The 72,089-nt window shown below is 39.3% G+C and overlaps 1 non-coding gene and 1 pseudogene across 1 annotated transcript; both read left to right on the top strand.

Annotated features, from left to right (window-relative positions):
• The first annotated feature begins 20,630 nt into the window (after window positions 1-20,630).
• Window positions 20,631-20,737, top strand: LOC131747449 (U6 spliceosomal RNA). The gene has a single exon (XR_009332909.1). It is a non-coding gene; the product is annotated as a U6 spliceosomal RNA (small nuclear RNA).
• An 8,984-nt stretch (window positions 20,738-29,721) lies between these two features.
• LOC131761623 (SWI/SNF-related matrix-associated actin-dependent regulator of chromatin subfamily D member 2 pseudogene) lies at window positions 29,722-32,050 on the top strand (annotated as a pseudogene).
• The last annotated feature ends 40,039 nt before the right edge of the window (window positions 32,051-72,089 follow it).

The raw sequence follows: 72,089 nt of genomic DNA, 5'->3' as shown, positions 1-72,089 counted from the left end.
CACTAAGTCTAGTCCACATTCAAGCAGTAGGAAATTAGGCTTTTCTTCTTTAAGTGAAGAGTACCAAAAAATTTGTAAATATACCTTTAAAATGAGCACAAATATTATTGTTGCCTTGAGATTTTTTGGTGTTTGTTTGTAATTTTCTCGGCCATGGATGAACCAAATTTGGCACCCAAAATTGAGTCATTTCCTGGGAAATATGCAAAGGAAAGATTAGCTGAGACCACTAAATATTTTAGCTTTTGGCATCTTCTCCAGTTCCTACAACTCAAGCATATATATATATATATATATATATATATTTCTGATAAGGAATTGGCTCACATGATTATAAAGCCTGAGAAGTCCAGACCCAGAAGAGCCAGGTTTTTTTCTATTGAGGCCTTCAATAGATTGGATGAGGCCCACACATATGGGGGAGAGCAATCTGATTTACTCAGCATACAGATTCAACTATTACTTTCATTTAGAGAAACCCACATAGACAAACGCAGAAATAATGTTTAACCAAATATCTGGGCACCCCGTGGCCCAGTCAAGTAGTGACTTGCTCCTAACCAAATGAATACTGCAAAGGTGATGGGATGTATGTGATTGCATTATATCAGATTATAAAATTCCTCTTTCTAGATTTTCTTCGACGAAGGCAGCCATGTTGAGAAGGCCCACTGGGCAATGATCTGAGAGTGGCCTCCAGATGAAGAAAGTAAGGAACTGAGGTCTTCATTCCAACTACCTACAAGGAACTGAATGCTGCCAATAATCATGTGCACTTAGAATCAGATCCTACAACAGTGGCGCCTCAGATGAGATGGCAGTACCAGGTGAAACTTTGACTACAGTGTTGTAAGACCCTAAAGCAGAGGACTCAACTCTGCCATTCCTAGATTCCTTACCCCAAAACACTGTGAGATAATAAATATGTGTTGTTTTAAACCTCTAAGTTTGTGAAAATATAGTTACACAGCAATAGAGAACTAATATAGGCCCCTTTTAGGCCATTCTTCCTCCTAAAATGAAAGGTAGAACGTTATCATCTGGACATACGATTAATCCAGTTCTGCACTGCTGTATGATGTGTTCTGGTTGTGTGTAGAGCTTCTGATGGTAGTCATTCCAACACTAAAAAGTATCAGATTTTCTTATTTTTTGTGGAAAATTCATTAATTGCTTCATTTCACAGAACAGTGACCTCTCCACAGAATTCAAGACCCTGAAAACCATACAACTGAGCACTGAAAAACATATACTAACTGAAGAATAGTAATCATAATTTGTAGTCCATGCATAATACAGGAACCAAGAGAAAACATCCCATCCCAAACCAAAGAGCCTGTAAAACCAGATATGGGAATATAAGCCAAATTACCTAATTTCATCATGTCTTTGTTCCCTGGGTATTTTTAGTAATATAAAAGGTCCTGGAGAGGTCTACAGGGATGTAAGTACAATATTCTTCTCCTAAGACGGTATACATTCTACCTCCAGATGCCAATATCCTAAAATTTATTACTATCACCTAATTTCAGAAACCTCTCCTGTAAGTTCCACAACCTCAATGGCATTGTCTAGCTCTCATGCCATACATTGAACCACTCACTGCATGTAGGATTATCTACATTTGTGTGCGCTTTTGTAAAGTATAAACTGAAGAAGTTTGGGGGCAGAGGAAAGATGTCCAAAATTCTCTTTCAATGTTTGAATGCAAACTGGGACCCAATTTTTCTAATTTTTGAGTTTAATTATCTAAATAACCCTTTTTTCTCTGAGAAGAGAAACTGATGGGCTAAAATGGACCTTGGGTAATATCTGAAGGCAGTCATCAGACTACCAAGGTAAGACATCTCTACAAAATTTGTGGGGATAGTCAATAATCTTTTGTGACACAAATCCAATCCCAGTTATTAAGAAACAACCACTGATCTGTGTTTGGCCACAATGCCTCATGTGGTTGTCATATCATATGGCAATGTTTTAGTACCACTCATCAAGAATGGCCCTGTGCCAGGTGATAAAATTTGTCATACAGAGACCATCAAGTAAATCTAAAGCAAAAAATGCTTAGGGCTGTCCTAACTGGCATACCTTTCTTATAAGGTCTGAAAAGGTGAGACAGCCTCTGAATACTTACCATCTGACCTCCAGCTCTTTTCCAAGCTCTAATTCTATGAAAGTTCTATAGCAAAGTCTAGCTCCTATGTAAGGTCCCCAGGTGTAATTTCTTTGGGGAGAGAAACCTACCGTTTTAGGTATGATGGAATTTAGGGTTTTCGATTTCTGGCTGTTTGGTCTGTTGTGATTTTTTGCCATATGAATAGTTGCTTAGTGGGTTGAATTTTCTTACTCAAGAAACTAGCTGAAACTGGTACCATGCATGCAAAGGAAAGTGGATACAAACAAAGCTTCTAGGGATTATGCACTCTGAGCATCAAACAGTTCCTCAGACTAAAGTAAAATCTTGTAGTTTTAATGGTTATTTTTACCATCACATGCTTTCTGTAGGCCAAGTTCATAGTTTCTTAAGTTATACAATTCTCCAAAAATCTTAATAGGCTTCTGATCTATTTGTTTCCAATCAATTCCTAGTCATGAATCCAAGCCTTCCATAACTTGTTGCTTCTCAAGACTATTCCTCTTTCTCTTCCAACTTAATGGAATTTGCGTTGAGGTTTTCTGCAACAATAGCTTGAAAGGGAGGTAATATCCTTAATGTGGTATCTGCTGCCCAGATGAGTCATTTGTTTAACTGTAAACTCAATGGGTTTTTGCCATTCAAAGGTTTTTTTTACTTTATTTCCTAAAGTTTGGTGTCTAGAAGTAGTTGGCTCTTCCATCTCTGTAAGGTGACAAATTTCTGAACTTTCTCTACTCTCTTTAAGTCTACTTGCATGGAACTCATTTATTTCTTTTAAAACACCTTGCTAAGTGCATCAGTAAGCAATCAATGCATACTAATACTCTTGCTCTTCCCAGACATTTTCACTAAAGTTATGGGGATTCAGTAAGAACTTGGTCTGTCTGCCTTCCATGTTACCACAAACAAGAGTTTTATAAAACCTTATTCCCATTTTTTTTAAATTGATACAGCCACTGTGGAGAACAGTATGGAGATTCCTTAAAAAACTACAAATAGAACTACCATATGACCCAGCAATCCCACTACTGGGCATATACCCTGAGAAAACCATAGTTCAAAAAGAGTCATGTACCACAATGTTCATTGCAGCTCTATTTACAATAGCCAGGACAAGGAAGCAACCTAAGTGTCCATCAACAGATGAATGGATAAAGAAGATGTGGCACATATATACAATGGAATATTACTTAGCCATAAAAAGAAATGAAATTGAGTTATTTGTAGTGAGGTGGATAGACCTGGAGTCTGTCATACAGAGTGAAGTAAGTCAGAAGGAGAAAAACAAATACCATATGCTAACACATATAAATGGAATCTAAGAAGAAAAAAAAAAAGTCATGAAGAGCCTAGGGGTAGGATGGGAATAAAACACAGACCTAAAAAATAAATAAATAAATAAATAAAATAAAATAAATAAAACCTTATTCCTATTTTTAACAGCCTCTCATGTATGTTTTCTCACCACTCACTATTTAACCTCTAACTCAGTGTCACTATTTTAAGTTTTTGTTATGGCATAACTCCATTTCAATTCTGTATTAGTTAACATAATACTAAAAGCTATAGCAAATTTCATTGCTTTTACATGATAGATGTTTGGGGGTTTTCTTGCTCATATAACAGCAGTTAGTGTTGCTGGTGAACTTAAGGTTCTTTCTTTGTCGGAAAAGAATTCGGAGACAAAGTGACAGGTAAGAATCAGATTTATTTAGAGAGAAACACACTCCACAGACAGAGTGCAGGCCATCTGGGAAAGCAAGAGGCAAGAGGCCTTGAAATATGGTGTGGTTAATTTTTATAGGCTGGGTAATTTCATAGGCTAATGAGTGGGAGGATTATTCCAATACTTTTGGGCAAGGGGTGGGGATTTGCAGGAATTGGGCCACCACCCACTTTTTGACCTTTTATGGTTGGCCTCAGAACTGTCATGGCAGTGGTGGGTGTGTCATTTAGCATGCTAATGTATTACAATGAGCATATGACGCACAAGGTCCACTGGAAGTTGAATCTTCCACCATCTTGGACCTGCTTGGTTCTAACCAGTCTTTGTCATGTACTATGGCTATAACATTCTTTTAAAGGTTGTGTCCTGCCCCCTTCCCTCCTGTTTCATTAGTACATAAACAGGTGGAGGGGACAGTCTTGTTCTGTGGTAGGCTTTCCAAACATGTCCACATGCTGATCCCCAAAACCTATAAATATGTTACCTTACATGGTAAAAGGGACTTTGCAGATGATATTAATTTAAGGATCTTGAAATGGAGATTATCATGAATATCCAGGTGGGCCCAATGTAATCACAAGGGTCTTTATAAGAGGGAGGCAGGAGGGTCAGAGTGAGAGAAGGAGATGTGACCATAGAAACAAAGGTCAGAATGATGAGAGCAAGGAGCTATGAGCCAAGGAATTCAAGTCACCTCTGGAAGCTGGAAAAGGCGAGGAATAGATTCTTCCCTAGAGCCTCCAAAAGGAGCACAGCCCTGTTGACCCATTTTAGATTTCTGACCTTCAGAACAGTAAGATAATAAATCTGTGTTGTCTTAAGCCACTAAATTTGTCGTAATATGTTTTAGCAGCAATAGGAAACTAATAAACACACCTACAGAGTCAGCTAGGCATCCAAACTGAAAATACACTGTCTTTAAAATGTAAACTCAAAGTTTTGCCTGAAGTTTATCTCTATCACAACCAGCTGAAAAAAGAAAGGGTATAAAGCATTTCCCAAGAAAAGATGTATGGACTAGGCACCTAGAGACACCTAGATATATTAGGGGATGGACTATATAGGCTCTGGCTGGGAAGTTGCTTCCAATAACTCCATATGTAATGGATGTGAAAGCATGAATGCTGGTGGCAAGCTAGCCATCGTGCCACAACCCCAGACTGAGAACAGGGCAGCTAGGTGAATCTGTATGTACTAGGTGGTAAGCTCCCACACTCCCTTCCCTCAATTGATTATCAGAACCTGGAAGCAGGCTTAATCACCCCCAAATACTCAGAGATTAAAGGAGTCTCTTCTGGAAGAACTGAGCAGCCCAAGCTAAAAAACACACAAATATGGATATTTAATATTCAGGGATTCCCACACACATACCACATCTGACCACTCGGCACATCATTTGACAAGTCTCTCCCCCACCCCTCCCACCCAGCTGCACAAAAAGATTTCAATCTTTTTAGTGTCATAAATACAAAAAAAGAGTCAAGGATCACCAGACACTTTAGAAAAGCATCCAATAGGAAAGACAAAGACCAAGAAAAACAAACAGAAAGGGGAAATTTGAAGAAACAATGGCAATGCATTGGTTGGTGACCAAAAGAAAACTTAAAATTTAAATTAATATCTTCTGAGAAATAAGAATATATATTGAATTCATGAAACAAGAAGGAAAAATACATTTTAAAAAATGAAAGAAAAGAACTCTTAGAAACTAAAAATGTGACAGCAAAATTTAATTTTAGACTGAAAGATTAAGTTATGACTATATTAAAATACACAAAACAAAATATCAGAATTAAAAAACTGGAGAGAAAAAATGAGAACCCTATAGGTTTGTGGTAAAAGTAGCTACATTCATCAAATATTCCACTATATTTCCCAGCACACTTGGGACTAGGCAGGGTCATGTGACTAGTCATGTCCAATGAAGTGTGAGCAGAAGACATGTGTTACCTCCAGGCTGAAACAGAGAAAATTCTCCACTCTCTTATCTGTTTGATAAAAAGCTTTGCAGCAAATGGTAGTGCCTCCATCAGCTGGGTACCTGTGTGACCATGTGGAGTAGAAGGAATCTCACCCAATTCACTTTGAACATGAGTATGAGACAAACAGTTGTTGGGTTAAGCACTAAAACTTCACAATAGAAATTTATAACTGTAAAACCTGGCCCATACAAGAATCAATCCAGGAGGTTCAACATGTGACTAACAGGAATTTCAGAACAAGAACACTAAAAAAACTGCTGTTTTTTAAATATAAACTCATGCTTCTATTTCTACTTTATAAACAATATACAATCATTAATTTGATAAAAATTGGAAGATATTTAATAAGATAATTTTAGTACTTAGATTAGAAAAAAGTTAAATATTGACACTAGCAATATTTGCAAGATAATAGGAAAATGGGCAGGCTCATGCATTACTGATGGGCTCAAAAACCAGTAGGACTTTTTAGGAAAGTAATACGGTACTGTCAATTAAACTTTAAATTTACACACCAGTTATTCCAATTCTAAGTGTCTTCAGAAATACACTAGTATATCTACCAGAGTATTCTTAGAATAATACCAGGGACTTCCATGGTGGTGCAGTAGTTAGGAATCTGCCTGCCAATGCAGGGGACATGGGTTCGAGCCCTGGTCCGGGAAGATCCCACATGCCGCGGAGCAACTAAGCCCGTGTGCCACAACTACTGAGCCTGCACTCTAGAGCCCGTGAGCCACAACTACTGAAGCCCGCGTGCCACAACTAGTGAAGCCCATGCACCTAGAGCCCGTGCTCCGCAACAAGAGAAATCACCACAATGAAAGCCTGCGTACCACAATGAGGAGTAGCCCCTCTCACCACAACTAGAGAAAGCCCATGCACAGCAACAAAGACCCAACGCAGCCAAAAATAAATAAATAAATAAATTTTAAAAGAAAAAATGTCCATGATAATTGTTGAGCAGATAGAACAAGACACAGAACAATATATATAGTATGATTTTCCATTTATGTAACTAAAAAAGGGAAAGAGAATCTGCATATGTGAGTGTGTGTGTGTGTGTGTGTGTGCGTGCGCGTGTGCGTGCGCACGCTGAGAGGGATAAAAAGATGCTATAATGTTCACCATCTTCTTCCCTCTCCATCACCATCACAAAGAAGAGAGATGAAGCTGACTTACTTGCTCAGTCAGCTTCAAGACCCTACTTTGTTTTGCAGAATCTAGGTATTGAAGGAAGAGAAAAACTGATTGAGTAATAGAAAACTACACCAGAGAGAGGGTTGCTCTGGGCTGAATTGGGTGGAGAATTTAGAAAGCTTGGAGTGAGAAAGGAGTGAATTTCTAAAGCATCGCTATGGGTGTGAACAATATTGACAATAAGAACTTGGGGAAAGAAGTTTTTGAAAGAAATTCTGTGATGCATGGGAATGTTCTCCTCTTTGGATATTTTTATGCAAGACTGGAATATGATTCACATTATTTTGAATTATTTTCTTGGACTCCAGATTGTTTTTTTTTTCATGTAATCAGATCTTTGGGTATACAAGGATTACAATTGTATTATAGACAGATCAGAAGATAACATATAAAGATACACGGAGATAATCTACAAAGATGAAAACATATTTATGTTTCATGTTTAGGAAAATTTATTGAGGAATAGATATCAAACTGCTAACAGCAGAAATCTCTACAATGTCAAACTAGGTGAGGAAAGGCAGAACATACGGTCAGGAGGACTTTTTTTATACATGCATATATGCATTGTTTGTAATATGATTTTTAACTGAAACAAATGAAGAAAATAACAAATGCAAGCTATTACTTCTTAGAAAATGTGATTTTCTTATTTATGACTGTTAATTAAAAACTATACCTTATAGGTAATTTTTTTTTCTTCATTTCAAATACCTCTCCTAGTCAACAGACTATGTTTATGTGCATATACAGTTCACAGAGGTCCTTCAACTAAAACATTAAAATAATTGAGGCAAAGATGTTTTCAAAGCTTAAAATAAGCATGTAATTATTCAATTCGCCTACTCAATTTTCAAGTATACACACATAGCGAAAGCTCAGTTTTCACTAAGAATTTTCTTTCTGGAAAAGCTCTTTCTGGACGTGTTTAGTCTTCTACTCTCTAAACATGAATATTCAAAGAAAACATTTTTATATTGTGTTAGATCTTTCCATGTATGGGCTAGAGGAAAATGACATCTTAAACGATGTTAGACAAAGTAGCACTCCGTACATACTTAATAAGTAACATTTGTAAGGTAATACGATTTTAAATCCGACAATAATGACTCTAAAAATAAGGGACTGCTCTCCAAATACAGTTAGACAGAGGAAGGTGTGTGAAGTCTAGATATGAGATATGAACTCTAGCGCCATCTAGCAAACATGATGGGTAACGTCACTAACACTAACAGATCTAACAAAGCAAGGTTGTGTTCTTGAGTTCTATGCTGTCAACCTTGGAAATCCCACTTAAGCATTCTGTAGTCTTTCTAGAGTTCTGAACGTGGTTTATAGCCCTTTAAAAGGCAAGGGGGAAAAGAAAAAGGCAAGGGGAAAAGACACTTTTCAATTCCATCGGGCCTAGTACAGAAAGGTGTCTTAGAAAAGAATAAATACCACTTAACTATAAATTTGATACTATATGTTTTCACCCTCAGAAGAACATTGATATCATTTTATTTCTTAGTAAAAGCATAATGTTGCTAAATTTACTAATTTGTAATCTGGGCTATTTTCAGACATTAAAGTAAACAAGAAAAAAAAACATTCTCAGACTCCCACCCAACACACACATACACTTACTTTAATTTACTGATATTTTACTACATACTCATATGTAATACTTGTCAATCTATCCAAACTTCAGCTACGCAATGATTTTCAAGCAAAAGTATATATTTAAGCTCTCATTTGTGAACAAAATGAGTTAAACACAAAAGCCTCTTTCTTGGCCTTCCAAGACCTTGAGGTCTAAATAATATGAAAACATATTACCTGATACTTCGCTGCTAAAATTCCTCAAGTAAGAGGCTTTAAACATATGTTTTAATGATGAAAACCCAAATGTCATAATGCCAGATGGATTTCAGCAATACCGTAAAAAGTGCCATTTTATAACAGAGAAGACATGAATGAATGACTAGAAGAATTAATAAATAAAACTTCTATTATCACCATGTTATCAACCACAGAAAACATTTCAAAAACAATATTAATTTATTACTTTCTACTTATGAAGAACTTCTTCAAGAAACTCATTATGTTTGCAGCCTTCAGAATGCTTATATGATGTTGCTTTTACTGCTCCCTAGCAGCAAGAAAAATATGGGTAATAATATGACTCTATTTGGCTAAAACATGTAGCCTTTTATATATTCAGATAAAGAGAAATGCAGAAGATATTGCTTAATTATGAATGTCCAGCAAAATTAGATACTATTTATATCAGTCAGGGTCCTATCAGGACCTATATCGCAAAGATTATACAGGAGTTTCTGGGGCATGTTTAATATAAATGTTTATTAAATTCAACAAGGGATTGGCTAGTGAAAAGCGAAGAAAACACCAAGGAATACAGGAATTACAGATAAAGGAGCAGCCACTACCCTTAGGGCTGAGCTATTGCCCCACATAAGAGTCTCCCCCAACAAGGGCTAATCCACTCCCTCACTGGAGAGGGAGCAGCTGTGGCTCATTGGTTGGTAGAGAAGTTGCTGAGGTCTTGTGCCAGCCAGCAGAGCTTGCCAGAAAGTTGCCCTCTGGTGTCCTGGAGGAAAGCCATCCACAAGGTTGTCCTTCGGTAGTGGCTCTGCTGCAAAGCCACCTGAAGGGGTGCCAGGAGAAGCTGCACTGATGCTACAGGAATATGATGTTAGAGAACTTGCACAGGCGGCCAAAGCCAGACCTTGGAGAAGCCATGTGTGCTACAGGAGTCCGGAGAGAGGTGCACACTGGGCCCAATATAAGGAAGTCCATCCTCCAGTGTCCCTGCAGCGCCCTCCACTGGCAAATCGTAACACCTTGTCAGCTGGCAAACAGAGCCCAGCTCCACTCTCACAGAACAGGCATCGCAGTGTGAATTTGGAGCTGAGAGGCAATACATTCATACCTGGTGCACAATTCTTTAATTGTACCCATTGTCACACATCACATCACGCTTTAGGAATGGCTTATTCTCAGCTCACTGGTTTTCTCAAGCTTAATTTCCACAAGAGGCTTCTTATTGGTTTAGCTGCCTTTAATCTCCACTTTTAAATCTATAGAGCACTACCAGATTGATCTCCCTAAACCATCATTTCACTTTGTCTTTATGCTGCTCAAAAGCCTTCAAAGGACTCATTGCCTAGAGCAGTGGTCCTAAACTTCTTAAACATGAAAACCCCTTTACAATATCAACAATTTTGTACAGGTCACTGCATGATAGTAGTCTTACTATTAGACCACTTTAATTAAAAAAACAGATGATACATGCTGCAATAAATTTAGACATATACAATTAATTTGTATTTTGCTAAGTCACATCACCTACAATCAAGTTCAAACCATAGCTCATATCATGGGACAGACATATCTGTTCTGTGTCCAGGCTATGCATGGATACATATGCATGGATCAGAGAGCCCCTGACAATAATAACTCCAGGGTCCCAGAGGCCTCAGGCCCACAAGCTGGGATGCACTAACCTAAAATCAATTCCCATCCCTTCAACCCACCATTGAGCTGTCCATAATCGGACCCAACCATCTTTATAACTTTATCTGTCACTGACTTTCCACATGACTTCAGTCAATTTGCTATAATCCCTGCACCCTGAACACATTTTGGTATATCCTAAGCCCTGGTTCCACCTGGAATACACACCTTCCTTCTTCCTTCTTATCCAAATCTCACTTCTCTTCAAGACCCACATTATATCCCTCTTTCAGTTGCTTTTCTTGGCCACTGCAGATGTGTCTATTGATTCTCAGAAACATCACTGCCCTCTAAGCCCTCTCCTGCAGCCCTCTAAGCCCTCTCCTGCACGGAAGGGGATAAATTCAGGAAATTACACTTCCAGGCTCTTTTCAGCAGAGCTCACTGGATTCTACCAGTAAGGGGCTGACCCAGAAGGCAGGATGAACAGGTCATTACTCCCCTAGATCATCTGCAGGTAGGTGAGATGGCACTCCCAAATGGCAAATGTGAGGTTTGGCCAGGGACACTCCCTTCTCTATGACCTTTTTGCGCTCTGTACCTGACTCTACCACATCACTTATCACACTGTATTTTGATTATGATTTTATCTGATTATTTCCCCCAGCAGAACAAGCGCTCCACAAGGATAAACGTGATCTCCTGAGGATCAGCCACGCCAATGTTGCAGACACCTGAGCTCATCAGTGGCAGCTTCCCTGTGATCCCTGCACTTCCAGGTCTCCTAAAAGCCAGCACTCCCAGCCCTTTCAACACTTGTGTAAGTCTCTCAGGCCCTGCATTTAACCCCTTTCTATTCAAAATACCTATAGCAGCTTTCACTCCTCTAAATTGCTGTAAGGCCTTAACATAGTCATTTTACTGCTTATACAGTTAGTTATCTTTTCATATGTATTCAGATTGTCTTCACAACTAAGCTACTGAAAGAAAGGGCTGAGTTTTATATTTCTTTATGTACAATGTAACACCTTCCCTTGAAAGCAGTTTTTCAATAAATAATTACTGATTTGACTCATTTAATTAAATATAGGGATAAATAAGACTGAGCTGATAGACTATCAGACTTACATCTTAGAAAAAATGGACAGACTTTCAAACTACCAAGTCAATACTTAGTTTCAGTGGTTTAGGACTTTTCAATGGTTCTTACTTTTCTACCATTCAGTAAACTAATTTACCTATTTTGAATTAAGTTTCTGACTTCCAATCTAAATATCTGTAACCATTTTTGGATGAACAACTTTGGAGAAGTTAGGCTACCACAGCACTTCCTGCATTACATTTTGGTCCTAAGCGTTTCATATTTCTCTACATGTTAAATCTCCTTACCTCTATCAGATCTTACCTAACTACCCTTAAAGTCTACCTTTTCCCCACTTCCTTTTCTTTCTACCCCAGGTATAAAAATAATATAAAGAAATATCTTTCTTCAAATGTGAAGTATAAAGCTTTTATCCTTGATCTGCAAATATATCTTTTGCTGTTTCTGTAAATCTAACTGTAATAAGTTGAATAGTGTTCCTCAAAATTCATGTCCACCCAGAATCTAAAATGTGAACTTATCTTGAAATAAGGTCTTTGCAGATATAAAACTAGTTAATGACCTTAAGATAAAATCATGCTGGGTTTTAGAGTGAGACCTACATCCAATGACTAGTGTCTTTATAACAAGAGGAGAGAATCAGAGAGACACAGGGGAAAAGGCCATGAAAAGACCAAGGCAGAGATTAGAGTGATGCTACTACAAACCAAGAAACATCCAGGGCCACCAGAAACTTGAAGAGGCAAGGAAAGATTCTCCCCTAGAATCTTCCGAGCATGCCTCAGAAGCATGGCTCTGCTGATACCTTGTTTTAAGCCACACAGTTTGTGGTACTTTGTATGGCAGCCCTAGAAAACTAATACACTAGTATTGCTGGTATTTTTCATTAAAGTCAAAACAACTTTATAGGCATAAATGAATGTATTAAATTGTAAGTTGACATCACTGTACATGCTACTAAGCACAAAGCATTCCTAATACATACACTCTACTCTTTTAGGACCACCTCCAGAGATGTAAACAAAGCATTTCCTGGTGAAAGGACTTCCTGGCTAAATAGTTTATTAGGAGAATCAATTTGACATTTGACATTTAGAAGTTGGTTTCAAAGATAATTACATTGGTAAAATTAAACTATTTTCTACTTTCTAAAGATAATACTTTAGTAATTATTAAAAAAACTTTAAAATTCAGTGAAGACATAATGTTCTTTTCCCTCTGGGGATAGAGCAGCTGAAAAAACATTGCACAGCCTACAAGCATACATGCTTCTCCTCCTGAACACATCAAGACCTTCTGAGGTTTGTATTCTAAGGGATGCTGTAGAATACAAATTCCCAGGCAGAGTTAGACACCCGCTTCTCAGGGCCCTCTCTGCACTCCGTAGGCAGCTCTACTGTATCACATTCTTTTGTTATTATTGGTTTACCTGATTGTTCCTCCCAACAGACTGAGAACTCTGCAAGGGCAGGAATGTGTATAACTCATCCTCATATTCCCGGGCCCTGGCACCATGTCTGGCAGTACTTGGTGCTTGATAAATACTGAACTAATTAAACTGTTGACCTTACTCTGTTCATAAGGGAGTAGACAAATTTAAAACACACTGCCAAACTGCAGTCCTGAAATTGAGCATTTATTCTTAAATCAGATGCAGCAGACATATTTTTATTTACAAAATATATTTTATATACTGCCCCTTTCTCAAAAGAAAGCAGCAAGACTCATCAATTAATTATCCAAACCTAATGAGGGAAATGTTCACAAGTGACTGCAGCCTGATATTTATCAAGAAGATATAACAGCCTGGGTGGTGGCAAGGTCAAGACATTTTCCCTCTTCAGGCACCATCCTCCCATACAGCAGATTTTAAGAACAATGGGAATGTGTAGCTGAAGGACAATGAGTTTTGCCTAGAAGTCAAACAAAGCCAGAGGTTCGATCTTCCAAATTCTTTGGCCTGGGGTTTTAACAAGATTGCACACCTCCTACATTTAAAATTGATAATCAATGTGTAAATATTCTAAGGTGGGTCTAAAGTTTTTTTAATCCTCAAAATTGCTAGGTCAAGAGAACACACGCTATAGCTAGTATACCCGTCTCTGAGATCACACCAGCAGTCTAATTTTACGCCACTGCTAATGGCTTTACAGAGCAACCTCAAAAACTGTTCCAGGAAAAAAATTCATGAAAAGTGAAGAAACTGGGAGATTTGGGACAGGGATCCCAAAGAAGAAAGAATATTAAGAATCTTGGTTGCAGGAAGTTGACTAAGAGGGGTCTTAAAGAAGAACGACTCTTGCCAGGTTTTCCCAGTTTGCAGTCGGCAGCCTCTGAGATGGCCCCAGTGATCCCTGCCTCCTAGTATTCATGCCCTGTGAAGTCCCCTCCCCCTGTGTGGGATGGACCTAGTGACTGGTTTCTAACAAGTAGGCTACAGCACAAGCAATGGGATGTCAATTCTGGGATGAGGTTACAAAGAGATTGTGCCTTCCATCTTGGGCTGCCCTCCCTCCCTCCCAATCCTGCACATTCACTCTGAAGAAAGCCAGTGGCCATGGTGTGAGCTGTCCTATGGAGAGTCTCCTTTGGCAAGGAACTCAGGCCTTCCATCCAACACCCAACTAGGAATCGAGTTGAGCCAACAACCACTTGAGTGAGGTTGGGAGATCCATGCCTGATTGATCCTTGAGACAACTGCCACTGCCACGCTGGCCACCTTGATTTCAGCCTTGTGAGAGACCTGGAACCAGAGGCATTCAGCTAAGCCACACCAGATTCCTAACCCACAGAAAACATGTGATAATAAATGCTTGTTTTGGTAAGCCATTAAGTTTTGGAGTAACTTGTTACATGGCAATATATAACTAATATATAGCAACTCCTATTTGTAATACTAAGTTCTTCCTTACTTTTCAAAACACATATCCTGATTTTTGTTTGTGTGAGGTCATCTGACCCCTTGGATGGAAGTAGAGACCACTCTCTTAGGAGCTAAGTACTTTTTTGGATATGTAAATTCAGGGAGCAAATCATTATAATCAAGGATTGGCCTATAGCCCTTCCAAAAAGGCCAATCAAGCAGAATGTGGTGAAACTGACTGTAGGGTAGTCTTCCTAACGCCAGAAACCATAGCAGCTGAAGTATCAACTCGTTCACTCATCATCTCATGAACGGTAGTGGAAACAAAATCATTTTATTCTTTAAACATACAACTGTATGTTCATTAGTCTTTTCAATGCAGTGTTTTTAAAGGGAACTGGAAAGCTCCAAGAACTGCTTCTCTCTTCTGAATCACTAGAGATGCCTTCTACATGCACAAAATTGATACTAAGCACTTATTCTGTGAGGGAACATAATTGCTTGGCTGCTATGAGACATTTCTTTTCAGATTCTATTCATTGTTTACTCGTTTCCCCAAACAATTTCCCTTTTACTCAAACTTTTCTAAACAATAGAGTATTTTATTAGATAATGTTTACTAACAAACTGAAGGCATGGGTAACTATTAAAAAAGATAATGTATTCCATTAGAACAGCTTAATTATAATGTGACTTTTCATAGAATTCTAGCTTGTAATTTTATCTGATAGCAATGTCAAGTGTTTGTTCAAAGTAAGAATTTCACATTTAATTCTTTCCAGATTTAGCCAGATGAGCTGGACAACACAGGGCTTGGACATGGATTTGTGGTCTCTAGGCTTTCACAAATAATGCTGGTATGTTTTATGATGGGAAAATATCATATTAGAACACCCATTTAGGGGCTTCCCTGGTGGTAAGAATCCATCTGCCAATGCAGGGGACACAGGTTCGAGCCCTGGTCTGGGAAGATCCCACATGCCATGGAGCAACTAAGCCCATGTGCCACAACTACTGAGCCCACATGCCACAACTACTGAAGCCGTGCACCTAGAGCCCGTGCTCTGCAACAAGAGAAGCCACCACAATGAGAAGACCGTGCACCACAACAAAGAGTAGCACCCACTTGCTGCAACTAGAGAAAGCCTGCACGCAGCAATGAAGACCCAGCGCAGCCAAAAATAAAATAAATTTATAAAAAATTAAAAAAGGAACATCCATTTAGAACATGCATGTGTTTAGGTCTCTCAACCTAAGCTACCACCATGAAATTTTGTGTTAATGGTTCTCAAGTAGGGGAAAGAGCAGAATTTGTCATTGGAAGTCTGTTCCACATTCTCTTTTCTACTTTTTCAATATACCAATATATCTAAAGCTGAAGATACACATGAATTCTTCTCCTTGAATCTTTTTTTGAAGTCCCCTTTTTTAATGGATAGAGTGTTTTGAAGACTCATTTAACGTCTCACTCTCCCTATATCAATCCTAACTGAACCAGTGACATGATTAAATGATGGTTTTGTCCTGCTGGAAGACAGATTAGGATGCCTGCCACCATTTACAAAATTGCCATTAACCTATCTCTTGGACAAATATAAACAAATCACTAGCTTCAAATATTGGCGGCTGTTTAAACAATGTTAAGGCTGTCATTAGTCCTCACCTTGGCTTATTGATAGTAATTTAAGTCAGGCCTTCTTGACATTGTATTTTTCTTATTATATCTCACATCATTGATAAAGCATTATAGATTCTTTTCCTTGAAATCTTGTTCCCTATTCAAAAAAGGAATAGATGTTGCTTCATTCACATAAACTCTGCTTAATTATGTACTACCTTTATATAGATATGTAACAACTCAGGTAAAGTGAGCTGGCAATAATCTGGAAATTTGTCAGAGAAAAATCTGAATTACATAGGTGTTTGGAACCAAACTGACTCTTCAGTTCTAAGTTATTTGTTTGCTTCAATTTAGTGCTTTACCTTTGCCTCTGGTCAGATGGCCTCATCCCCAAACACCAGGCTTTCACCTTACTATCTGTTCTCCAAACTACCACTAGAGAGATCAGTCTAAAATACAAATATTTTCTCACTCCTCTACTTAAAATTGTTCAGTGCATCCCATTACCTTCAGGGTAAGGTTGATACCCCTTAGAATGACATATAAGGTCTTTAATTACCTGCATCTCAACCTCTGCATCTCACTCTCTGTCCACTTACTTCACAACCTACTTTTCAGCCACAGGAAACCACTTGCAGTTCTAACTTTACCACATTCTCTCACACCCTGTGTCTTACGCCTTTTGTCCCTTCTGCCTAGGTCACTATCCATCTTAACATCTTTACCTTAATCACCCAGCACTATACCTTCTTCAGATCTCAGCTCAGGTCACTTTCACCTAGAAACGCCTTCATTTTTGCTTCCGACATCAACTAAATATCTTTCCTATTTTCTTACTTAGCATTCTATTCTAACCTTGATTATCACATTTATCACACTGTTTCTTTGTTGACAATTTATGTCTCTCAATCCTCAACTAATTGTGAAGTCCTGTGGACAGGTGTTGCATCCTACTTGTTTTGTCTTAACTGAAAAACTAGCATTGTGTCTGGAATGTAGCAGGCACTCAGTAAATGTTTGTTGAATTAGCTAGTATGTTTATAATGTCTCAGAAGTAGTTTTGGGAAAATATCTTTTTTTTTTTAAAGAATGATAAGAGAAAAGAGTTATAGCAGGCCAAATTACTTAGAAATTACCATTTTTTTGATCTTATTAAATAAAAGCATTTGTAAACTTTGGGAAACATATATCTCATGAGCCTCTGAAGGAATCAGTTGTCAATCAAATGCTGGAAAGGTCAGCATGATAACAAGTCTTTTGATCAGATAAAAGCCAAAGTTACCCAAACTAAAAACAAAAAATTAATGCATATCATTGAAATATGAAATAAACATCAAGCATTTTATATATATACATTGTAAACTAAATGTGAAAAAATAATTTTTCTTCAAGAATTCCATCTTAGGATCTTCTTCAGGCCTATTCAGTGAAATTCACCATACAATAAATTTTATATTATTAGAGGGTAAAATTTCCTGAGAAACAAACAATTCAAACACTTTTCAACTTCTGGAATAAAAAGTAACCCCAAGCCTACATTTTGAAACAGTAGTTATTTCAGAGATCTTCTTAGGATTAGTTTCATTTTGCCTTTCACTATTTTTTAAAATTGTCCCATATAAAGAAAACCATTACAAACACTTTTTTCCCTCTCCTGTGGGCTCAATGAGTTCTGCTGAAGGTAAAGTTAAAATCTGAAGGAATCAAAAATGGTGGAGACACCTAAGTACTTACACAGATAAATACTGTCTTATTTCTCTAAACTAAAAGAATTGGCCAAGTCTCCAAATTGTAACCCACTGAGCTCTGTGGGTGCAAATCTGGGACAAGGTAAAGACCCGGATGGCATGGGTGAGGCTGAGGAAAACCCACATAATCTCATGGACCTTACATCAAGGATCACATTTGATTTGGGCTATTTTGGAGGAGATCCAGAAGCAAACATCTATTCTGCAGTGACTGTAGGATCACAAATCACTCAACCTACTCTGGAAAATAAGCAGATGCCTATAATAATCCCATGCTAATCATGGTCAATGAAAACACATTCGTCTCATACACCACTGTATCTCCAGGATCTTGAGTAATACACAGCACAGAGCAGATGCTCAGAAAATATTTGTTGAATGAATGGATTAATTGTTGAATAAATGAACCAGTAATGTCATACAATTAAACCATACTGCCCAGGACAACACTTAGCTATATTCTATCTGTAGCCTATGGACCTTAAATTGGTTGGTTTTTTTTTTTTTTTTTTGCCCGGTGTATTCATCGCCAGCATCTTTCCACTCCCACCTGCACCCCCAGGAAGAGGCAAGTTGAAACAGTCTTCCCAGTCTGGGCACTAACACACAAGTAAGCATTTGTGACAGGAATCAAATTCTAAGGGTACCCTCCTACTCCTTGTGGCACTTCCCAACTTAGCTCACGGGAAACCTCCTAAGAAGCCTTTCCTACTTCCTCCCTCCCACAGAAATGACTCATTTCTTTGTATTCCCTCTGTACCCTGCATATGCTTAAACATTTCTAAATTATGAAATATGGCATGAAGAAAAGTATATAAAATATTGTGTACAGTTTAACAAATTATAACAAACGACACAGTTTAACAAATTATAGTAGAGTGGATCCCTGTGTAACACTCCTCAAGGTCAAGATAGTGAACATCATCAGCATCAGGGAATACTGCTATCACTGGCAAAGCTCGTTGACTATTCCCGGGAAATGAAAATAGAATCTGGGTAATTTAAAAAGTCTAACCTTTCATTTTTCTTTTCCTCTGTGCTTAGTCTAGTTTCAGTTGCTCATAGGGGGCCGTGTGCAGAGACCTGGCACCCAGCACTTCAGACCACAGTTCTAGTGCACAAACAGCTGCGCCGACACCTCGGCTCCGACGGACACAAGGCAGAAGCTCCACGAACTACACCGCGCAGAAGCTCCACGAACGACACAGCAAGTCAAGATGGCGGCGGCGGCCCGTGCGCAGAATCTCTGCACGCGGCACCGTGATCCGAAGCCGCAAGCAGCAGGCTGTGCCAGCCCTGCGAGAAATCCGTCCCCGAGAGAGCTCCGCCCCCAAGAGAACTCCACCCCCTCCCCGCTGAAGAAAACCCTGTAAAGCAGCCCTACCTCCGGCCTGCCAGGGAGAGACGGTACTCTACAGGGTGATCTCGCCCCTCTCCATTGTTTCATCAAAGAATAAAACTTTCTTTTTCTTGGTCTCATTCTATTGGCTTAGATGACACTGGGTAGAAGAATCCTTGTTGGGGACCAAATCAGGAGGGTAAGTAACTTCCCCACCATATTCCTCGCTCATCTCAAACTCTTGCCTCCCCTGGGATAACCACTCTCCTGACTATTAGGATAATGTGTCCCTGCTTTGTTTCATAGTTTTGCCACAGAAGCAGGAACCCCTAATCAATGTGGGTTACTTGTATCTGTTTTTGTCTTATTTCTTTTGTTGATGTTATGTTGCACACAGCTGTTGTTTTAAATTTTTCACTACTGAATGTTATTCCATTACATGAATAAACCCTTTGTCTATTCATTTTACTGTAGATGGATGTTTGGCAGGATCCCATTTGAGGCTATTGTATGCAACATTGCACATTCCTGTCAAGTGTACGGTAGTGCACATAAGTATGCATTTCAATAATAGAACATATCTCTGAGAGAGGAATTTCTGGATATGCACAACTGCACATTACTGGATAGTGCCAAAGCATTTTCCAAAATGACTGGATCAGTGTTTACTGCCACCAGTTTTTGAAAGTTCTTATTGCTGCTTGCCTTGGAATTGTCCTACTTTAAAATTTTTTCCAATCTAGTGGGTAAGCAATGGTTTCTCATTGAGGTTTTGATGTGCTTTTTCTGATTCTCAGTGAGGTTGAATGCCATTTTAAAAGTACATTGGTCATTTAGATTTCCTCATTAGTGAATTCTCTTGTCCATTTTTCTACTGAATTGGCAGCGTTGCTTTTGTTTTTTTTTTAATCATTTGTAACAATTCTCTATGTATTCTGAATATTTTGGTTAAAATTGTTGGAAATATGTTCTCCCACCCTATGGTTGCTTTTTACTATCTTAATAGTGTATGCCAATGAAGGGAACTTAATTTTAATGAAATCAACTTTAATGATCTCCTTTTAGTTAGTGCCTTTTGCATCATTTTTTAAAAATTTATTTATTTATTTTTGGCTGCATTGTCTTCATTGCTGCACACGGGCTGTCTCTAGTTGCAGCGAGCGAGGGCTACTCTTGGTTGTGGTGTGCAGACTTCTCACTGCGGTGGCCTCTCTTGTTGCAGAGCTCGGGCTCTAGGCATGCAGGCTTCGGTAGTTGTGGCACACGAGCTCAGTAGTTGTGGCTTGCTGGCTCTAGAGCACAGCCTCAGTAATTGTGGCACACAGGCTTAGTTGCTCTGTGGCATGTGGGATCTTTCCAGACCAGGGCTCAAAGCTGTGTCCCCTGCATTGGCAGGCGGATTCTTAACCACTCCACCACCAGGGAAGCCCTGCGTCATGTTTAAGAAATCATTTCTGTGCTCCCTTTGGCAGCACATATACTAAAATTGGAATGATACAGAGAAGATTAGCATGGCCCCTACACAAGGATGACACACAAATTCATGAAGCGTTCCATGTTTTTCCCACACACATATGGTCACCTAATCTATGACAAAGGAGGCGAGAATATACAATGAAGAAAAGACAGTCTCTTCAATAAGTGGTGCTGGGAAAACTGGACAGCTACATGTAAAAGAATGAAATTAGAACACTCCCCAACACCATACACAGAAATAAACTCAAAATGGATTAAAGACCTGAATGTAAGGCCAGACACTATAAAATTCTTAGAGGAAAACATAGGCAGAACACTCTTTGACATAAATCAGAGCAGGATCTTTTCTGACCCACTTCCTAGAGTAATGAAAATAAAAACAAAAATTAACAAATGGGACCTAATGAAACTTAAAAGCTTTTGCACAGCAAAGGAAACCATAAATGAGATGAAAAGACAACCCCAGAATGGGAGAAAATATTTGCAAATGAAGCAACTGACAAAGGATTAATCTCCAAAATATACAAACAGCTCATGCAGCTCAATATCAAAAACACAAACAACCCAATCAAAAAATGGGCAAAAGACCTAAATAGACATTTCTCCAAAGAAGATATACAGATGGCCAATAAACACATGAAAAAAATGCTTAACATCACTAATTATTAGAGAAATGCAAATCAAAACTACAATGAGGTATCACTTTACACTGGTCAGAATGGCCATTGTAAAAAATCTACAAACAATAAATGCTGGAGAGGGTGTGGAGAAAAGGGAACCCTCTTGCACTGTTGGTGGGAAGGTAAATTGATACAGCCACTATGGAGAACAGTTTGGAGATTCCTAAAAAAACTAAAAATTGAACTACCATATGACCCAGCAATCCCACTACTGGACATATACCCAGAGAAAACCATAATTCAAAAGGACACATGCACCCCAATATTCATTGCAGCACTATTTACAATAGCCAGGACATGGAAATAACCTCAATGTCCATCAACAGAGGAATGGATAAAGATGTGGTGCATATATACAATGGAGTATTACTCAGCCATAAAAGGAATGAAATTGGGTCATTTGTAGAGATGTGGATGGACCTAGAGACTGTCATACAGAGTGAAGTAAGTCAGAAAGAGAAAAATGTATATCATATATTAACACATATGCAGAATCTAGAAAAATGGTATAGATGATCTTATTTGCAAAGCAGATGTAGAGACACAGATGTAGAGAACAAATATATGGGCACCAAGGGAGGAAGGGGGGGAAGGGATGAATTGGGAGACTGGGATTGATGTATATACACTATTGATACTATGTATAAGATAGATAACTAATGAGAACCAACTGTATAGCTCAGGGAACTCTACTCAGTGCTCTGTGGTGACCTAAATGGGAAGGAAATTCAAAAAAGTGGGGATACATATATATGTATAGCTGATTCACTTTGCTGTACAGTAGAAACTCACACAACATTGTAAAGCAACTATACTCCAATAAAAATTAATTTAAAGAAAAGAAAGGCTTCCCTGGTGGCACAGTGGTTGAGAGTCCGCCTGCCAATGCAGGGGACACGGGTTTGTGCCCCGGTCCGGGAGGATCCCACATGCCGCGGAGCGGCTGGGCCCGTGAGCCATGGCGGCTGAGCCTGCACGTCCGGAGCCTGTGCTCCGCAACAGAAGAAGCCACAACAGTGAGAGGCCCGCGTACCACTAAAAAAAAAAAAAACAGTAATAATTTCCTATTTAAGGTCATGAAGATATTCTCTTTATTATACAGTACAAGTTCGATTTTTTTTTTTTTTGATATGTAAGTCTGTAACCCACCTGGAATTGATTTTGGTGTTAGGTGTGACAGGAGATCCAATTTTCTTTTTTCTACAATAAATGTTGTCCAATAGTTCCAGCACCAGTAGCCTTTCCCCTACTGCTCTGCAGTGTTACTTTGCTATATCTGGTTCCATTCCTAGACACTCTATTGTCTTTGTTCCCCTGTCTGTTTGTCCTTGTGCTAATACCACAGAGTATAAATTAGTGTAGACTTATATTAACTTGGCTATTCTTTAATCTTTGTAGTTCCATGTAAATTTTAGAATCAACTTTTCACATTCCACACACACACACACAAAAACCCTACTGCAATTTTTATTGGATTTGAATTAAATCCATAAATAAGTTTAGGGAAAAGACACTTTGGCAAATTTGAATCTTCTAGTCTATAACCAATATCTATTTCTCTATGTCAATCTTTTTAGTTTATTTTAATAAAGTTTTACAGTTTTCTCTGTAAATTTATTTCTAGATATTTTATATTTTAATCCTAAGTGTCTTAAGCCTTTTCTCTTTTTCCAAGTCTTTCACATACACAACAGAACTAACATTTTCCTTTCAAGGAAAGCATGCAGAAGCTTACTGATAAAACAATTGCACTGAAACAGGAATGCTGTTGCCCTTGACAACAATCTGATCCACCAGCTAATTAGGCCATACCCTGTACTGATGATATGCATGAAGCTACAGGCATCCAATCAGCAGAGTCAGTGGAAAATGAGAAATTATAGGCTAGGTCTACAAGAAGTATGCCTGGAAAATAGATGATGAGGAATCCTGCTGCGTAGCTTAAGAGTAGTCTGAACACATTTGCTACAGTGGTTGTTGTCTTTATTTCAATGTAAATTATAAATGTATAGCTGTTTGTTTTATTATTTTCATCATTGTTCAAGTTACAATAAACCCTGTTAGCAGTAATGAGTTCAAAAGAATGGAACCGTGTGTTTAATGAAAAAAATAAGTGCTACATCTTTATCTCTGAGAAAGTTAATGATGACCACGTAACTTGCAAAACTTGTCAACATTTACCAACCACTATGAAGGTCATAGTGGTATCACTGAACACATACAAAGACACAAATCTGCTAAAGAATTCTCAGCTTCTGGGCTTCCCTGGTGGCACAGTGGTTGAGAGTCCTCCTGCCGATGCAGGGGACACAGGTTCGTGCCCCGGTCCGGGAAGATCCCACATGCCGCGGAGCAGCTGGGCCCGTGAGCCATGGCTGCTGAGCCTGCGCGTCCGGAGCCTGCGCTCCGCAACGGGAGAGGCCACAACAGTGAGAGGCCCACGTACCGCAAAAAAAAAGAATTCTCAGCTTCTGCAAAAATAGCTAAAAAGACTGAGTGGGAAAATAAGGATTCAACATGTGCTGCTGAAGAAAGTGCATTTACACAAGACTGTGACGCTTATCTTTCCAATTAGAGCCAATGCGTGTTCTTCTAAATGAATTTCACTCCTTTTGATTGCAGGCTTTTTGTGCACATTCAGGGAGGGGAGCAATGGCTGTGAAGGAGCTGGCTCCATTAGTAGCACCAGGACTTCTCACACTGTTAGATGATGCCAACTTTACAGTGCTATTTCCAGATACTTTAAAGATTAAGAGACATACAGAGATTTTCAGGTGTGTAATGTACATTTATTAGTAAACTAGGCCTATTTCATACATGTATTTGCATATGTTTCACTCTGATATGTCTTAAGTGTGGATTTCTTTTTATTTGTCATCCTTAGGATATTTGAATCTGTGTATTTTATAAGTTACAGAAAATTCTCAGTCATTGTCTTCAGATATTCCATCTGTCACATTCTCTCTCTTTCCTCTCCTTCTTGGACTCTACTTATGGCAGCCCTTCTCACTGTATCCTCTATTTCTGTTACCCTTCCTTCAATATTTTCCATAAATTAGCTTCTCTCTACTTAATTGTGATTAATTTCTTCCATCATGTTATCCAGTTCACCAATTTTCTTATCAGTTTTGTCTAATCTGCTATTAAACTAATTCACTGTGCTCTTTATTTCAGTTGTTGAAGTTAGTTCTAAAGTATATAGTTTAATGTTCTGTGTCACTCTTCATAATTTTCAGTTACCTGCCACGGTTTTATATTTGATGTCTATTTTCTCGGAACCATAGTAACCATAGTTTCATAGTTTTTGTCTGATAATTCCAGTATCTACAGTCTTTATGGATCTGCTTCTATTAACTGAGGTTTCTCACCTAGAGGAGTCTTGTCCTTTGGATCTAGATGTTCTTATTGTACGTTAAATATGTTATTTGAAAATTATTAGTAGTATCAATTTATTATCTTCCAAACAGGATTTTATAATGCTTTTGCTAAGCACCTGGGGAAACTAGCAATACAAGATCATTTTAATCCAAGTTCAGAGCTTGAGATTTTACACACACACACGCACACGCACACGCACACACACAGAGGCATATGAAAAGGAAGGAAATCTTTCCATTTGCATCAACATGGGAGAAACTGGAGGACATAATGCTAAGTGAAATAAGCCAGACACATGAAGAAGATATTGTATGATCTTAATTATATGTGGAGTCTTTTAAAAAAAGAGTTGAATTCATTGAAACAGAAACTGGAACATAAGTTACCAGGGCTGGGCCAAGTGGGGAGGAGAGGAGGGGAAATAAGGGAGGTATTGGTCAAGGGTCAAGGGTATTGGTCAAAGTTGTTGGCCATTATGTAGTAGGAACAAGTCTAAAGAATAATATATAGCATGATGACCATAGTTAACAATACTGTATTGAGTATTGAAAATATGATAAGAGAGTAGATTTCAGGTGTTCTCATCACACACACACACACAAGTAACTATGTGAGGAGACAACATGCTGATTAGCTTAACTATAATAATCATTTCACTATACCCATATATATATATATCAAATCATGATATTGTACACCTTAAATATACACAACTTTTGTTTAAAACTATATTTTAAAATGATTACATCCCAAAAGGCTGGAAAGAGTGTTGGATCATTCTCAGGAGACCCATCAGCAATGCTCTGTGTGTCTCTTCTGATTTATCTCCTCTCACTCATCATCACACAGAATCTTTATCTATCTGGATATTAGAAAAAGTGCCTCTGGCCCACAACATATTCTTCCAAATCTATCACTTAGGCCATAAATTCTGCCCACTGATCTCAGGACTAAGGCCTCTGATGCTCAAATTCCAGATTCTTACAACTCATAAGCCAAGAACTTCACTCTTGTTGCAGAGCCATGCTCTAAAAACCTTCCCTGGAGCTAATGAATGACCATGAGTAAATGTAAGAAGGTCAAGACTTCAAGGTAAGAAGAGATAGGAAGACATACATGTCAAAGCAGTTAATCCATTTATGGGAATATACTAAGCTTGTAGTTATCAGACTGTGTTCTACAGAACCCTAAGACATAATAATGATTTGATAAACATGATTTTTAAATTGCCACATTATTTGCTAATATAAACAGTGTATGTAATTTATCAATAGAAACAAACTACTCTGAAGTCTGCTTTTGTTGTTAGGACGAACAGCCTCTAGCCATTGAGCCACTGAAACCTCAAGAAGCAAAATTTTGGAGCCCTGTCAAGTCCTCCCAGAATCTCCAGAGCTGGTTAGAGATAGAGCTTTCCCTGGGGAGCCATTCAGTTGGGAGCATGGAGAGGGTCATGGAAAGGGCACAGGAAGGGCCACAGAACTGTACTCATTGCGAGAAAGCAAGAAAGTTCCACAATTTCTCAGACTTTGTTTCTTACACGTTAATGAAAAAAGGGAACAGAGGGACTTCCCTGGCGGTTGTCCAGTGGTTTAGACTCAGCACTTCCACTGCAGGGAGTGAGGGTTCAATCCCTAGTCAGAGAACTAAGATCCTATATGCCACAAACCGTGGCCAAAAAAGGGGGGGAGGGGATAGAAATCCCTGTTTCTCAGAGTTATTTTATAATCAACGACCTAATATGTGCAGTAGAACATAGCACAGCACTGGACACAAAGTACTTAATGAGTGTCAGTTACCTGTCCTTGTCTTTCTTCTAACAAGTCTACAGACCTCTTAGAAAGAAGTTTTCCAGCTTGTACTGAATCACAGCTTCCACAGAAGCTACTCTATCTATGTCCATATATGCAGGGCCATGAAAAAGGTAATTTTTTTGCTTATGTTTGATGCCCTTAAGCACATCTTTTTCCAGACAGCTTCTCCTCATCTACCCATGCCTGCTAATCTAGCAGTACTTTACAGGATTCAGATTGCTCTGACTCTAAAACAACCTACTTTTTCTTCTGATAGTCCATAACAGGAAACATTTTTATAGAGTATAACGGAGAGGCTGGCAGCATAATGGAGACTCTAGAACAAGACTTAAAATGCTGCAGTTATCCTGCAGTCACACGACACAGCATGTCATGCATAAGAAATAGCCGATTTATTAACCTGATGGGGCAGGCTGTGAATATGAAATGATAGGGTACAGCTACAGACCAGATGCAGGAAAATGTGCAGTTGTGGGCCAACTCATGGGTGCCATTGACAATAATGCCAGAGATCAATTCTGACCAACACATATTTATTTATCAGGAAAACTCTTAGAGATGACAAAACACGGGAGCCAGCCAGCCCCACAGGGAAGACAACCAGTGTCCATACTGAACTCTTGTGTCAATTGGTAACAAATCTACTTTCCTCTGTGTGGTGATGCTACTAAATAAATAACATGAATAAAAATAGGGCTTCCCTGTTGGCGCAGTGGTTGAGAATCTGCCTGCTGATGCAGGGGATACGGGTTCGAGCCCTGGTCTGGGAGGATCCCACATGCCGCGGAGCAACTAGGCCCATGAGCCATGGCCGCTGAGCCTGCGCGTCCAGAGCCTGTGCTCTGCAACGAGAGGCCGCAGCAGTGGGAGGCCCGCGCACCACGATGAAGAGTGGCCCCCTCTTGCCACAACTAGAGAAAGTCCTCGCACAGAAATGAAGACCCGACACAGCAAAAATAAAAATAAAATAAATTAATAAACTCCTACCCCCAACATCAAAAAATAATAATAATAATAAAATAAACTATTGGAAGTCTATTTCTCACATTACATTAGCGAGGATATTTGAGGATCTGTTTCATGGCTTTAATTCAGGCATATTTACCCCCTCATCTTTTTCTGAAACAGATAAATTTCTGTTTGTGACATTACCTATCTTAGGAATAGTTGTTTACGGCATGTGGAGAATAGAAATTGGTTAGCCAGCAAAACAAAAAGGGCAGATGATGTAACCTCATAGGGCAGAAGTAAATGTAGGTGAGAGCTAAAAAAAACCTCGTAGGGCAGAAGTAAATGTAGGTGAGAGCTAAAAAAACGCCTCACCTTCTGAGCACCAATGCATTTCCTGAAAGGCGATCAAAAATGCACCACCTATACTGGTTTGAGAGTAGTAATCCCCCATTCCAGCTGAATGTTAAGTACATACAAATTTCTAAAGCCTCTCATAATATTATTTTGACATTTCCTTTTCAAAATACAATACTTACATGATTTCATTTTTGACCTGTATAGTGACTTTCTGATCCATAAGGATATCACAGAATATCATACTGCTGAAATCATCAAATTACTGAGTATGTGCCTCAGACTATGTCCAGCCAAACTAAAGTTGAGCATTTCATGGGAAAAAACCTTGCTCAATGACCTAGATATTTCCCATCTTAAAATTATTTAAGATAGTATTTCAAGTCAATTTTTATTTCCCTGCACAGTCCATGATTGTGCCATGATTTCCTATTTCACTTTGCTGGTATTCACACAACATTAGGTGTAACATTTTACAAGAACCCACCACAACCAGTTAAGCCTGACTGGCTCTATAGACAGTGACTTTACTTTCTGAACCAGAAATATTATAGGACACATGGGCTGCCAGCAGGGCAGAGCACTTTGTATCCAACCTGTATCCTTGAAACAGTCTCTCCTCTAACAAATGACTCCTCAAAACTGCCACTGGGATTATCTTCATGAAATTGAAATCTGATCAAGCCACTCCGATGCTTTAACCCCTTTGAAATCTCTTCTTTTCCTATAGGATAAAATCTAAACTTTTTGGGTGAGCAACCAAACTCCAAATAGCCTGACTCAAGACATCTCTTTCACCATTGCAGGTTCCATTCAGCCATTCTGAACTTCTTACCATGTCTTAACACCGCCTTTCCTAAATTCCATATCTTTGCACCTATATCCTCTCTCTGGAAATACTCTTCCCCACCACACACAAACACACACACACACACACACACACACACACACACACACACACACCACGAGTGCATAAGCACATGTACTTATCCTTCAAGACAAATTCTTTCCCATGTTCTCCCACGCAGTTAGCTGTTTCTAAACAACTTATCTGTGCCTCTATCAAAGTATTCACCACATTTTATATCAATTTATCTATTTATACTTTTAGGTCCTCGCCTAAGCTGGTGTTCACTATAGTTTTAGATAAACAATATTAAGGAATAACTCTAAATTATAACTGCTGGATTAGGGAGTCCGCTTTCTCCCCACTGGCATTAGGTGGGTTCTGTCATGATCAAGACAACCGCTTGGGGGAGATGTTGTAAAGATGTTACCAGCATAGGGTGGGTGAGGGGACAGACTAGTGACCTTTAATAACTCTAATAACGTTAATATCTGCAATAATTCTTCCAAACCTAAGATGATGAGTGCAACAACAGAAACAACCAGCATCAAAGCAGCCTGGTTGTTTAAGCAATAACCAGCAGTTGTACAACCAGGGCTTCCATCAAGTTCCACTGTATGGGAAGGCAGCATACGTATAGCTAGCTGTTCATTAGGTTGAAACTTCACATTAGATACAGCTTGGATTTAATAGCTGTGAATTTTCTAGCTCTAGAAAGCTAATTAAAAGACTAGCACTCGCCTTTTTGTTGGTTACTAAAGAAGTTTAGGAAGTATACCTACTGGAGAAGTATGAGAAGTTAGAGAGGATTAATTTAGATAGGAGGTGCTAATTCCAAAGGAGAGGAACAATAATAACAAAAAGCCTTTCTTTCCTTACACAGAAGTTCTCTTTGAATACAAATATAAACTCTAGGCAAAATGCTTTGGCCCAAATAATTAGAATCCTGCTGACAATCAGAGTCGGTGGTGGACTGATGTCATGCCAAAGGACACGCAGTCTGAGCCTTTAACATAGAGTTCTAGGGCTAATTAGAAAAATTACGCCATGCCACATCCAGTTCTGGAGTCTGTATTTCAGCTGCAGAAGGTGATAACAGTAGTGTATGGTGTCACATCTTCAGTCTCGATCTAAGACAAAGAACAACATACTTTTAAAAGAATTCCTGAAGAACAGAAGGGGATTCAGCCTTACTTGCCTCTTCACAAACACCTACTAAAAGAGAGAGAAAACAGGGTTACCTTCAACAAACAAATCTTTCTCATTCTCAATTTTCATCCACCTAATTTGCAAGTTATTTTTTCCCCCTCCTCCTGGAAGTGAAACAATAAAAACCTAAGCCTCTTCTAGTCAGTTTCCAGTATAATGAAGTACAGTGCCAGCTTTTGTTCCCAGAGGCTAAAACAGGCTGGGGAACCGCACATGTGCTCTCCAATGTCCTTGGACAGCTAGAACTTAGAAAATGTGCCTTCAGTTGACATAAGCTGTTTCAGCCTTGTCCAGAGTCTGAAGCCAGTTCTGTCCTGGGTGTCCCTCCTCAAACACTGGGGATACTGATTCTATTTGGTTCTAAGCCCCAGTTTCCTACTAACTGCAACGACTTGAACTAGAATCCTGTCCTGCCTCTCCCTCCTCAGGAGGCTCCACACCACTGCAACGATGCTAACACAGTTTTTCCAGAAGCAATCATCGAAACCAAACCTAGGTCGTCAAAAAGCCATAGCCAAGAGGTAATCAGGAAAAAGAAGTTTCTAGGAGAAGAGAGGTCTCAGAAAGCGTTGATCACAGACAGCATCTGATGAAAAATTTCCATTATCTCAGACAGTCAAAATTATCAAAATAACAGAGCCAGGTGGCCCTGGGAGCTCCGCCTCCGCCGGCGCGACCGGGCACACTGCCCGGACCGGTACTCAGGGGGCCCAGGCCTGCTGGAGGCATGGGGGGGCACCGCCTTCCACCCCGAGAGCCCCGCGGGCCCTGCGGCACAGTACCAGAGGCCTGGCAGGTCACCAGGGAGCCGGATGCCCATGGCTGGCTTGCGGGTGGGACCCCCTGCCGGCTCCCCATTTGACGCAGCTGCCCCACTTCGACCTGGCATGCCACCCACCACGATGGTCCCATTCCGAAAACTCCTGCTGGTGCCCCAGGCCCAGCTCCCGGTGCCTGCCCAGTGCCGGGGGTTAAAGAGGAGGAAGGTGGCAGATAAAGTTCTACCTCAGCGAATTTGGGAGGTTGTCCCAGAGCCTCAGGCGTGCACGGATCTCTTGGCTTTTGAGTGGAAGCTGGACCAGACCGTTGCTCGAAAGCGGATGGAGATCCAGGAGGCCATCAAAAAGCCTCTGATGCAAAAACGAAAGCTGCGGATCTATATTTCTAATATGTTCATTCCCAGCAAGGCAGAAGGTGATAGTGCAGGAACCGCAGGGACTCCCGGGGGGAAAACCCCGCAGGGCACAAGGTGGCTTCCTGGGAACTCCAAGTAGAGGGAAAACTGCTGGATGATCTTAGGAAACAGGAGAGGAAGTTTTCTTCATTCTTTAAGAGCCTCGTCATTGAGCTGGACAAGGAACTGTATGGGCCTGACACCCAACTGGTGGAGTGGCACCGGATGCCCACCACCCAGGAGACAGATGGCTTCCAGGTGAAATGGCCTGGAGACCTCAACATCAAGTGCGCGCTCCTGCTCATGCTGGATCATCAGCCTCCCCAGTACAAGTTGGACCCCCGACTGGGGAGGCTGCTGGGGGTGCACACACGGACGAGGGCTGCCATCATGCAGGCCCTGTGGCTCTACATCAAACGCAACCAGCTGCAGGATGGCCACAAGCGGGAGTACGTCAACTGCAACTGGTACTTCCGCCAGATCTTCACTTGTGGCCGACTGCGTTTCTCTGAGATTCCCATGAAGCTAGCCAGGTTGCTGCAGCATCCAGACCCCACTGTCGTCAACCATGTAATTAGCGTGGACCCTAACAACCAGAAGAAGACAGGCTGTTATGACATTGATGTGGAGGTGGTTGACCCACGCAAGGCCCAGATGAGCAATTTTCTGGCCTCTACCACCAATCGGCAGGAGATTGCCTCCCTCGATGTCAAAATCCATGAGACCATTGAGTCCATCAACCAGCTGAAGACCCAGAGGGATCTCACGCTCAGTTTTAGCACTGACCCCCAGGACTTCATCCAGGAATGGCTCTGTTCCCAGCGCTGGGACCTCAAGCTTATCACTGATGTGATTGGGAATCCTGAGGAGGAGAGACAAGCTGCTTTCTACCACAAGCCCTGGGCCCAGGAACCAGTGGGGAGGCACATCATTGCCAGGGTGCAGCAGCAAAGGCAGCAACTGGGACAGGTGCTGGGAATCCACCTGACCTAACTGCTCAGGGATCCCTTCCTTTCTTCCCAGCCCTGGAGCCACCCCCTCCTCAGCCTGGAAGGGGAACACCCTCTGGGGCACAGACATGTAGGATGAGGGGGTGAGGGGTGTCTCCTGTCACCCTCTGCTCCCCAACTTTAGTTTCATAAGTGTAGTGATAGGATTCCTTGCTGCTTGGTCCCCAAAGCCTTACTACTTACATGTTGGCTTTAATTGGATTCACAGCAGAGGCCTCCTCTGCCCCCTGCAGGCAGGCCCAGGTAGGACCTGGAGGCTGTGCTTTGACATCATAATGGAGACCTTTCAGAACCAAAGGCCCCTGGCTTTGCTTGTTCAGTGACCCCCTTGGGGCGAGTGTCAGCGCTGGCTCTGGAGAGCTTGGCGAGGAAGAGGGGCACAGCTCACACTCTTCCTAGCCTTCCCAAACCAAAGTTCTTTGCCATTCCTACCAGTCCGGCCTTGCTGCTGGTTTTTTTTCCTTTCCTTTGGGTATTTGCAGTATTCGTGGAGCAGGTTTTTCTATGCTGGAGCCACGTTTTTTTGTACAGGGCTAAGCTTGGGTTTTTCAGGGAGCCCTACTTGGTAGCTCCTTCCTTATTTTCTTTTCTCAACCTATGCAAGCGGCTCTGGCCGCCATCATCTCCTGAGAGGCCAGAGGGCTGCCACCCAAGCTCTTGGGCCCGGGGGTAATGCCTCCTAGAGGGAGGGCACACTAGTTCTCTGGTGTGGCCTGAGGCATGGGTGTGTGTGGGCAGGGAGAGGTGCAGGGGAGGTGCAGTGGAGAGGTTGGGGGGAACTATCGTTGCCCTTCGGAGCTTGGTAAGGAGGGTGGACCTAGGGCTTGGCAAGTGCCACTTCTGGCAGGTTTGGAAATTTCCAAATAAACCTTTATTTATTGGTGGTATAAATAAATAACAGAGCCATTACAAAGTTGCTCTTTCCTTATCAGTACATTTGAAGAAAATAACAGGTCTTGGCCTTAAGGTGTTCATTCAACTTACAGAGTTCAGTTCATCAGAAGCTCCACAATTTGTGTTTTCTGGTTGCCTCTTTCTGGAATCATTGAATATTTGAATATCTAGTGCTTATATATGAACCAAATGAAAGTTATTCTGAGACAAATATTACTCAAGCAAAATTATTTTAATGTCAAGTATGTTAATAGTAGCTTTTCAAAAGTGTAAACATGGAGAGCTCAGAGAGCAAGTTTAAGCATTCCTTTATCAAATAAACAGCATGGGTTTTGGCCCATTTTTTCTGCTGGAACAATAGAAATCCAAGTGATATATACAGAGAAAGCAGCAGAGGTCATTACAGCATTTGAATCTCATACTAGCCTGTTTCACTTCCTTCTCACAATTACCATTCTGCTTGTCTTTATCCTAGTGATAAAAACCAAAATAAAACCTCAAAATCAGATATTGAAACCCAAGTTTATTTATAGCTGCCCAATTTCTTATGACATAGTTACATTAGATTTGATCCAGTTCTGCATGACTAGGAAAATTAAGCATGAAGCACCTTCTTCAACCTACTTCTCTAGTATCTAGGATGCTTTGCAGCAATTCAACATGTGTGTGCTTTCTCTCTGGTGGAAGAAAAAAAAAATACAAAGATATATGGCATCACCTGAAAAGCAAAAGAAGTGAGGGCCTAAGCCTGTGGAGGCAGTTTAATCACCTGCAAGCAGTTTATCATTCAACATAATAGCACAGGGCCTTAAAAAGCCTGCTCTGACACTCTCATTTGTCCTGTGATAGAGTGCTCACTGCATGGGAATTTAATATCCCCACTGCAATCAAACTTTGATGTGCACAGTATGTGTCTGTCATCTGTAAGCTGGAAGTCACGGTGCAACCCACTTCGCTGACCAGGGCAGGGCCAGTCTGTTTCCCACAGGAAGGACTCAACCTCAGCACCTAAGACACAATTTTGGACACCCAGACCCCACCTCAGAATGCCCGAGACTAAGGCCTGGGCATTTTTTCAAAGATACATGGTGATTCTGTCACAGAGCTGCATTGAGAATCACGGGGATGCAGTGTTGACTTTTCAGTGTCGTTGCTGGTGCATTGTTTCAAAATTCAGTCTAGGGACTGGGTGTATACTGCCTTCCAGAAATGAAGGCAGCCTCTTTTGTGGAGGCTACATAATAGTTTTCCCTGTGGGTGATCAGCACCCGGTAAACTCTCTGATGGAGCGTAAATCTCCCTTTTCATACAAACAAGTCAATCTCCTGGCTGTTCTGCTCCTGATTAGCCAGGGACAAAATCTCTTGTTCCAGGCAAAGTAGGTGTTATTATCATCATTTTATAAATAAAGAAATGGAAAGCCTGAGAGGTAGAATGACTTGCCTACTTTCATACTACAGACTAAAAAGTGACTGGTTCAAAACGAGGATTAAGATTTTCTACCTCTAAGCTTTTTTCTGATTTTAAAATGTATTTTCTATTGTGTTAGGTTCACATGCGAATAAAATCTCAGGGTTAGGAAAGCAGGATGTCCTCTTTAAAAAAATAAAAAGCAGTTTATTTTAGAAAAGTGGTTCTCAAAATGTGGTTTCTGAATGAGCAGCTTGAGAATCACTTAGGGATTTGTTAGAAATGCAAATTCTCAGCCCTCACCCTAGACCCAGAAAATGAGAACCTCTGGGTGTGGGCTAGCTCTCCAGGCAATTCTGAAATTTTAAGAACCACTGTTTTAGACAAAAGCCAAACTATAAACACTTTCCCCAAAATTTTGTTGAAATAGAATCTCATAAAAATATTTTTTTTAAAACTGAAAGGTAAAGTCAGAGAGAAGTAATAGTTTTTGGAGAAGTAAATCAGCTTGGTTGCCAGAAGTGGAGTCTTCTTGGCTGGAAAATAATCATTAGACAATTGTGGGAAAACATCCCCAAATATTTTTCTCTCTGGAGAAGACATTTAAGTAAAAGTTAAAGCCAACAGGCAGAAACAGTTTAAAGGAAATATGTTGAGTAAAGAAAGAATTCTCTGGCAAGGAAGGTACTAGGGCTTAATTAGGTCCTCAAACTAGCAGAAAAAATGAAAAAAGGCCCTTAGGAGAGAGATGGACAGGGTTACCAAATCTGTTTTCCTTTCCACAAATCTGTTTTCCTTTCCACTTGAATACACAGCCCAGACTCCCTGGTAGTAGAGTGTGGCCCCAGGACTGAGTTCTGATTCCTGGAATATGAGTAGAGGGGGTGGACGCTACTTCCAGCCCAGCCCATTAAAAAAAAATCTCTGTCATAATTCTCACTCTTCTCTCTTCTCACATTGGCCTACTGGAAGCAGAGGATTCAGCAGAAACCTCCGTGGCTTTAAGGGACAGTAGATCCACTAGCTAGAAGGACCCAGAGTTCATAAATCACCCTTGGGAATGCCACTACCACACACCTACACAAAAACACTATATGAATGAGATAAATTCCCACTGGGCTAAGCCAGTGAAGTTTGGGGGTTGTTACAGACAGCATCTACCATGTGTAATCTAAGTCTTTGCGAGAGTGACTAAAATAAATGCATTTTTAGTCAAGGCAGCAATGTTTCATACCGAGTTCTGATGCCTGCACCTCAAATGGCTATAGAGCAGTAGCTACGGAATTCCCTGTAGATCAAAAAGTGCTCCTGTAAGTAGCCGCCAAGCACACCTGCACCTTGTTTTCTCTGTGAGCCCTCCCAGATAACACAGGGTCTCACTGCTCCTTTTCACCAGATTGTCCCTTCTGGAATTTGCCATTACATCCACGTGATGTTTAGAAGACAGAAAGGTGATCTATTTAGGGTCTATATTTGAAGTCTAACACTAATAATTGACCACAAACAACATTCATGATGAGTATGTTTTCAGAAATCTCTACTTCTCTCCTCAGTCCCACCTTTTGTTATGACATCCCCATTTTCCCTTAATGCCCTATTATCTATCTTCCTTGAAGATGTCATACCTCTTGTTCAATATTCATTCATTGCTTAAAAAATTATTTGTCCAGTGGGGGAAATAGACAAGTCATCTTTTCAGTCTGTACACAGCTTCTGACATGGATGAGTCTTCCATTGGCTTCCATCACACAACTCTCTCCTGGTTTATTCCTATTCTCTGGTACTTCCTCCTCTCTACTTTGCATGACCATCCTTCTCTATCCAATAATCAAATGATATTAACTGATGGAACTTCCTCAAGTCTCTGTCTTAGCCTTTCTCTCTCTCCAATTTCTATATTCAGGCTCTTATATCGATATCAACAACTTCTATTTTCGCCCACCTACACATGACTCTCAAATCTGTGAATATTTCTCAGGTACAGACCTTTCTTTGGCATTCCAGACTCACATAACCAATTACCTACTAAACGTGTTTACTTGGATATCTCAAAGGCATTTTAAATACAACATAACACACAATTGAATTCATTGTTTCCAGCCTCATACCCCACCTCCTCATCTTCTTACAGTGACCATTATCAGTGAATGACACAAGCTTCCATTCTGATAAGCAAGCCAGACATCTAAGAATCATCCTAGACACCTCCCTCTTTCTTGCCCCTGATAGCTACTCCGAAACCACATCTTACTGATTTCACTTCCAAAATACCTCCTGAATCTGGATACTGCACCACATCTCCTCTAGTGTCCCAACCCAAACTGCCCACATCTCTTGCTTAAATGATGGCATTGCTTTTCCCTTTTAAACCACCACCAAATAGTCCATTCTCTACAATGCACAGTGATTTTTTTCAAATTGCAAATCTGATCCCATCATTCCACTACTATTTAAAACTTATCAGAGGCTCTCCATCAATCCTAGGCTAAAGATACAAATGCTTAACATTGCCCACAAGATCCTACCTTAGCCTGGATCCCACCTGCCTGCCCAGCCTCACCTCAAAACCACCCTTTCACTTTCCCTCTGCAAACCAACCACACTGGCTTTTTTCTTGAATGGGCATGTTCCCTCCAACCACAGAACCTGGAACATACAAACTCCTTGGTCTCAAACAATTTCCTTACTTGTCTCATCTCCCTTTCACGTCTACTTTTAGATTTTATCTCACCTTGTTTCCCTTTCTCAGGGACCCTAGTGTGACCACCATTTTATGGTTCATGGCCCATTGCTAAGTCCTCCTAGAATGGCTCTATCTCCACACTAATGATAGCTGTAAATTTGCATTAAATTGTAGGATTCTTTGCTTAATGTCTATTGCCCTTGCTAAACTACAAGCTGCCCCGCAAAATCAGGAACCATGTCCACTTTTGTCCCACTACTGTATCCTAAGTCTCTCACTCATTTAATAAATATTTGTATGTCAGGAAATAGTCTAGGTGCTAAGGACATAGTAATAACAAGACAGAGAAGTTTCCACTTGTTGCGGTATGTACATTGTAGTAATAGGAGACAGGAAATTTAAAATATATTTTTTTAAATAAGAAAAATAATAGGTAATAATAAGTGCTATACAGAGAATTCAAATAGGATCATATGACACAATGTGATTAAGATGTTTATTTCAGATTGAAACAAAACCTTTTTGGAGTGGTGAAATTGAAAATTTTAGTTAAAATTTTGACCAGATGAAACCAGGCATGTGAAGATTGATGAAGAGAACCCTCCAGGAAGAGGGTTGTAAGACGGCAGCCAACACCTGACATAGGCTAGGCTCATTATGAATGTTTAATAAATATTAATTGACTGTTGTCAGATAAGCAGGGCCCAGTGAGGGGCTACTAACCCAGGCTTCTCTTCTTTAGCCTATGAGAGATGTAGGGGACAAAGGAAAAGGGGCAGGTGACATGAATGGTGTTTGTTGTAGTTGCTGTTGACTGATAGATCCTCAGTGCTGCTTTCCAGGGAAGTGAGATGTGACACATTGATTTTTGTAATTTCTATTGTGAGACAGGGATGACTGGTCTTAGTGACAAGAGCAATAAAGTAACTTTCATACAGTAAGACTCTGGACAGGCTGAAGGAAAAACTGCATCTGCTGTAACTATTACTGTTTTACTCAAATTATAGCTGACTCCAAGACCTGGTTTTGAACTTGGCACAGTATGGTTAAAACTATTTTCTTGATTTAGAGGTTCTCCTTTCAAAGTTAAGCTAAGTGTGCAAACAAATTCACAATATCTAGAAGATATTACAAACATAAAATATATTTTTTAAGTCTAGGATCATCTCATGTCTTCTTCCCTGCCCTTGTGTACTCTCTCAAATTGCAATTGTCCTTGGTTATTTTTCTCCTCCTCTAACTGTGGAGTAACAATAAAACTTTACACATTGAATGATGAATAAGACATGCTCTTCCCCGGGCAGAAAAGGGGATCAAAGCAAAGTATGTTACTTAAACCATCAGTCTTTTTCAAAAGCAAATGTTTCTTCCCAGGATGAACTAAAATATTTAAGGTTTCAAGAAAATATGGTCTGGAAAGTCCTTTAAAGTTGTTGTTCAATTACATAAGTAAATTGTTCTATAGAATAAGAGTTTTCAAACAATCAGGTTTCAGATTTTTTTCTAAATGACTCTGTGTGTGTGTGTGTGTGTGTGTGTGTGTGAGTGAGAGAGATAAGAAAGAGAGGGACTTTGGAAATTTTCTAAATAAAACTGTAAATGAAAGAGCCTGTGTGGCTTTCTTTTTGAAAGATAACTTTTGATGACAAAACTTGAAGATGCTTCAGTTACTACAGATCATTATCATTAATGAACTAATAATCAACCTTATGCTAACCAAATCAACTTATTCAATGGCAGTTCCTTTGGGAAATTTACTTATTCTCCCTGCTTCTCAACATCCTAGTCTGTAAGAGGGTGATAACATCACCTCCCTCACATTTAGATAATGCCGACAAGCATCTAATACTTAGCCTACGAGTGGAAGGTGCAAAGGTAAAGATAAAAATTTCTTTTACCATGATGTCTTTCTATGAGGAGAATAAGACTTTACAACTTGAAGGTAGGCAGTAGGAAACATATTTGGGTTAAATACATGATCCACAGGGTACTGACACCACCAGTCAGTTGGTTTTCTGAGAATGTGGCATAAGAAGTTGTTTTCCACTCTAGCTGATCGTCAGAATCACCTGGGGAGTGTTTTCAAAGTACAGATCCCCAAGGGACTCTGATAGTCAACCAGGTTTGGGAACAGTAAGTTGGAGGACATATTATAATGACTAATACTCTAGAGTATTTTTCACACATTATCTCTTATAAAGCTCATGACAACTCTTACTGTATTGAAAGGAGAACAGAATTTGCAATCAAAACGACTGGACTTTAGCTCCCACCTAGTCACTTTTTTTTCTCTCTCTCTAGTGGTGGTGCGCGGGATTCTCTCTAGTTGTGGTGTGTGGGTTTTCTCTCTCTGGTTGTGGCACACAGGCTCCAGGGTGCATGGGCTCTGTAGTTTGTGGCACGTGGGCTCTCTCATTGAGGTGTGCGAACTCAGTAGTTGTGACTCGCAGGCTTAGTTGCCCCGTGGCATGTGGGATCTTAGTTCCCCAACCAGCGATTAAACCCACATCCCCTGCATTGGAAGGCAGATCGACTCTTTACCACTGGACCACCAGGGAAGTCCCCCAACCATGTCACTTTTTAGTACACAAAAACTTAACTTCTGTGATTCTCACTTTCTTCACCTATAAAATGAAAATTAAATGTAGTTATATCTGCCCTGCATGCCTGCTAGACCTTTTTTAAATGCCAAAGCACCTGCAAATATAAAGTATATTTATTAAAAAAGAGAAATGGTGTGATTATTTGGGATGGGTTATGTGCCCTGAGTGTCTTTATTAAACAGTAAAGCTAAATAAAAATCTGGGCATCTGAAGAAAGAAGATGTGTAAGTGTCTATGTGTGTAAGCAAAGATATGTGAGTGTGTTTATGACAATATTAGAGATAAGTTGGATGAAAAAGATTTTAGATGGTATCTACTTTAATGGCACTCATTTTTTTTTCAAGTTTTCCAATTGGCTGAATGAATTCAGATTGAGTGTTAAAAGAAATATCTCAGTTTTAAATCTGAACTCTGGAAGAAAATTCATCTTCTAGAATGAGAGACAATATTTATACATTGAATTAAAGTATTTGGGAAAACTACTGTCATTCTTTAACTTTTGTATTGTGAACTATTCTAAGAGTGTTTATAATAAACCATAATGGGATTCTCACCCCTCCTCTATAAAATAACTTTAATTTTTGGTTGGTTTTACTTTAATAGTTTCCATTCTTCTAAATAACCACCTAAATTAGATTTTATAGTAAACGGGAGCACTTATAAAAGAAAAGAACAAAATTAAAAAGTCATGTGGTTTTTAATGCATATGCTACAGGAATGAATATTTTTCCTGTGGATACAGAATCAGCTTTCACTTATGAGCCTAGATTATGGTTTATAAGACAATTACAATGGTTATGTGAAATGAGCATATAACTAGAATGCCAGCTTTAAGAAGAATGTGTATTACTCTTCATCTGGAGAATAGACAGTGACCACTTATGGTCTAAGAGTAAAATATCCTCCTATTATTTTCTTAACTCTGGACATTAAAAATTAGAGAACAGGTGGAAAGAGCAAGGACATAAAAATGACACACTCTCTGAGACCAAAAATAATTCACATAAAATGAGTAAGAGCCACTGGCACCTAGAAAACATCCCAGAAGCAATTAGGAGACAGTCCATTGAAAAGGTAGTCACTGTAAAATTGGATATTGACATTGTAAAGATGTTTGGAAGGTATTTCAGTGAGGTAGAAAACTGCAATAGTTGAGTTTGGGGCCAATGCAGGGACTACAGAAAGGAGAGTTGGAAGAAAATAGTTTAACCATGTGCCTCAGCCATGTCCAATGAAAGAGATAATCTGGGTTTCTTTAAAAAAAAAAAAAAAAAAAAAAAAACTATGAGAAAAACAAAAAACAGAATTTTATCAAGCCAATATATATCAAAGTTATTCCTAAAAATCCATTCCCTTTGCTTTAAACCTGAATTTCTCAAGCTCTATCTTCTTATGCCATTTGGTTTCCTAAGTGAACCCAGCCACAGAGAAACCTCAACTATAATTGGCAAAAAATATCTCTTGTTGTAAATCAATATTAACTTTCTGAATTCAAAGAGGTCTCTTGAGAGTATGGTTGATGTCAATAAATCTCCCAGAGACTGATGAAACAGAGGATGCAGAGGAGTAATATAGAGGTAACTATGAAAAAATATAGTAATCAAGAAGCACCATCTGTCTGCCTAAAACACACACAGTCACATGCACAAATACATGCAAAGAACACCTTCAAATCTGAAAAGTCTTGGACCTCTGGAAATATACCCTCAAAATTGGGATTGCCAAATTTAGCAAATAAAAATACAGGATTCCCAGTTAAATTTGGATTTCAGATAAACAACAAAAAAATTATTAGTATAAATATGCCCCATGCTATATTGGGGACATACTTATGTTAAAATACTATTTGTTGCCTATCTGAAATTTAAATTTAACTGGGCCTCCTGTATTTTATCTGGCAACCCTACATAGAATTCTGTGTACTCAAGTTTTAAAAACACACTAAAAATTAAAGGCTGTCACTTTAGACAATCAACTGGCCCCAATAATCATAATCCTATCACAAATTTCATTACTGAAATCATATGATGGTCTTCTGATAGGAGATGAACATCCAGATGATCCTGAATATAAATATTTATCATTAAATGCAAACACAAAAATTTAAATTCTCATTCTGAAGATCAGAGACTATGTCCTCTCATCCCCCAAGGTAATCCTGGTACCATGGTGTATTATCAGGTTTCTCCAGAGAAACAGAACCAGCAAGAGAGACTGCTTGTGGAAGTTGGCAAGTCCAAAATCTGCAGGGTAAGCCGGCAGGCTGGAGACCCAGTGAAGAGTTGCAATTCAAGTGCAAAGGCTGTCAGCTAGCAGAATTCCCTCTTCTGGGGAGGTCAATCTTTTTCTATCAAGGCCTTCAATTGACTGAATGAGGCCCACCCACGTTACAGAAGGTAATCTGCTTTACTCAAAGTCTAGTGATTTAAATGTCATTCACATCTAAAAAGACACTGTCACAGAAACAACTAGAAAAATGTTTTACCTCATATCTCAGTACAGTGGCCGAACCAAGTTGACACATAAAATTAACCATCATACTCAGTTTGCTCTACATCATACTATAGTACACTGCATACCACATTTCCCACCAGAATCACAGTGACCCTCCTCACCTGGCTTCTCTCCTGATACCCCAGTCTATATACTCATTCTCAATCTTTAGAGAATCTAAGTATCACCTGAGAAGTGTCTAAGTAACACCTGAGACGTTTGTTAAAAATGAAATAGCTGAGCCCCACCTCCAAGATTCCAATATATAAGTCTGGAGTGGGATCAAGAAATCAGAATTTTTAATAAGCACCCAGGAGTTGTTTGGGGACCACTCTTTGAAAATACCACAATATTGAGTATAACTCAACACAACATAGGATTTTAGTTAGAGCGAGGTATGTGGCAAAGACCTACAAATCACAGCTGAGTCAATTAGATTCCATGCTCTTCACATCTATATCTGTGGAATCTATAGTTCTTTATTCAATTGAGCATTCCATGTGCAATAAAATTTAGTGAGTACACCAGTAGGAATCCCCATAACTCTATCTTCCCTACTAACTCAATTCTTTCCTAGCCTAGCCTAAAGGGAATCAGTCTGGACTAAAAGTGTCCAGTGGGTCTATCCCAGGAGAAAAAGACTCAAATTATTCCTGATTTGAATTCCTACACAAAGGTCCAGAGTAGTGAGAGTCACTGACCAAAACAACAAATTCAAGTAAATCATATAATTGTTTTTACAAGCAACATCAAATTACTGAATTCAGGCTTATTTCTCTATGGTCCTTCCACCCTTTAACAAGATTTCATCTGCCTCATTTTTATGATGTTAAAATGCATCTTAGAACCAAGAAGATAGTGAGCTTTCATGTTGGAATTCTGATGATGATAGTAGTGACGTGTATCAGGGACTGTGAAGGGTCTGAGATTTCAATTTACTTGCAAATGAACAAGTTTCATGGATGTTGCTAAAGACATGAGTATCCTGGCTCAGAGACAGAGGACCTCATGATGCATGGGGCAACAGGCATCATGAGTACTAGCATATTTACATCAGTTCCACCTGCCCCAAGTCCCACAGAGGTGATGTGGATGGGCCCAGATAGATGTGTACACGTGCAGTGAGTTACATTTTAAAAGAAGAGCCCTGGGCTTCCCTGGTGTCCCAGTGGTTAAGAATCCAACTGCCAATGCAGGAGACATGGGTTTGAGCCCTGGTCCGGGAAGATCCCACATGCCGTGGAGCAACTAAGCTCATGCACCACAACTATTGAGCCTGTGCTCTAGAGCCTGTGAGCCACAACTACTGAAGCCCACATGCCACAACTACTGAGACCCACACACCTAGAGCCCGTGCTCTGCAACAAGAGAAGCCACCACAATGAGAAGCCTGCGCACCGCAACAAAGAGTACCCCCCGACTCGCCACAACTAGAGAAAGCCCACGCACAGCAACAAAGACCCAGCACAGCTAAAAATTAATTAATTAATTTTTAAAAATAAAAAAATAAAAGAAGAACCCTGAGCTTAGGGATCTAAATCTTTTATAATGGGCAGTAAGTATATCTGTCCTTTGGTCTGGAGAGAGACACTGTCTCTGTGTTCCAGGCCTGTTTGCTATAGCAAGATTCTTAAAATGATCTTCTGGAGGAAAGGGCAAATTGGTGCCCTTGCTTATAGAAACTCACAGAACATGAGAGACCCATAGGGAATTGTCTTCCAGCAAAATGTTTGTTATTTGGTTTGTATGTTAGACTGTAAGTTGCATAGAGTCAGGCAGATATGTTTTATGTTGCCAATTCCCCTGAATCTAGTATAGTGTTCTATAATTATTATTATTACATAAATTATATATAAATATAATTAATAGATTAAAGTATATTAATAAGTATATAAACTAGCATTATATAAATATTTGTAGTATGACTGATAACTTTTTAAAATGTAACGTCTGAAACTGATAAAGGATAAATGAATATCTTCCATTACTACTGCTACTGCTATCTATCTATCTATCTATCACCTCAGAAACAATGTTGTTTATGAGATGCCTCATTTATATAGTAACAGCATTTGACAGTGGATTAAGAACAGGTGAAAACTAAGGTATTTAAGTTATATATTTAATGTACAATATATTTCAATTCCAAAATAATTAAGTGTGTAAAAATGTTAAAATTAAGCCAAAACTTATTAAATTTGAAGATTTGGTTTGAAAATCAACCTAAAAATTTCAAAAAGGATCTGATCTTCTGACTTATTCATTTATTTGACAAATATTAATTGGTCAGCTCTTATATTTCAGACACTGCTCTAGGTGTTGGGAATATAGCAATGAACAAAACATAATAATTCCAACTTTCATGAAAATTTCATTCTAAAAGGGAAATCAGATGGCAAATATAAAAGTAAAATACAATGCATAACAGACTGTGATTAGTGCTAAGGAAAAATATAAAATAATGAAGGGAATAGGAAATATTGGAAAGGGACATTGAATTTTTTTAAAAAGACCTAAGAAAGGTTTTACTGAGATTTTTGTTGAGTAAAGATGTGAGGAAAGTGAGGGATCCAATCTCATGGTTATCTGGGAGACTAACATTCAAGTCAGAGGAAATTGTAAATCCAACAATATTGAGACAGGCACAGCTAGGAGGCCAGTATGATTGAACCAGCGTGATCTAGGGAAAGAGTTGGAACATATGAAGTTAGAGAGCTATTGATGAGGGGTTTAGAGGTGAAGATGAGGGAAGAGCATGTAAGGACTTGCGGTCATCATAAGGTTTTGGCTTTTACAGGACTGAGATGAGAAGCCAATGGATAGCTTTGAAGAGAGAAGGAACATGACATATCTGTATTAGGGTTCTCCAGAGAAGCAGAACTAATTAGACATATATAATATATATATATATTATTATACATAAATGGATATTATATATTCATTTATATTCATATATGTGCATATATATACATACATATGCAGGGGAGGCTGGCAGGCTGAAGACTCAGGAAAGAGTTGCAGTTTAAGTCCAAAGTCAGTCTGATATAGAACCAGGAAAAACTGATTTTGGAGATGAAGTCTTAAGGCAGTCTGCTGGAGAATTTTCTCTTCTCCAGGGGAGGTCAGCCTTTTGTTCTATTCAGACCTTCCACTGATTGATTAAAGCCCACCCACCTTATGGGCAATCTGCTTTTCGCAAAGTCCACCAATTTAAATATAAATCTCATTTAGAAACACCCTCACAGGAACATCCAGAAAATATGTGACCAAATATCTGGGCATTGTGACCCAAACAAACTGACATATAAAATCAACCATCACAGCATCTAGAAAGATGAATGGAGTGGAGGAAAGAACAGACTTGTTCTGTCAGGTAAAGATAACAGAACTTGTTCCTATGGATGAAAGCTATACCTAAGTAGATTGAAGTTTCATATAAAGAAAAATTACTTGATAAATAATTCTAGTAAAGTCTGTGTGTTATTTAGAAAAAATTATTACTGCATTGGTGGGTCGCTGAGCCAAGTGGCCAAGTTTCTTTCTCACCTGTCAATCCTGTGATTCTGTAATTTGTTCAGGTGATTTACCAACAGAGTTAATCACAATATATCAAAATTTCTGACTCTCAAATGGAAACATTTTTTGCATGTTTAGACAAATGAATTACATCTTTCGGAGGAAATCCTGATGTTTGGTCCTTAACTGAGTAATACTTAGTGATAATGTATCTACTGTCTTAGGTTGCTTGGGCTGCCATAACAAAATACTATAGACTGGGTAGCTTAAACCACAGAAATGTATTTCCTCACAGTTTCGGAGGCTAGAAGTCCCTGATCAAGGTGCTGACCCATTCAGTTCCCAGTGATAATTCTCTCCCTGGCTTGTAGACAGCCACATTCTCCCTCTGTCCTCCCATGGCAGAGAGAGAGAGGGAGACTGAGATTGAGAGAGACCTCTCTTGTGTCTCTTCTTATGGTGATACCAGTCCTATTGAATCAGGGTCCCCATCCTTTTGACCTCATTTAGCCTTAATTACATCCATAAAGGCCCCATCTCCAAATACAGTCACATTGGGAGTTGGGGCTTCAACATAAAACTTGGGGGGGGTGAGGTGGGGCGGTGGAAACAAACATTCAGTCCATAACATTAACCTATGTCTTTCTGCCAGTAGTCAGCTCAGTAGGATTCATGTAAGCATACTAATATAAAAGAATTTACTGTGCTCTTCAATGTGAGACAGATTCTAATACTATGTCATTCCTGCTTTGGGCAATATGGGGACCCAGAGAAGTTGAGTGGCCTGGATTTCATCTAGCTTGTCATCTCCAATCAATTAGTTGTGGCTACCTGGAGCACTGTGCTGAGAGCTCAGCTACAGGGTCGTGGTCTGTTAGTAAAGTCTTGCAGGATTATGGCCACATATTTGCATATAACCTATCATGGACATAAAGGACTCTGAAGAAAGACAGGAATAATTATGCCATTATCCTAGTCTGGTCATTCAATGTAATTCTTTATTATTGTTTACGTCAGCAAAAATAATAATGGGGGTAAGTTTGGTAAGTTATCTCTCCCCCTGCAAAAATATTCAATCACTAAATATCTGATTTATGTATTTATTAGATGAGGTAGAAAGATGTTTGTGATGGATTTATTACTAGAAAGAGTGGGTTTCAAACTATACAAAGTATGCTCACATTTTTAAAATAGATTGTTGAGATAGAAAATATTGAGAAAGCAAGTCAGAGTTTTCTTCCTTCCTCACTTCTTTATTTTCCTTCTCTTCTACTCCTTCCTAGGAGGAGTTTTGAGTTTTGTCATTATTGTTATTGTTGTAGTTATTTTACTTTATTTTTTTTTTTTTTAATTTTTGTCTCTGTTGGGTCTTCATTGCTGTGTGCAGGCTTTCTCTAGTTGCAGTGAGTGGGTGTTACTCTTCGTTGTGATGCTTCTCGTGGTGGTGGTGTCTCTTGTTGCAGAGCACAGGCTCTAGGCACATAGGCTTCAGTAGTTGTGGCATGAGAGCTCAGTAGTTGTGGCTAATGGGCTCTAGAGCACAAGCTCAGTAGTTGTGGCACACGGGCTTAGTTGCTCCACGGCTTGTGGGGTCTTCCCGGAGCAGGGCTCAAACCCATGTCCCCTGCATTGGCAGGTGGATTCTTAACCACTGCACCACCAGGGATGTCCTGTAGTTATTTTTTTATTCCATTTTATTTTGTTTGTGTCTTTTTAAGGTAGGAAAAAAAGAGACAGAGAATCTGTTAGCCTAGTAAGGTACTGAATTTATACTATAAAAGACATCAATATAACCAAAGTGGTTTTTTGTCCTATAAATGTTTAACTCTGTATAAAGTTCCTTCCAAGGAAGAGCAGGATGAAAGGTGCTAGTACCACCTCTCCAGGAGGGGAAATCAATCAAACCAATAAACTAGGAGAGAGGGAAAGAAGGTAAAAAATTCTAAGACAAGAAGGAGACCAAAGACACAAAGACATAGAAGCAACATAAGAGTCCATCAAGAGATAAATGGATAAAGAAGATGTGTATATATACCCAATGGAAACAACTCAGCCATAAAAAAAGAATGAAATTTTGCCATTTGCAGCAACACAGATGAACTTGGAGGGCATTTTGTTAAGTGAAATAAGTCAGAGAAAGACAAATAGTGCATGATATCACTTACATGTGGAATCTAAAAAATACAACAAACTAGTGAATATAACAAAAAAAGAAGCAGACTCACAGATATAGAGAACAAACTAGTGGTTACCTGTGGGGAGGGGGAAGAGGAGAGGGGAAATAAAGGGGTAGGGGATGAACAGGTACAGCTATTATTAAGTGTAAAATAAACTACAGGGATTTATTGTACAACACAAGGAATATAGCCAATATTTTATAGTAACTATAAATGGAGTATAACTTTAAAATTGTGAATCACTATACTGTATACCTGAAACTTACATAATATTGTACAGCAACTATACTTCAATAAAATTTTTAAAATGGAATTTTAGAGAATAAAAAAAGAAAGGAGGCCAGAGGAAGCCCATCTGAGGCAAACCTAGATGGACTGACACATAACCCAAAATAGAAGCAAAGGACCATCCTGTTCCTCCTCCAAACTCTAGACGTATCCTGAACATCTAGTAGTGATGGTTTCTTAATGCACCTCAACCTTAATAACCTTCAAGATGCCACTGACATAACTAAAGTGTGTGTGTGTGTATGTGTGTGTTTTCAGAAATATGTGAAACAATGTCAGAGGCACTGTATACCACAGTGTTAGTAGTAGTTAATCAAGAGTGGTGAGATTATGCATAGTTTTTATTATTTTTGTTTATCTACATTTTCTAACTTTTCTGTACAACAAGCATGTAGAGTTTTGAATAAGATTTTTTAAGTTATATCTATGACTTTGAGAGAGAGGAAAAGGCTGCAAGAGATATTCAGACAAAGAAACTCCGATATTCTCTGCATGTTCTTTCCTGCACAGCAAGCAATAAAACATGTTATATACTTCTGGAAACTGCAAAGCTGGAAGGAATCTTAGAGGTAATATGGTCCCTCACTTTCACTGTGTAGGTGAAGGAACTCAGGCCTAGAGATCCCTAGTATTGTACCCAGTAAAGAGTCACAGCAGCAGAGCAAGGAAATAATTTAGATTTATTAATTCTTAACCCAATACTTTTATTAGGTGGCAGGAGAAGCAGTATCATTACAGTTTAAAGTTCTACAGTGTCTCTAATTATGTCCAAAAGTAAAAAATAAAAATGTGAGGGTTTTTTGGCCAACAGCAAAAGAATGGAATTAGCAAAACTTTAAGGTATTAGTCCAATCAATTTGGAGAGGTCTTAAGTCAATGGCCAGTCTCCCAGGATGTGTGGAGTGGATATGCATCTATAACATGCCCCTCTTTAAACTAAGTGCTGATGTGTACACTATATTCTCTCCCTTTATAACGCCCTCCCCTGGGGGAAGCCCCGGGATTGGGTCACCAATGACCTCCTTATCCCCTGTAAAGAGAGTGAGGGAACATTATTATAAAACCCCAGCTTTTTTCAGTATCATATTTTTAAAATGTGCCTAACTGACACATAGACAACATTTTTCTTCTATCTCTCTCTTCTACTTAAGAATAGAACTTTAAAGAAAATTTTACAATAAAGCATGCCTCCACCCTGCCTCAGGTAAAATAAATGTGACAGTGCATACAAAGTTATTTGAGCTCCTCAGACACAGACATCAGAAGCCAACAGCAGTTATCTTGCCCTCATGAAAAGTATCAGCTGAGCCTGGCAAGACTCCAAACCAGAAAGTAATTTTCCTGTATTTCGCAGTGAGGTCCAACCCCATTTGTATTTCTCAACTAGATACAGAAATTGAAACTAGGAACCAGTAGTTTGGGGGAGAATCAAATGCCAAAATTGTTCAGCAGCGTGGGTAAAAATTGAGGTGAGAGGTACAAAGAGGAAGCTCTCTGAAGGCAAAGAGTATAATTAAGTCAACTTTCAAATTTAACTTCTTTCTTTCCCACGTATTTCAAACCTGATATCTTTCCCATAGGCCTGCAGATGGTGCCTCTAGGGTGGCCGTCACTGATCTCTGAAGGGTGAGACTGGAACTGAAACCCACAAGCCTTGCACCTGTGGGGTCAGCTTCATTCACACTGTTGACCCTTGCTGGTTTCCAAGACCTCCCCCAATAAATGTCAGCCCCACAAGGAGCTCCTAGAACATCAGCCTCTCTTTAGTAGGCCAGTTTTATGTCCTGCTCCGAGTTGATCCAGGGCGGATACCTTAAGTCAGTACTCTTGTTTAGTGAGACATGAGATGGATACTTGCTCTTTGACACATCTCATCCAGCAAAGGGAAGCTTAACTATTCGTTTACGACTTGGACTTCAATTACATCTTTTGTTTTTTAAAATGACTTAAATTGCCACAAAATAATGGTTCTACCCTTCCTCAGACAGATTGCATCACCTTTATTTTCCCATTTTTAGCCCAACTGCAATGAAAGCATGTAGAGGACATATTGGTAAGGCCAGGTTTAGGTCTTATCCTGCATAGATTGCCATTTTCTGCCATAGGAGCTGTCCCCATGTACAGAGGAAATTTTCTGGAGATTCCTGTGAATGGTGGCAATATTAGACCACATCTGTCATAGGTAGAGGAAAGCTGTGGAGTAGAGGTAGAAATACCAGGAATTACTGAAAAAAAAGACCCTGAGTTTTGTCCACAATACTTATCCTCATTTTACAGAATTAAAAAACCTAGGCACAGAGAGGTTAACCTGGCCAAATGATACAACTAAATTATAAAGATTCCTATAAATACTTTGTCAATATATAAATCACATTATACATCTATTGAAATATTTAGTATTACTAAGTAATTATCATTCTAACAACTTAGGAACATATGCTTTAAAAATAAGGAATGGAATTGATCATTTTGAAGAAGGCTTTGGGCTGGCAGTGAATCCAGATGACAGTTTTATACTGTTTGAGAACAGCAGCTCTTTGCATAGTAGAAATAGTCCTTCCTCACAAGATAAACTCAGCTCCAGGGTAGAAAAGGATATTTTATTTCAACTCTAAATATACATTGAGTATCTACTATGAAATAATCCCCAGGCTGAGCTGGTATGCCATAGAGACGTGTTTATTCTCTCTTTTTTCAAAATTCTGAGAGTCTAAGAAGGGTGAAGAGATAACCAGCTATAACATAATGCAGAGCAAAGAAGTATCCAAATACAGCTACAATTGAGGAGCATTTGGGACCCACAGGAAGTAGCAAGATGACCAAGGAGATGTTCCAGAACAGTTTGCCCAACATTCACTTTTCAGACACAGCCACAGACATGAGCACTGTCGCCTCCTCCACTTCCCAAAATAAGAATCAGCAATAATTACAGGTTTGAGTTGGAGATAAATTTGGCCCCTAGGAGGTGCTAACAAGGTGAAAATGATGAGAGGAAATCCATGAAGGTTTCCTGGAGGAAGAGTGGACAAAGAACAAAGTAAGGCGTGGTAGGCGTGTCCGGCAGAAGGGAGAATTGTTCAGGCATGTTGGATACCAACAGGAAATTTAAGAAAAGGAGGAGGGAAAACAAACAAAAAGCAACATGGCCAAAACCTGTTTTAAGCCATTTGATACATGGAGACAGAATAAAACCATCAGAATGAGCAAAATGGAAAACTCTTAAATAACATGATGCTCTCAGGATGTTACACTTCTTGTTAAGTCTGAAAGGCAGATAGAATACAGCCTTTGTACTCAAACGACATATAGTGCAGTTAGGAACGCAGGAAATGCCAAATGAGAATCATATGAAAAGTAAGTGCTTTGGGACAAAGAGGACACAGTAATCAGAGACCCAGAGGTTAAGAGGGAAGAAAGAAAGGGTCTATGGTAAAGCAAGGATGGGATAACTGGGGCTCAAGAGAGAGAAGTAGGGGTGTGAAACACTTTGTAGTGGAAGCTGAAAAAGAGCGATTTGACATTAAACTGCTATAAAGATACTCAAATGAAGCATATTATTGTGTGGTACAGAACACGTCCACCCACAAACACTAAAACCATTTGGACCCCATAGACTTTTCCAGGATGTGAAATGGCAACCATGTCCTCCATGAGTCTGAGAACAGTTCATTGAGGGTATGTACACTCTTTAAAAAAAAAAAAATCATTTCCCTTATGCTCACCATATGTACCCCATGATGTCCAAAAGGCTAGTCTTATTTCAGAGGCTGGAGAATGATGCCTTTAATACAAGTGACACAATTAATTAGCAACATCTTCTGTGAAGGTGTTTATTAACTGTGCATTTCTGTGTTTAATTATTCAGATGTGTTGCATTTATATACAATAACTTCCAGAGAGTTCCATATACCTAGCATGGCATGGAAGTGGTCTTGTATTTAGAAAATGTGAAATCAATCTCCTTTGTTTAGAAAGTACAGTGGAAAATTATTATGCTCGTTTGGAAAGTGCTTTATTTATGCAAATATGCATTGTACTTATGTAGTAAATAATTAATATGCTTTCCATTCAAAACGCAAATAAAATATCTATAAAAACGTTCAAACCACTGTGTCTGTCATCTGACCAGACACAACCATTGCCATGGAAGCTTTCTGGGACTGGATTTAGGAAATGTAAATTAAAACCTAGAACTTTGGCCTCACCATGTTCTAATCAACTAGAAATGTTTAGCAAGCTTTTCCCATAAAGGGGCAGAAAGTGAATATTTTTGGTTTCTGTGGGTCATACGATCTCTGTCAAAACTAAATTCTTCTGTTATCGTGCAAAAACCACCATAGACAATGTAATTGAAGAGGTGGCTGGCTGAGTTCCAATAAGACTTCATTTATGAAAATGTTGGTGGGCTGGGTTTGGCCATAGCCTGATCCCTGAACTAGGTATTGACATCAATCAGTAATAACAAACAAGGTTAAACAGTCCTCCTTGACGAGGGGTTTCGTATGTGGGGACTATTGGTGCTTATGGATGGAACTCTTTACCTAAGCAAAGGAAGAGCCCCAGGGACTCCACATCAACATATCAGAAGAGTTTAAGAGATGGTATGAGAGTTACTACAAGGGATTAAAGATGCTTTTGTCAGGAGGTCTCACCAGGGATTAGAAGAAGTCTGAATTTTCATTTCAGGATTCTATCCATTAAAAAGCGTTTCTTCTAACTCCCACACACCCCTTCCCACTTCAGATCATCCCATATTTTCTCCAACAAAGGTGCTTTTAGCCTAAAGAATTCTTCACTCAAGTGCTGCTATGGCAAAGCTTAATTTCACCTCATAGACTGGGTTCAAAACCAATATATGGGGAAGGTTGACACGCTGTATGTCTTCCTTTGTTCTCTGTGTACGATTTACTTCCTGAATTTTCTACTCCAGAACATACGAAATGTTTCAATTCCAATTATCTCCACAGGAATGAGGGCTTCCCCTTCCCTTATGTTATAGTCTGGACTGAATATCCCCTGGGATGGTAAAAGATTTTTTCAGAGGTGGGAGAACACCTCCCTACAATAAAAGAGTTCTTGATAAATAATTCTTCCTAATATTTTCAGTTGCTGCATTTAGTATCCTTTACTCAAAAGAAATCACATGAAGAGTCTGGGAGAAGAATGCAAAGATTCTCATTTTAATTTTAATCACTCTTCTAAAACCCTGGAGTCATTATCCCAGAAACAGGGTCTACATTTTCTGAAGTGGTTACTCCTCTTGTTCCCCAGCACTCAATCTGCTTCCCAGTGTTTCTCTGTCATTTTCCATCCATTCTGTTGAGCAAATCAATCCTGCATCAGGAAGGCAGCATCATTTATAATGAATTCTCCAGGAAGGGGTATTTATCTCACACCCAGACGATGGTAACCTTTCCAGTGGCTTCTCCATTTCTGCCCTGATGTGCCTTCTTAGCATTTCAGTTCCTTAATATGGTATTGAACAGGCAGCAGGATGAAAGGACACGGAGGAACACTGTGAAATAGATGACTTAAGGGTCTGAGACACTTGCCAGTGCGTGAGAGAAGAGAAATCTCTTATACTCCAGCACTTTAGAATGATGTCAGGGAAAGCAAACTCGCAAGACTGAATCAGGAAAGATTTGAGATTGTACCTGTATCACAAAGAAGTGTTGAAAGGTTAACAGATGCCCAAGTGGTCAATTTAGGTTAAAACACAAGTGTGATGACAGACATTCAATACAGATGTCAATAGACTTGGGCTGATTGAAGTGACTAGTGCATAAGGACTGAATCTTAATGAAATCCTTTTTTGCCCTCACAAAATTATATATATACAATACTTATATATACATGCACATAGATCTTCTATATACATACGAATGTAGTTATGCATACATATAAATACATGTAAATATAATGATTACACTGAGTTTTAAAAACCACGCATTGTTTTAAAATAGACTAAAGAATTATCCCAAATTATTCACTGTATCTAGGTGTGATTTTTATCACTATACAGTTCTGTATTTTCAAATATTCTTTAGTAAGTAAATATAACTTTTATAATTAAAAAATTAACAGTAGTAAAAACCCTCTTTTCATTCCATTTCTTAAAAAAATAAGATAGGCTCTCAGGAATGCTTCCTGAGATTCCTGCCGAGGAAAGACCATCAACAGAAAAAGAACTGCAGACAAGTGCCTGTGCTTACATGGTGGTGGGGGAATGCCCCAAAGTCTTAATCCTGGGCCCATTTTATGCTTTAGAGGAAGGGAGGAAAGGTGGAAGGGAGGATATAGAATAAGGCAAAGGTCCTAAAATAAAGGAGGAATTAAAAAGCAGGCCAAGTGAAGTGTGAGTACAGGAAAGCAGGTGGGGCTCACAGACCCTGAGAAGGGCCAGTCTGGAGACAGTTCTGCCCAAGTGTGAGGCAGGAAGGTGTGCCTTTTTTTGCCTTCAAATGTTATATTTATTCATGAACAGTGTAATACTTTTATCAGTATAATTCTCTTTCTCTTTACACCCTCCTCCCCTGTGGTCCTTGTCTTATGTCTCACTTATATGTATATTTTTAACCCCCAATACTGGTTATTTTTGCTTTTAACAGTATTAATCTTTTAAAGAAAGGTGTGTGTGTGTGTGTGTGTGTGTGTGTGTGTGTGTGTGTGTGTGTGTGTAAATAAAAACAGAAACAAAGAAAACTTTTGCCATAAAGTTCTATATCCAGCAGAATATCCTTCAAAAACCAAGATGAAATAAAGACATTTTCAGAAAGACCAGCCAAATAAATTTGTCACCATCAGTGCTGAGATACATGAAGTAATAAAATGAGTTGCTTAGGCTGAAGGGAAAAGATATCAAAGAGAACCCTAGACCTATAGGAAGAAACAAAGAGCTCCCAAAGTAGATATGTGCATAAACTTAAAAGGGAGGATGTGTCTTGAAGCTGCACATTCCTGCGCCTAATTCTGCTCTCCCTCCCCGCCCTCCAATCCCGGGTTCCTCCCTCTCATCCAGTGTCTTAGATTCTCTCCTGACTCACTGCCTTAAAGATCTGATGAAGTTTTCGGAATGAGTTTTAACTCCTATGGGTTAACTCCACCCAGTGGTATTTGCATGTTGACAAGAGGAAAACCCCTTCTGTGACTAAAGCCAAAAGAATGAAGACCACTGTGAGAAAAGTCACATATTAAAAAAGAGGAAAGGAAGAATTGGGGGAAGGAAGTATTTCTTCTTCTAGGACTAGCTTCCTCCCTCCTACCTACATACATCCACTAAAGTGGTGTAGTTCATGCACCTGATCCTACCTCTTCCTAGCAGTGTAAACTAAGATAAGTCCTTAAGTTCAGTTGCCTCAGTTTAATCATCCCTAGAATGGGTATAACAATGACGTGTTCCTCATACCTTTGACTGTGGGGATTAAATGAACTAATCCATGCAAAGTACTTGGAGCCTACCACATAGCACACAGACAGTAAATGTTAGCAGTAATTATTATCACAATGTACACACAATACACAGGTTCTGCGTCCCAAGGGAAATGAGAATCCTTGAGAATGGGACCCATGTCAGGGTTATCTTTGAGCCTAGTTGATATTAGGGGGTCCATGAATGTTGATTATTTTAATATATTGATGAAGTCAGGTATTGCATAGAAGAAAACTAAAATGTACATCCAAACACATCTCCCTAGACTTCCTGCAACCTGAGGAAAACCCAGTGCCACTCCTTCCAGGAAGTCTTCCCTGATTGTGTCCTAATCAGAGCTATGAGGTGCTATGAGCATCCCAATTACACACTGAACTTTTCCCTTGTCCTCATTTTTTGAAAACTTTTGTTAGATTTTCTTCCTCATCACCAGAGAAAGCTTCAAGAGATCAGCAACCATGTTCATCACTAAATTTAATCACCACTTTCTCCTTAATTCCTTATACAATATTGGTACATGGCAGATGCTCAATAAGCACTTTTGAATGAATAAAAATAATATTATTACCATGTAATAACATTATTACATTTAGTGAAGTCTTATATTGTTCAAAGTAGTCATTTAATCCTCATGGCTAGTGGTACTTTTATTAACCCCATTTTATACACCAAAAAAAAAAAAAAAAATTGAAGCTCAGAAAGGAAAATTATGCTGAGTTCACACACACACAGGATGCAAGCCCAGGACCATTTGGCTCATAACTATGTTATACAAACTCTAAAGAGTTAGACCCAGGTTCATATACAGAAAACTAGAGGGAGAAGTAGTGTTCATATATAAATTCCTTACCAACCTAACTTTGTATTTAAATTAAATAGTAGATTTGATGGATATGTTCTGTGTAAGTCTTATTGCTAAGAAGCTCTGAGGAAAGAAAAGAGGTCAGCATATTTTAGTAGTTCTGTTTTGAGCAATGCTGGTGACAAAGGGAAAAAAATCAATAAAGAAAATTGTGCATTAGGAAAGAAACATTGGGCTAATGGTAAATCAGAATGTTTTAAGCAGAAACCAGACAAAACTGGATCTACTTAGGTCTTTCCACAGTTTAACTGGTTAAAATCCATGTGACAAAATTCAAGGGGAAATAACATATATTGGTGTGGGTGAAAGAGAGAACAAATTTAAAACATTTCTTGTAAATTTGAGTTGGTACCCAAGAAATTCAGTTCTCACCTTTTTACCAGCATCCTTTGTGCCCAGCCAAGAGGAAATAGCCCTCAGCTTGCAGGAAAGCTCCAAGAGCAAGGGACCAGAGGACTGACACGATAAAAGATGATACTCAAGAAAGGCCACAGTCATCTGGGAGTGTTTGAAGTGTCCCAGGAATGTGACGGGCCTCCGAACTAGTCAGAAACCTGATTTCATTTTGATTGCTGTAATGACACACTATCAGACGATGTGATGTGTGTGATATGATTGCATATATGATTTTGTGTGTGATGCGGTGTGTGTAAGAGGCAGAGAGATTGCATGTATGTGTATGCTGTGGTGTATTTGTGATTGTGATTTGTGAATGTGTGTGTGATTGTGTGTGCATGTAAATACAATGAGAATCTATGTCAGAGACAGAAAGCAAAACTACCCCTCTGCTCAGCTAGGGGAACAGACTGTGGCAAAAGGCCAACAACGACCAGCAACGACGCACTCACAAGCAGGATGGGGCAGAGGTTGAGAGCAGGGGAGTGTTCCCCAAGCCAAAGGATAGAAACTTCTCCTGAAGAAAACATAACTAGATCTAGGTTCAGGAAACAAAACAAAACAAAACAGAACAGTTCTTATGTAAATTATAGAAAAATTAGATATTGGTTTTTGCCTATCGGTTGGATAAATATTAAGAAGACTGACAATATCCGGTTTGAGCAAAGGTGTGGGAGATATAATGCTTTTGTACACATCCAGCGGGAGTGTGTTTAGGACATTTCTGGAGGGCCATTAGCCACATGCACTACAGTGTAAATCATGCACACTCTTCGACCCCACAATTCCACATTGGGAGATTTCTCATAGGAAATGAAAGGGTAAGTATGGAAAAATATAAGTGGAAAGATATTCCTTGCAGCACCATGCATAACAGGGGCAATGCCCATCACTGAAAGATCTGTTAAATAAATAATAATAATGCTGTTTGAAGAATGAGCTGTAGGTCTGTAGATAACGACTCAGGGAGATGCCCAATACATAGTGTTAAGGTAAAAGATCACATGACAAAACAAAAATGTATTTTCGTTTCAGAGAAACAAAATTGTGTTCACATTTTTAGAAAATATTTGGAATGATTTATAACATAATATTAACAGTGGGTTATGTCTGGGAGGTGAAGACATTGGGGGGAGGGAAGAGAATTTCACTTTCTACTTTGTACATAATTATTTTTCTCCTTAAAGAGTATATATCATTTCTGCAGCTATAGATTATCGTACTAAGTGAAGTAAGTCAGAAAGAGAAAGACAAATACCATGTGATATCACTTATATGTGGAATCTAAAATATGACACAAATGAACCTATCTACGAAACAGAAACAGACCAACAGACACAGAGAATAGAATTGTGGTTGCCAAGGGGGGAGGGGGGAGAGGGATGGACTGGGAGTTTGGGGTTAGTAGATTCAAGCTATTACATTAAAAAAAAAATTTTTTTTTCGCCACTCCACGTGGGTTCTTAGCTCCCCGACCAGGGATTGAATTTGGGCCACAGCAGTGAAAGCGCTGAGACCTAACCATTGGACCACCAGGGAATTCCCCAAACTATTACATTTAGAATGGATAAACAACAAGGTCCTACTGTATAGCAGAGGGAACTATATCCAATCTTCTGGGTTAAACCATAATGGAAAAGAATATTTTTAAAAATGTATACATGTGTATAACTGAGTCACTCTGCTGTATAGCAAAAATTAGCACATCGTTGTAAATCAACTATACTTCACTTAAAAAAAAAAAAAAAAAGAGTATGTATTATTTCTACATTTGGAAGAAAAATACCAATAAGGATGTTGCCATTTAGGATGGAAGGAAAGGAGATTTTTCTAGTATGCTATAGTAGAGCAGATTCAGTTTGTGTCTCTCCATTTCAGGTTTAAGTCCCTGGCCAGATTCCCAAGCTATGTAAAAAACTAAAAGTTTGACTCCCTAGATTTCTTAATCTGTTTTCCCACTGATTCATAGCCTGGTGTTTCTTATGCAGCCCGTGCATCTGCAGCCATGTTGGCAAAACAGAGCTGCCACAGTAGACAAGCAGGGAAGAAGTCCTTTCCTGAGAGCTCAGCTAGTGCTTGCTGACAAATAGAAAAGAAACAGCTTTGCTGTTTAGGACCTTATAGACGGTTTAATTTACTTTGTAAGTAAAAATGAAAGCAAGGACTAAATATGCTCTTACAACAAAATCACCAAAAGACGTTAAGAATGCATGCTACTCAGCATACAAATATACAGATCACCTTTTTGTATTTGGCAATAATGTTTAGATTTCAAAGTGCATGGTAGAATGATGAAACAGTACTTTCAACAGTGCGGAAGCTCTATCCAGTTGTCTGGGGTTTTGTTTTCTGCCCGCGACTTGCTGAAATAGAGCACTGCATCATTCTCATCATTCATGGCATGTCTTGTTTTCACAAAGTGCAAGACCATACCTCTCTTCTGTGTGAAAGATAGCTTTTACTACAAGGAAAAGACACTTTCCATCTTACAAACCATAAAAATTTTCATTTTGTATCACATTTTCATGAAACATGAATTTAATATTTTTCTCTTGGCTTAACAATTTTCTGTGTTTTTTTTTCCACTTTTTATTGATCTTTAATCACTATGGTTTCCTAAAACATTTTACCTTTCTCTGGCTTCTCTCCTCTTCCACCACCACCTCCTATTACCTTGTTATCCATAAATAAAATCCAAAGTATATTAGATTCATCCCATTTAAAAGAATTGTTGAAGAAAAGCCTTTTAGAAATCAAGGAATTATACAGGCTAACTCTATAACTTATCTGTTTTGTCAAATTTCCCATTTTGAATGTGGATTCTTTTCTGATAGGATACACCTGTATTTTTCTTTTCCTTGTTATATCACTATAAAAAGTAAATGAGGAAAGAAAAGGAATATCTTGAGACAGTTTGTAAATTAATGACAGTTGAATCAGGAGCCCTAATTCTCAGTTACAACCAAGGTATGTTCACTATTAATCCATAGAAATTTTTTTTTAAATCCTGAAAATAGACCTTTCTATGAAGGAAAACACGGATCTATTGCTGGTGCTAATTTCTCTGCAAAGACTACAGATCAGTTCTACCTGGTGTACAGCTTCTTTTTTCTGAGTAACACCAAAGACTTTTTTAATCTTCCTGGCATCAACACTTTGTCAATAACCTGAAGAAGGACACGAAGAAGCAGTAAAGCAAAAGTAAATAACTATGACCTCATATACAAAGCCTGAAATTAAAGGAAAACAGCCAGAAATACAACCCATATGGTCATTTTTCTTTGTACATGCTCAGATGACAACAGGAAAATATGCGAGGCACATACAGATGGGCAAAGGCAGGTACCAGACAAAATACATTGCAAAAGATTCTAAATTAGGTTCAGCTCTGTGACTTTGACTGCTGAATGACCTTGCATGAGGCAGGCAGCAGCTCTCAGCCTCAGTCTTCCTCGGTTGCTTGGAGTCTTGTTGTAAAAGATTCAAACACTACAGAGGTTTAATGAGAACTGGAGTCTTCCTTCATCTGTTTTACATTTCTAGCCCCATGCCAGAGGATTGCTAGTACTTTGATGGGTAACTTTTTAATCCTTTATTATGTCACCACATAGAGATAAATATAGAGAAAACATTTCTCTTCCTATTGCATTAATAGACTTGCGGTAGATTGCATTATTACTGCCTGCTATTGGCTCCCCTCCCTGAATGGATAGCACACATTGCTGCCTGTTGCTATATGATTTGCAGTGCCTCCCAATAGGTACATTTAAGACCATGGAAATTTGCATATGCAATTGGAACTCCCCATCTGGATCTCAGAGAAGTACATTATGTGAAAATTTGGGGATTGTCATATGAATGATGATGCAGATCTCTGAATAAGGGAACCATGGAGAAAGGCCAGTGTTCTATTTACTATGGCTGCATAATTATCCCCAAACTAGTGCCTTAAAACTACAACCAAACTTAATGTTTTATCACATGGTTGTGGGTCTTCACTGGACCCCACCGGCCAGTTCCTCCTCTGGCTTTCTCACATGGTTGCAGACAGAGAGGGAGCTCATTTACTTACATGGTATCATGTGAGTATCTGGTATCATGCCTGGGAAGACTGGAGCATCTGGGGATCCTCTGATACTTTTCTCTATCTCCTTTTAGTCTATCCACCTGGTCTCTACAGCATGGTGGCTTTAGAGTAGCTGAATCTCTTACACGATAGCTTGGGACTTCCAAGCTGCATATCCCAAGAGAGAGCAAGTCATGCACAAGCTGCATCTCCTTTATGGGCTAGCCTCGGACGCCATGCAGCATCACTTCTGCTTCACACACTACTTCACACCAAGTAGCAGTTGTTAGTCCCCTCGAAAAAAAAACTCAAGAGAAGAGAGCACATGTCCCACCTCTTGGTAAGAAGGGTGTCTCAATTCAAGAAGCACATGGAGAATGGAATATGTATCTAGCCATTTTTATAAAACATAGCCTGCCCTGGCAAGGTTTAGGAGGCTAGTAAAATGAGCTGGTAGAGATCATGTCAAAATCCCTATGAGTTAAAAAATATTATCGTCATCATTGGGACTTCCCTGGTGCTGCAGTGGTTAAGAATCCGCCTGCTAAGGGCTTCCCTGGTGGTGCAGTGGTTGAGAGTCCGCCTGCCGATGCAGGGGACGTGGGTTCGTGCCCCGGTGCGGGAAGATCCCACATGCCGCGGAGCGGCTGGGCCCGTGAGCCATGGCCGCTGAGCCTGCGCGTCGGGAGCCTGTGCTCCGCAATGTGAGAGGCCACAACAGTGAGAGGTCCAGCAATGCAAAAAAAAAAAAAAAAAAAAAAAAAGAATCTGCCTGACAATTCAGGGGACATGGGTTCGAGCCCTGCCCCGGGAAGATCCCACATGCCACGGAGCAACTAAGCCGGTGCGTCACAACTACTGAGCCTGTGCTCTAGAGCCCGCGAGCCACAACTACTGAAGCCCGCGCACCTGGAGCCCGTGCTCTGCAACAAGAGAAGCCACCGCAATAAGAAACCCGTGCACCGCAATGAAGAGTAGCCCCCGCTGGCAGCAACTAGAGAAAGCCCGCATGCAGCAACAAAGACCCAAACCAGCCTAAATAAATAAATAAATTTTTAAAATATATATATTATCGCCATCATTAAAATAACTACTTAGATATTTTCACCCAACCTACTGGTAAAATTTGAGATGATTAGTATTAATTGAGTTATAATTATGCTTTTCTTTACCATTAGGAGGAAGCATTTTACTCATCTTTATGTCACTTTAATCAGTATATTAATAAACACTTATATGAATAAGTTCATTAATCCCTGCTACTCAAAGCTTTTTTTGCATGACCTTTTCAGAAGATGATTTCTAAAAGCATGTGAAGTACAATATAAATAAGATTAATGGGAAGATTTTATTATAAATACATTGATAAAGTGTTCATAATAAACCTAATTTCCTTACCTTCTGGGGATAAATATCTAAGAGTAGAAAATAGGACTATAAATGAAGTTATTTGTCCAGAAAGCTGCAAGCTTCTGGGATCTCTGTGTACTGTAAAAAAGCAAAAGACCTCATGGAGAATGGAGCTATACATAAGAAAATGATCAGGTAGAGATTTTTATCAGCATTTCTGAATTATTTACATCAAACTGATTTCAGCTATTCTGTTAATACAATTCAGAAAATGCAAAAAGAATTCTTACCTTCATTATCTTCCAGTAATGAAGATAAGAACACCTGAATAAAAATACTAGTATGAGATTTACAATTTTATGGAAGCTAATGTGCTAATTCATGGACACAATTTCTAGTTATCAAATGTTCCATTAGCTACTGGTTTGTGATACAAAAATTGCTATATCTACTCTATTAGATTAAAGTTAACTAAGCTATATAATGACACGTTAATAGAAATAGGAAGCCTTTTGCCATCAAATTTGTACAGCTCCTAATGAAACAAAATAGTTTTCCTATTGAATGTCAAACCTTAATATTAGTACTATACAAGAAGCATATTTTTAAAGGAGCTAAACATCACATTATTTTATATTTATAAGTCTCCATAGGTGAATATTATAAATTAAACATTTCACCTGTTGGATAACAATAGCACGAAGAGCAAGTTTATTTGGGAATTAATTTAACTTAAGTACTATTATCTTGAAAAAAGTTTTGAAATCATCGTGCCAAAACTTCTGGTCAGCTTGAAAATTTTGCATGTGCCATAAACCCAACTCAACAACCCTCGAAAATAGAATTGCATTGGTTTATGTAACTGAAAGATCCAAGATAAATCTTCCTGTGCGCTGGTGTCAGCAACTTGGGTGATGCAGTCAGAGTCTCTTTTTCACCATGTATATCGAATGTAGTCTGCCTCTCAAGCGGAGCTCATCCAGTGTCGTGACTTAAAATACTGGCACTTGCTTTAAAACACTTTAGCAAGGGAGGAGAGAGAGAGGGAGAAGGAGAGAAGAGTGGAGGGGAGAAGGATTGGGAAAATAAAGAAAATGAGGCATGTGCAATAGATGTGGCCAACTTGTGATAACTTTTGAATATGAGTGATAAGTATGTAGGGATTCATTATATTCTCATCCTTGAATTGTAATTTTTTTAATTTTTTACAACTTAGGTTCTAATCTATGAAGGATTGCTCAAAAAAGTGGTGGCATAAAACAAGGAAGAAGAAAGCACATGATCAAGGAGACAAGATATCCCACACAGAAGAGGGGTGAGGTCCCAAGATGATTATGTGCAACAGGCCTAGAGAAAAAAAAAAAAAAAAAATTGGAGCCGAAGTATCTGTTCACCAGAGGGAAGTGGGGAGGAGGGTTGTGGTGACAACTGATAAATGATCAGACATGTTAAACGATTTGGGGAAAGCTTCTTAAACATGTACAGCAGATCTAGTAGAGTATTTGGAAAAAATTAGTGGGTATAAAGGAGATTATGGGATTGGAAAAATAAGGCAGTTTTAAATTCCAAGAGAAGGTTTTTAAAAAACAAGAAGGAAAGTACAATCATAATATAATAGTAGGTTATTCAGTAAAATATATTTACTTAGATCATAATAATAATGTAAAGGACTTCCCCGGTCGCGCAGTGGCTAAGAATCCGCCTGTCAATGCAGGGGACACGGGTTTGAGCCCTGGTCCGGGAAGATCCCACATGCCGTTTAGCAACTAAGCCCGTGCGCCACAACTACTGAGCCTGTGCTCTAGAGCCCGTGAGCTACAACTACCGAAGCCCGCACACCTAGAGCCCGTGCTCCTCAACAAGAGAAGCCACTGGGATGAGGAGCCCGCGCACCACACCGAAGAACAACCCCTGCTGTCCGCAACTAGAGAAAACCCATGCACAGCAATGAAGACCCAACACAGCCAAAAGTAAATAAATAAAATAAAAATTAAAAAGAAAAAAAAAAGCAAAACGGTGAAATCCAAGTATCTGTACCTGAGTTGATTGTATGGCACCAACATCAATTTCCTGGTTTAAAAAAATGATAATAATAATAATAATAATGTAAAGACTGGATTTTGACTTCACTGAAATTGTGGTCTTATTATTTATAGTGGGAAAAGGAAGGGAAGAAATTTGGAGGGTGGTGGAGAGCCAAGTCCTCAACTGTCACAAGAAGAAGCCAGTAAAAAAATTGTAAGTTTAAAAAAACTAAAAAATTAAATTATTATAAAAAAATTAATACTTGGAAATGTCTAGCTAAGTTTCACCCTTTTCAGGAGTTTGTAAAGTGCCAAACACACCGAGCAAAAATGGATATTAATGTCTGCCTTTGACCATGGCAGGAGACACAGTCTCAAACAGATCACCACTCAGGTATCCCTAGTCTTAGGAAAGAAGCCATTCACTGAGGGCTTTTAATTACCCTGCACCACAGTGGGGAATGAGGGTGGTCACCATTCAAAAACTTATTCTGATAAATTAATTAGCCAGCTTATAAAATGATTTATAAATCCGTGGAAGTGGAATGGATTTGAATTAGGTCTTAGTGTAATAAACATCACAAGTGTGTTTCTCTGAATCCTTTTAGGAATTTAATAGTTATGGGATTGTGGATTCAAATCAAGGGTGGTAGGGTAAATCTCGGTATAGAGCATTGGTATAGAGCATTGAAATAGACACCACAAGATCTGTCTTCTGACACCAAATAAGTGAGCGACACTATTATGTAACTTAAATACTCTGAGTCTCTGTTTCCTGGTCTTTAATTTCCTTCGTTTGAAAATATGATGATTTTGGACTTGAATCTGATCAGAAATGTCAGTGTATGTGAGCAGAAAATAGAAAGCTGTGTTTTCATTTTGTGGATGGTTTCCTTTGCTATGCAAAACTTTTAAGTTTAATTAGGTTCCATTTGTTTATTTTTGCTTTTATTTCCTTTGCTTTAGGAAACAAATCCAAAAAAGTATCCCTGAGATTTACGGCAAAGAGTGTCCTGCCTGTGTTTTCCTCTAGGAGTTTTATGGTTTCTGGTCTTACATTTAGGTCTTTAATCCCTTTTGAGTTTATTTTTGTGTATGGTGTTAGAGAATCTTCCAATTTCATTCTTTGACGTGTAGCTGTCCAGTCTTCCCAGCACCACTTAGTGAAGAGTCTGTCTTTTCTCCATTGTATATCCTTGCCTCCTTTGTTGTAGATTAACTGACCATAGGTGTGTGGGTTTATTTCTGGGCTTTCTATGCTGTTCCATTGATCTAAGTGCCTGTTTTTGTGCCACATGTCTAGATTTTTCATTTTATCGTCTTTTGATGATCAGAAGAACTAAAATTTAGCACAGACAAAAAAAAATTTCATTTTGAATTTTAGGCCTGTTGTCTCATGTTTGTTTGGAATTATAACTGTTCAGAGCTCATAAAAAGAATATATTATATATATAATAAACACCAGCAGCACAAGCAAGATAAGAGCTAGGAAAGATTCTTTTGAAGCCAGAATATCTTGTCCTTTAAATTGCAGGTACATTTTGACACGAAGATACTCACACAAAAAAATCTAAAAAGACAAGAGAAAACTGGCTCTGTGAGACTATTTGATCAGTTGAACAGGTGAGGCCAAAACATTCACTTACTCTCTTTACCAGAGTCCATCTACTTGGCCTTGTGCTGCAAGGACTCAGGAAAAAAATATTATCCCTTCCCCTGTGTGACCGGACAGATGTAGGGAAATAAAATAAGTCAACAAGGGCTTCCCTGGTGGCACAGTGGTTGAGAGTCCGCCTGCCGATGCAAGGGACATGGGTTCGTGCCCTGGTCTGGGAGGATCCCACATGCCGCGGAGCGGCTGGGCACGTGAGCCATGGCCGCTGAGCCTGTGCGTCCGGAGCCTGTGCTCCGCAACGGGCAGAGGCCACAACAGTGAGAGGCCTGCGTACCGCAAAAAAAAAAAAAAAAGTCAACGAAACAGTGCCAGGCTTTTGGGCCACACTGAAAATAGCTCCGGGCTTTATGGTCTGTTTTGAGCTTCCAAAGAGTCTTCCTCATTTTTCCTGACTACCCTCTTCCACCACCTCTACTATCTCTCCTCTAAATATGTACAAGCATGCACATCCCTCCTCTAAGTGTGCACGAAAATGCATTGCAGAGTCTGGAGCGTGCGACAGAAGGACATGTGTGTCATGAATGTGGACAAGAGTTGTAACCAAACAGGCAGTAAACAACTTCCAAAAGGTATCTTCCTATCTGCTCACTTGTCACCAGCACTACCCAGAGAAGAGTGTTTTTTCTTTTTTTTTTCCCCGCTCAGATGTTAGGTCCCAAAGTCCTTTTTATCTTTTCCTTTGGTATTCCTCCCACTGATGTCAACTGGCATAGAAAACTAGGAAGACAGTTTCCGCTACCCCAGAAGAGACAAGTCTAGTGGGTCAACAGCATATAATGCACTACTGGGAATAGGAAATAGGAAGGAATCATGGAAGAGCTAGTGTTTACTGATTGCTTACCTATTAAGTATCAGATATTATGTTAAGTGATTATTATGTAATACTTGTCTCATTATTCCATTTTACAGATTAGGAGTTTAAAGCCCCGAATGGTTAAGTCCCATTGTCTGAAGTCACCCAAATAGAAAGTGGCACACACAGCACCTGAACCCTTCTCTATCAAGCTCCAAAAATCCCAGTGCTTAACTCTGTGCCATAGTGATACCAATGGAGGGTAAGGATATGCCACTTCAGTCACCTGCTTACTACACAGAGCATACAGGGGTGGGTGATGGCTTAAAAGAGCTTCACACAGCTAACAGAGTAACAGAGTAGTTCACAAACCTTAGTGACATAAGAACTGTCCTGGGGAACTTGTTTAAAATAGATTTGTAGGTTCTTCGCCAAAGCTACTAATCCAAACCTTTGAGAGTAGGGCCTGGATAACCAGCATCTTTAACAAGCTCTACTGGTGATTCTTACATAGATGGCCTTTGTCCCACCTATTAAAAAACACTGGTTGAACAGCTTTTAACAGGCTATTCCTCTAATCCAGCAGTTCTCAAACTGAGATTTCCAGATGAGCAAGCAACAGCAGCACCTGGAAATTTGTTAGAAATGTAAATTCTTGAACCTCACCCCAGATCTAAGACACTCTAGGGGTGGGACCCAGCAATGTTAGTTTTAACAAGACGATTTTGATGCACTTTAAACAATGAGAAAGAATGCTCTAACAATCTAACCTTTTATAAGGTTATCATGTAAAATATTATAATTTGTTTACCAAAACTCTGATTTGGCTATTAGAATATCCCTTTGCCCTTTGCATCCCTTCTTCTTTTTTTTTTTTCCCCTTTGGCGGTGCAGCTTGTGGGATCTTAGTTCCCTGACCAGGGATTGAACCCGGGCCCTCGGCAGTGAAAGCCCGGAGTCCTAACCACTGGACCGCCAGAGAATTCCCAAATATCCCTTTGTATAGCAGTACTTAATTGGAATTTTGCCTAACTAAAAAATTGGCTCTTCACCATCCTTCCTTCATCCTGTCCATTCTTCACAGTCTGTGGATGTCAGTCTGCAACACCATTGTGAGGAGAGTCCTGTGCTGAGTGACAGAAGGTTCATCATTATTCATTTAACAAATGAATATGTTGGATGCTAATCTCTAGAACCTGTGAATATGTTAGCTCATATGGCAAAAGGGATTTTGCTCATGTGATACATTAAGGATCTTGAAATGGGTCTCTACCCTGGATTACCCAGGAGGGCCTAAGGGTTCTTCTAAGAGGGAGGTAAGGACTCAGAGTCAGAGAAGGCAATGTGAGGATGAAAGGAGAGGTCAGAGTGATGTGGCATCACCAGGCAAGGAATGCAGGCAGCCTCTAGAAGTGGGAAAAGGCAAGGGAATGGACTCTCCCCCAGAGACTCCAGCCCTGCCAACCTGGTCTGGTGTCCTGACATCCAGACTTTAAAATAATAAATTTGTGTTGTGTTAAGTCACTATATTTGTGGTAATTTTTTGTAGTAGCAATAGGAAGGAAACTAATACATTAGACATCATCGAAATTAAGAATCAACGTTAAGAAAATAAGAAGTCAAGCTACAGACTGAGATAAAATAGTTACAGTGTATATATCTAATAAAAGACTTGTATCTAGGATATATAAAGACATCTTGCAACTCAATAATAACACAACCCGATTTAAAAATGGGCAAAAAAAAATGTTAACAGATACTTCACAGAAGATACTTGGATGGCCATAAACACATGAAAAGATGCCCAAAATGATTAGTTATGGGAAATGAAAATTAATACCAGGATCTTATTGAACACCCATTTGAATGGTTAAAATTTAAAAGATTATACCAACTGCCAAAGAACAACTGGAACTTTCAGACAATGTTCAATGCTTGTAGGAGCATAAAATAGTACAACCAGTTTGGAAAACAGTTTGTCAATTTCTTATAAAGTTAAATGTGTATTTACCTGTGACCCAACAATGCCATTCCTTGGTATTTACTGGAAAAACTAAAAAGAGAAAAGAAAAGCAAAAGAAATAATATGCATACAATTATTCATAGTAATTTTATTCATAATAGCCAAAAACTGGAAACACTGCAAATATTCACCAGTAGGTAAACAGGGACACAAAATGTGGTAAATTCATACCATAGAATACTACTCAGCAATAAAAAGGAACAAACTGCTAATATACACAAAAATATAAGTGAATCTCAAAAACATTATGCTGAGGGTTTTTTTTAAAAAAAGCCAGACACAAAAGAGTATATACAGTACAATTCCATTTGTATGAAATTCTAGAAAAGGCAAAGTAATATATAGTGACAGAAAGCAAATCAGTCGTTGCTTGGGCCTGGACGATGGTGAAGACTTGATGGCCAAGGGGGAGGAGGAAACTTTGTGCAATAATGGAAATGTTCTTTACCTTAATTGTGGTGATAGTTACACGGATATATGCATTTGTATGTAAATAACTCCTCAGTGAAATTGCTGTTGAAAAGACATAGTGATTAATAAAATGTTGGGGAAAGTGAATGTAAAATACCATTAGACTGAGATAAGGGCCGCAGCCAGAGCAGCAGGGACAGGGGTCAGGCTGTCCAGTGGCTGCATGTGGCAGCAGCAGGAGTCACCTTAAATGATCACTTAGAGTAGTTGGATAGACTTTGGGATTCTGTTATTAGGGCCAGTCTCCTAGGTAAGGCATTCTGCTTGTTCAATGCTTGACAAAAGTTTTCTAATGAGAAGTCGTTAGGTAATATATGAGAAAGTCAATTCTACATATTTGGGGAAAAAGAGATTTTACATACAAAATTGTACACTTTATACATACCTTGTATATCAGAGGACTGGACTAAATAGACTTGAGAGAGCTACCTGGAAATATTGTCAACAGGAAAGAGCTTTCTGAAATTGTTTGAATAGTAATAACTCTATTACAAAAACAAAGGAGGAGAAGAACATAGTCTTTGTCAGAGCCTCAGGGATCCTCCACTTATTGTACCATTAGCCCTTTGAAAATGGACAGCCTTGGGTTGACAAAGGCTCCCCACTGAGGCTGCAGCACGTAAATGAATAAATAAATTACTTCTTATTGGTGTTTATCTGAATTGGCTCAAGGCAATGCTGGTGTTGTCCTTTGCAATAACAATAGAAGAATTTGTATGTAGGCTACACAGTTGTAAGTACATGCATTACAATTAATCACAGAAGTTATTGTTAGGGATAATGATGCCTAGTTATTTCATCAGATGCTAAAACAATGTAGTTGTAAGCTTGCGTGGCCCTCTTGACTTGGGGCAAGCCAAGCTACTGTTCTTTTGGAAATCTGCCTGTTAAAACCCAAGGTAGTAACCAAAACTCTAGCAAACACTCCTGATGCTATTTTTGTCCAGCTCTGTGCTGGCCGGTGAAGAGGAAGAATAAGAGGACATGACTTCTTCCACTCATTCATTCCTTCATCTAACTAGTAAGAGAGTCAGAAAATGTTTAAGTTACAGTAATAGAATGGGCTGCCTCAGAGGGAGTTCAAAAAGAGATGCATACCTAACCATAAGAAAGGGTTGGTTTATGGAGGTGTGCTGGACTAAAAATGGTCCCCAAAGATGACCACACTCTAAACTTTGGAACCTATGAATATATTGCAGGTGTGATTAAGTTAAGGACCTTGAGGAAGGGAGATTATCTGGGGTTATCTGGGTAGGCCCTATAAGTTGGGGGGGCGGGCAATAGAATAAGAGTCAGAGAAGGAGATGGGATGATGCAAGCGGAGGTTGGAATAATGTGTTCTGAAGATGAGAGAAGGGGCCACAAGCAAAGGACCACAGGCAGCTGGAAAAGGCAGGGAAACAGATTCTCCCCTAGAGCCACCAGGAGAAATGCAGTTCTGTTGATTCCTCATAAGATCCATTTGGGATTTCTTACCTCCAGAACTGTAGGATAATGAATCTGTCTTGTTTTAAGCCGCTGAATTTGTGATAATGTGTTAGAGCAGCAGTAAGAAAGTAATACAGGCAGGATTCTAGATTCTATGAGAATTAGACCAAGAGACATGTATTTATGATTCTAAAATTCGAAATGTAAAATGTTGATATATTAAGATCACTTGTAAATTCTACACCCACCGTGCTCTTTCCAAACTCAAAAGACTGTATCCCTCCTTTAGTGTATATATGTGTGTCTTTTCAATAAATGTACATCCCACCTCGGTTTACAAACTGATGAAAATGAAGTCAAGATACAGAAACAGAAAGGGGATATAACGCCCCTCTTTCCCATTTGCCCTCATTAGTTCTGTCCTTGCCCCACTTTGGCCACCAAAAACTCTAAATCATCTAACTCATTTCACCTGGATCTGTTATACCATGTATCCCTGTATTTTTCCAACAAAAACAAGTTCTACTTTGCCTTTCTGTAACTTACCAGGTCTCAGTTCCTACCCCTAGCACTGAGATAACACCTCATTTCCAAGAACCTACCTCCTACCTATTTTCATTACTTGAAAGAGCTAGCAGTTTGGCACAAAAGCTAGCATTTCTTATAAAATCCAGAGCAATGATTTTGGTGCCCGATTCTAACTGGGGTAAAGAGGGGCCTCTGGAGGACCAGTCTAGCAAGGCTAATATGACTGGCCATTAAAATGTTAGGAAAGAAATGGTGGCGACATTAATTGAGCATCTACTATGCACTAGATGCATTACATAAACATAAACTAGATGCAAACATAAACATACATTTTATCCTTAAACGAGCTTGCTAAGTATTATTTTCTCTTTTTAGATGAAGAAACAGAGGCACAGAGTGGTTAAGTAACTTGCCCAAGGCTGCCCAACTAAAAAATGACAGTGCTAAGACCTGAACTCAGGTGTTCCCTGACATTTTTAGCTAAGTAACTGCAAAAAAATTTGGGGTAGAATAAAAAGCTTCCACCATCCGCATGGGTGACTTGCCTTAGGTGCCCACAGTCCCAGGGTTGGCCCCCTGCTCTTTGATGTAGAATCTTCAGCTGCCACCTCATTCCAATCCCTGATTTTAATTCCACCCTCCATTTGATGGTGCATTTGTTTCTTGTCAGCCTGAGAGCAGGAAATGGAAGCCATCTCTTTTAGCACTTACACTTCAGTAATTTGCATCAGTTGCGCAATCTGGTGGGTTTTCCCGTGCTCCTGCTCTGCTGTCAGTGCTCCCATCCAGCACCAGCTGTAAGAGGGAAAAATTACTTTTCTGTGGGACCGAGCTCAGAGGCCTGAGGAAAACACCAGCATCATTTCCTTGGGTTCCATCAAAAGTCAAAGCCTCTTGGCCTGAATCAGGGATA

This window comes from Kogia breviceps, chromosome 1 (genome assembly GCF_026419965.1).
Source record: "Kogia breviceps isolate mKogBre1 chromosome 1, mKogBre1 haplotype 1, whole genome shotgun sequence".
Lineage (NCBI taxonomy): Eukaryota > Metazoa > Chordata > Mammalia > Artiodactyla > Physeteridae > Kogia > Kogia breviceps.
The sequence above is the reverse complement of the archived record's forward strand: the minus strand, read 5'-3'. Positions and strand labels throughout refer to the sequence as shown.